The sequence below is a fragment of the Takifugu rubripes genome, chromosome 2 (assembly GCF_901000725.2).
Source record: "Takifugu rubripes chromosome 2, fTakRub1.2, whole genome shotgun sequence".
Classification (NCBI taxonomy): Eukaryota; Metazoa; Chordata; class Actinopteri; order Tetraodontiformes; family Tetraodontidae; genus Takifugu; species Takifugu rubripes.
The window spans coordinates 7,185,440-7,242,257 of NC_042286.1; the positions used below are offsets into that span (position 1 = coordinate 7,185,440).

General features: G+C 47.6%; 2 protein-coding genes and 1 non-coding gene across 3 annotated transcripts; 2 read left to right on the forward strand and 1 right to left on the reverse strand.

Annotated features, from left to right (window-relative positions):
• Window positions 1–2,466: 2,466 nt before the first annotated feature.
• mir124-3 (microRNA mir-124-3) lies at window positions 2,467–2,549 on the reverse strand. Its single transcript, NR_105280.1, has one exon. It is a non-coding gene; the product is annotated as a microRNA mir-124-3 (primary transcript).
• A 10,837-nt stretch (window positions 2,550–13,386) lies between these two features.
• Window positions 13,387–36,607, forward strand: msrab (methionine sulfoxide reductase Ab). Its single transcript, XM_003962727.3, has 6 exons — window positions 13,387–13,598; window positions 18,723–18,791; window positions 18,893–19,012; window positions 21,556–21,660; window positions 29,698–29,804; window positions 36,014–36,607. Exons 1-6 carry the CDS (start codon window positions 13,526–13,528, stop codon window positions 36,185–36,187), a joined length of 648 nt encoding a protein of 215 aa, XP_003962776.2. The 5' UTR covers window positions 13,387–13,525; the 3' UTR covers window positions 36,188–36,607.
• A 16,550-nt stretch (window positions 36,608–53,157) lies between these two features.
• Window positions 53,158–54,934, forward strand: id3 (inhibitor of DNA binding 3). Its single transcript, XM_003962501.3, has 3 exons — window positions 53,158–53,599; window positions 53,773–53,840; window positions 54,243–54,934. Exons 1-2 carry the CDS (start codon window positions 53,300–53,302, stop codon window positions 53,824–53,826), a joined length of 354 nt encoding a protein of 117 aa, XP_003962550.1. The 5' UTR covers window positions 53,158–53,299; the 3' UTR covers window positions 53,827–53,840; window positions 54,243–54,934.
• The last annotated feature ends 1,884 nt before the right edge of the window (window positions 54,935–56,818 follow it).

A 56,818-nucleotide genomic window follows, 5' to 3' on the forward strand; every position in this document is an offset into this window, starting at 1 on the left:
CGGGATGTTTTATGATATTTTGGTTTATTTGCACAACACTAAAATCAGCAATGAGAGCGGTTAAAATGGAAGAAACCTTTTACACAGGCTGCGTGTATGTTAATATTAGAAAAAGGAGAACACCCCCCCCCCCCCCAAATCTGGCAATATGCCCTCCATCCTGCGTGTCTTGGTGCATTCCTAATTTTCAGAATTTCCCATTGTGAAGCCTGGGCAGCTTTTTGGAGCCAAGATTCCTGGCCCTCCAGCTTTATCCTTAAATGTCAGGGTGAGATTGAGGCTGAATTTGTGAATTAAGGTTGTGCTGAGATTAGGGATGGGGTAAAGGTTAGAAAAAGGGGGCACAATTGAAAGGAAAAGTGGGGGGTGGGGTTGGACGGCACGTGTCGCGTCTGAGACGAGGGTGCGTGGCAAACACGTCGCCTCAAGGGGATTTCTTGTGACCCTCATCCGAGCCTCCCTGAGGACGCCTGTTAGCCCCTCCTGGGATGCAAATGAACGGCCATAAAAGACAAGCAGAGTCAGACGATGGAGGAGGAGAGAGGTGGTGGGGGGAGTGGGGAGGTGTTAATGGCGTGGAAGTGTGTGTGGAGGAGGTCAGAATGTGTATCCTGGAGTGCACATCAAGTTAATGCATAGAAAAACAGGATGAGTTGCCCTGAAAATTCCTGCGTGTGTGCGTGTGTGTGTCTTCATCCTATATAAGACATTTATTAACGTCTTATTGAATTCTAGAATTTGAGCACCATTAACATTATCTAAAAATGAAGCATCACCCTGGTTTCAACAATTCACTTGAAAAAGGAAACCTTCAGTGATTCTATTTTTATTTTACACACCTTTCTATGCCGCTCTGTGTGTGTGAGTGTGTGTGATATTTCAAAATGTGCCTTCTGTATTCTGCTGCCGGGGCCGTGCGTTAGGTTCATTGTGCCGTTGGGTTCATCTCGCTCTGCAAGGTCATGGTTCTGCTTTATTTTCTCCTCATTATCATAAGGCATCCATCTCTTTCTTCCATTAGTGACGCTTCGCCATGTCGCCGGCGCGACCTCTATTTACATGACTAAATTAGATTTCTTCTCTCTTTCTGTGTGTGCGTTTTGTTTCTGAAAGACGGTTTCTGATGATCCAAACTGCAGGAAGATTAGAGCCAAAGTCGCCGAAAGAGGCTCGACTGCTTGATTTTTAAAAAAGTCATATTTCCAGCTGTATTAAGTTGCCTTTCACAAGCATAATATTATCAGATCCTCAACATTCTTTCAAGTTTAAACCTTTAGTGGTCTTTTTCTATCATCCTGCACCTGTCGGGGGTCACTTTTTCTAGTTTATTTTAATTCCCCCCACCAAAAGCAGCACAAACATAAGAATCTGTGCAGCTGATTAGTGTTTTCTGGCTGTGATGGGACGTCCATACGCAGTCACCTGCTCATCATCTCCAGGGGTCCAGCACTGTTGACATATTGAATATGACCCCCCCACCCCTCCCCGTGTGCTCCTTTTGTACTGAGAGTTTGGAAAATGCATAATGGCCAGACAGGCGAGGGGGCCCCAGTGTTGTTGATGACCTTGGAGTGGGCATATGTGGCCTCTGCATCCCTGTGTGGGGCTGGGACTCCTTTATATCATTTAATGTTCACCTTTTATAGAAAATAAAGGGTTTTCTGCCCAGACTTCTGCTTTTTTTTTTTTATACTTCTAACATGTTAATAAAGCCACAGCAGTAATTAAAATAAAGGCAGCTGAATCTCTGTAATTCTTCTGCTTGCTGTGTCTCCATGAAGCCAGATGTAGGTCAGCGCGCTGTAGCCTGCAGCCATTCAGAGCTGGAGTCACTTCACGCAGCTCTGTGATTATCGGAGCTGAAGCTCATGATTTAAATGACTTTATGCCTTTTTTTCTTTTTTTTTTTGGCTTTTTTTTAATTAGAAAAGAATACCAGAGAGGGCAAACAGGGATGTGGTGACATCTTTATTGAGACCTTTTGGCAGCAAGCAGTGTTAAAAAAACTAAAGAGAGAACAAATCTCCTGTGAATCTGTAAATAAAGGTAAAGGTGTGATTGTCCTTCGACAGCACGCCGCGTTGCCGTCGTCCACCCGGATCCGGCCGAGGGTATGCTGAGGTGTAAACACACAGACCTTTGAAGTGGCCCTCTGTCACCACACAGCAGATCCCCCCGGTGTGATCCCCTCTGTCCGTTTGGCTACGGGACCGGCTCAGCGTGTCTGACCCTCTCGCTCTCTCTGCGTTTTCTGCCTGATATCAGCGCCTCTGCTGGGCTTTCCTGCCTTGTGCCTGCTGATCTGAAGTCAGCGCTCTGTAACCTCTCTGCCTAACGCTTCCTGTCAGATCCCATTAGCGTCACCGCTGGTTAATCTTGCAGGATTGTGGCCAACGTCCGTCTGTGTCGTTGCCACTCTTTTTTTCTTTCTTTTTTTTAATTCTAATCCTCCAAAGCGAAGACTGTGGCTTCTCTCTTGGCATTCACCGCGTGCCTTAATTGTATTGAAATTAAATCAAGGTCCACTGTGAACACAAAGAGCTCAAACCCAAAACTCCAACGCCAACATGCACTTGGATTTATTTGATCACCCCACTTTTTAGAACCACTTTCCCCCCTTTGGTGTTCATTTATTAATAAAGCCGCCTTGTTAATATGAATAGACCTTATTATTGAATATTTTTCCGCCCATTAGTATTTGACATTGTCCTTCTCCTCACCTGTGGTCTTCCTATGCGGTCCTTTCACACCTCAAAGTGCAATGCATGCTAACCCCCCCGCGTCGGCTTGTATTCTCTTTGGAAATCAGGTTAATATGCAGACAGTAATGGGAGGCTGTTGGGGGGAGAACAGTTAAAATACAAGACAAATGACATTGTGATTCCTCTGGGTTCAGAACCAGAGCAGGCATGCATTCCTGTCTCTCCAGCAGCAAAATGTGAACAAAAGGACGAGAGAGAGAAAAAAAAAAGGCGATTGATCACAGCAGCAGATGCAGCACTGAGGCGTTTATCTGTCTACGTTCTATAGCAGCATCATTAAAAAGGCACCACAGAGAGAGAGAACGAGATGGAGCGAGCACGGCTACCTTTGTGGCATCACGGAGAGGAGCAGCAGCCTCGGCTACCTGGCTGCTACCATTCCTGCAGACCATCTTCCCCCCTCGCAGCAAAACAAAGGATGGCATCAGGATGTCTTATGAGCACGCGCTGCAGATGCGCAGCGGCGCCTGACCCATCGCCTCGATGCAAGCCAAGCTTCTGCCGGTCCTGGTTAAAGAACTTGGTGAGGTTTAATCAGACCGAGCAGTTCTTCAATTACACTTGGTAAAGCCTGTGTCGTTATCTCCCCTTACCCTCCCTCTCGCCCACCCTCCTACTCTCTCTCGCTCTCTCTCTCTCTCCCTCTCTCTCTCTCTCTCTCTCTGCACCCTGCTCATGTACCTATATCAATGTACAGACTTAAAAACAAGATCTAAATGACATGTCTCCATCCTTTGGTTCATAGCTAGGTACGCACAGGAATCACTTAGCAGATATCTGTCAGAAAAGCACATTTTAGCTGCTAAAATGAACACGAATGTCTGTCCAGAACAACTGCGACTGTTTGAAGCTGCTTTGTTATTACACTCGTCACTGCGTCCCTATTTAGGATGCTACACTTGTACAAGCAGAATAGCTCAGATCAAATATATCCTTCCTTTCTAAAGACGCTGCAGAAAAACAGCGGCGGAGGTGCCCGGTATTTCCTCCTCTGGGTCCTCGGTCCCCGCTTGCGTTTGTGTTGACGCTGTAGTTGTAGATGTGAGACCGCGCGGCTCCATCCCGCCAAGGTCCTCGCGGGCTCGGGATGATGAGCGTGTGGACGCAGGCACACAGGGGGGGTCAGTGGTGGGATGCAGGGATGGGAGGCAGGCAGGTGTCACGCATGCAGTCAGGGAAAACAGGAGAGAGGGTAGAAGGAAGGAAAAAAAGACTCATCTTAATTCTACCCAAGTCACCACCATTTAAAGAAAAAAATCCAAGTGGATCTGCTCAAGACAAAACCAAAAACAGGAAGAAAAAAAAAAGCCCAAGCTGTAAAATCTACATATATACGCCAGATAGGTATATATATGTATCAGGATCCAAGGGAGGAGGAGGAGGAGAAGGACAAAGATAAGGGATGGACAGAACGAGGAGGAACAGGCAACTGGCTCACACACAGACACACTGCGCTGAGGCAAAGGCACGGGCTTCAATTTATGCTTTCTGGTCGACACCACCCCCCAGCTCTCTCTCTCTCTCTCTCTCTCTCTCTCACACACACACACACACACACACACACACACCACGGTCACACAGAGCATCCCGCCCCTCTCTGCCCCTGTCCCTGTCCTGTCCCGTACTGGATGCGTGGCCCAGCTGATCAGTGCAGAGGGATTAGCCAACAGGGCCAGCTGGCAAGGATTACACAGGCAAAGTGGTGGGGGGTGTGCATGTGTGTGTGTGTGTTGGATGGGAGGACAAGGGTTGAGAAGGGTACTTCTAATTCTGGGGTGAGTTGGGGGGGGGGGGGGGGTCGTCCCGCACACACGTACACAGGCAAAGCCACAGATGTGCATAAAAAAAACACATCTGTGAAAATTCACCCAGGCACACGAACGCATCACGTGTCAGAGCCCGATCACGGTGTAACGCACGCGCTTTTTCCCCTCTTTGGGTGGACGGACGCGCTGCGACTGGCCCGTAACACATGCAGCGCGTCCCCCGGCCCGCGCAGGCGAGCCGCCCGCGAACGCACCACGTTGATAAATGTATGTAAATGTACACGAGGCAGCGGGGGATTGATGGCAGAGCGCAGAGTGGTGTGTTGTGGAGGGTGGGGGGAGGCAAGCGAAGAAGGCAGCCCCATGGGAGAGCAATGCCTGGCTGACAATGCAAGGCTTTGACCCCTGACCCCTCTCTGCTCCATCATCCATAGCCATCAGCTGATCCCTGGAAGTGGACAGCAGAGTGCCCCCACCCCCCCTCTTTTTCCTGCCTCTCTCGCACACACACACACACACACACACACACACACACACACACGCAGAGCTGAAACGAGCTGGACCAGCCTCACCTCTCCCTCCATCTCTCCTGCCTCCAGCCCTCCATCGCTTCCTCCATGGCCTTCTCTCGTGTGTCACGGCTCGCTTCTTCACTTCGCTCATCGCAGCGAGTCGCTCCTAACCTCTCTCGTTATTCCAAAATACGCCGACAACCACAACCGCCACATTCGTGCAGAAGCAGGATTAGAACTGAGCTGCATGTAGTCGAGTGTGTGCCAAAATCTCTGATTGATGTGATTTTTATTGAAATATTATGACATCTGCCCTGTTATATCTGTGTCCTACTTATCCAAATAATATTGTCATAATTAAAGAAAGCCTTTCTAATTACAAAAGTGCAGTTATGAAACATTTTCCGCTCTTCCGCCCCGGCCAGTGTGATATTCGTGAGGCTTTACCCAAAACAGCCTCGGCGTCTGCGCATCTTTCCAGAAGCCTTTTGACACACGTTCGCTCCAGATCCTTTCATCTCATCGGACGAAGGCACGAAAAAACAAAACAAAAAAAAACCCCAAACTATTTCAAATTCGTGCCATTATTGCAAACCTGGAAGGATTTCAAATATTCCAGAACTAGGATATATCACATTTCATGGCAAATGTGATCCGTCTCTCAGCTGTCGGTGAGTCTGCAGACAGGGACAATCTCAGGAGGGGCTTTCAGAGATCAGCTAGCATTAGTGCTATTTTACAGTTCTGTTTTCTGAGATTTTTTTTCTTTTTTCTTAACCGTTGACATTAAAGATGCAGCTGAGGCCAAACAGACACATTCATCTGTGTATCTCTCTCACACACAGACGCACACACACACACAGCACGATTCCTGTAAATTCACAAAACCAGTTTTGCACATATTTCAGCCTGTTTCTTAAAATGTGTAGAGGAACAAAATAATCCGAATTACATTGAATCTGCTCCCGTACGTGTGTGTGTGTGTGTGTCAAGTGTGTGTTTATTTAAAATTCTCGCTACAACATCACACGGGGCATAAATTTAGGCCGTGTTGGGACGTGCAGGGTGTGTTCCTGTACTGGGGTTTGCTCACGCGCACATCATCAAGAGAAAAGAATGATCTTAGAGAGCACATTTTGACATCCCGCTATCTCCTCCGTTTGAACAGGTTGCAGATGTGAAGAACCTGGCGGGAGAGAAAGAACCGCGCAGCCCCACCAGCACATCCACGAGGATCACAGAGGCTTTTTTGAAAAAATTATTTTACAGAGGAATATAAAGCAAAATACATGAAAGAGAAGAGCCGGGTGAGACAGACAGGCCCACGACAGGGAGACAAGTAGACAGTGCTCGTCCCCAGTATAGTAATCCGATGGAGAGATTAGCAAGCAGGCAGCATTTGGGTCGGATTATGGAGTCATTAGAAAAGACTGGTGCTCCAGAGCCTCTCTTATGTGTTAATGTGGCTTTGCGGATCCTCGCTGCAGTCTGCACAGATTGTCTCGATTGTGCGGAGAGTAGATCCTGTAGATCGTCTGTCAGTATGCAAATAAGAATGCATAAACTCTTTGACCCCCGGATTGATTTTTTTTTTTAAAGCACACAGTGTGTGTTTGGTTGTAAAAACAGGACAAATCATTATCTGTGACACCCAGCTTTTAACCTTTTAAAGTAGCAGCACAATAGGTTTAGAGTTTAGATTTATGCGTAAGTGCTGTTTTCATCTAATAGTGCAGCTAATCCCCTCTCTTCATCTAACGGCGTTCCTATTTCTCTATTTCATATTTTCTGGAGAAGTTGGCGCTCGTGATCTTGAATCTGCCGCCGAGACTCTCGGCTGTAGTGTTTAGCATCGCAGGTCGGAGGAGACCTCTGGGATGTATGGCCTCCGATCGTATAGCTGAGGTGTTCGGTGATGACGGGATTTAAGCGGGATCCGGAGCTCTTCGGAGAGCTTATGAGTGCGCGTGGGTGTCTGCGCTGGAATACACACGTTCACGGTGTCATCTGTGGATTCTGCATATTTACTCTGTAAATACGGGTGAACTCTGCATATGGGTGCACGCACATTTAGTGCTGTAAGGGGGAGGGGGGGGGGTTAGGAGGATGTAGGGGGTTTGAGGATCTGTGTGTGTGTGTGTGTGTGTGTGTGTGTGTGTGTGTGTGCGTGCGTGTGCGTGTGCGTGTGCGTGTGTGTGGGGGGGGGGCAGAGTGCAGTTCAGGGACAACTGATCAATGCTGCTGGCTCGCTTGTGTCGAATCTACCAACATGGAAGGGCGACCGTGATATCAGTTTCGGTTTCTCTACCACTGTGTGTGTGTGTGTGTGTGTGTGTGTGTGTGTGTGTGTGTGTGTGTGTGTGTGTGTGTGTGTGTGTGTGTGTTCATTCACCAAAATCAAAGGGGGGAAACTATACAAAGCCCTGCGTCAGCGTCGAGATTCCAAACTGATCGAGCACTTCTCCAACGATCAGTAACACCATGTAACTTTTCTGTTTTTAGGTCAGCCATACAATAAGCCACACACACACACACACACACTATCTGATCTGGGTTTCCAAAAACCTTCCCTTTCGCTGCTGCCTCTGCGTACGCCCCGGTTCCCCACCCCCATCCCTTTTTGTCAAATAAATTGCTATGTGACCTACTTCCCATTTTGCACCATTTCTGTCATGTTCAGATATTACTGTTTGAACATGAATGATTTGCTTTGGGGCATACAGTATCAAAGAAAACATGTATATAATAAGAGCCATACTCCACTGTAAAGTCTACTGATTTTTTTTTTTTTTTTTTTTTAAACAAAAAAACAAAACAAAATAGGAAAAAGCATATTTTTGGTGTGATTTGCAGGCTGGTGACTTTTTAGGTGTTTTTTATTTTTAATAAAAGCATGTCTTTGTTTTATTTGTAATTAAAGTCCATGCTTCACATATTTTCTGATTAGCACATAAAATAATACTGGTATCTTTCATATTAAGGGGGTGTCTTTGGGATCGTGGCAGACTGAAGAAAAAGGTAAATCAATTTTGCAGCCTAGTTAAGCAGAAAGCGCGGTCGTAATTTTCAGTAATAAGCATGGCTAATTCATGGGACCACAGTGCATTTATAACCCTGTTAGGTCTGCACTAGTTGGCATCCAGTGTTCTGTTTGGACCTGAGGTGACTCTCTGAAAAGCTCCTGGTGATGAAGAGGATTTTATGGCACGGCACGGCCATCACGTGTACTGTAGGCAGATTATACAAGAGCCAGTGTTGCAGTGCTGCACTGACTTTTATTCCACATTACTGCTCATTTGTATTATAATTTCATTTTATCTGCAGGTTTTTACGCAGTTTTATTGCTTTGTCACATTATCCTCAATCAGAATTCCACCTACAACAAATGTATAAATTGTGCAAGGATCAGAAATTTTAAAGCTGTTGGATATTTTTTTTTTAGGTTTTACATATATATCTACATAGGCGACCTGGACCCTTTTTTTTCCAATCACGCCGAGGCACCACAGAAGAGCGACGTGACCCTGATTTGCTGGGACCAGAATCCACATGACAGCAATTAATTTACATCCACTGTCTACACGGCTTCGCTCTCTTCGCCGCGGCCTCTGCGGACGCTCCGCTCCCGCGCGCCGACACTTTGAACGAGTTTCTTTCCTTCCGCTCTCCCTTTTCTGAAACATTTCGCCACATCCAGTCGCCCGTTAGCGCCGCTCCAGCGGACGGTCCTGCACCTCGCTGCGTGTTTGCCTGGATTTAGACAGGAATACTCACTGATATTCTTGATCTGCAGTAAGTGAACACATCGCCGCTATCAAGCAAATTAGCAGTCCTGGTTGAGGGTAATTATGGTATGATGGCGTTTGAAGCATCTTGTGATCCTTTTCTGAGGCTCCTTCTTGCCAGTTCTCTCATTAAAACACCCAACTCGTGCAGGTTCTCCTGCTCAAGGGTCTTTCTTTCTGCCCCCTTGTGATAAGAGACTTTATTCTTGTCCTACATCTCTCGCTGCCTCTCTACCTCTCACTCTCCATCCCACCACTCTGCCAAGTGCTTTTCCCCCGGCTTTTCAACTCAAGAAAGAAGACTTTTGCTTGAGGGACAATCCACCATTTATTTGTGAAGACAAAAACATGAAAAGGGGCTTTAGCGCTGTGTGTCTTTTTAGCCCCATTTTTTTTTGTCTCCCTTCTATACACATCCTAGCCAGCTCCATTGTGGCGTCTCCTCATCCAGCTCGGGCCTCCGCGCCTTTAGACTGTCCTCGGGGTGAGAGGGCTGCAAGAGCTCGGCTGGATAAATGCACTTGAGAAGGGAGGGGGTGCGACTAGGACAGTGGAGTGGAGGATGAATTCTCCAGACTCTCATCTAAATCCTGTGACTTGTGCAGCCACCCTCCAACAATTACACAAAGATACACACACATACCCACAGCCTGCCAGTGTTGCATGCACACCATTATGACAAGTCATCGCCCTGTATGCTAACTCGCTAAGTACAGTCATGCATTAGCGCACGCTCGCGCGCGCACAGACAGGCCACGGATCCATTTTGAGTCCTCCTTTACTTCCTATCCTAGATTTCCAAAGACAGCAATAGTGTGGAAATCTTTTTCTGGCATTTTTGGTTCCTTTTTTTCAAACCAACGTCGCTTGGGGATAGCGTCCGTTTTGGGATTGGCTGATGCTGAGGTGCGGGGGGAAAAGTTGCAGTTGGCAGCAGGCGGAAAGACACAGCGAGGGGAGTGTGGTGTACACAATAAAGGATTTTAAACCAAAGCCTCTTTGGTAAAGAGGGAGGGAGGAGGACTGAATGAGGCTGTGGGGGAGGTGGATGGATACAGGATGACACAACGTCCAGATTAACCCTAATCTCAGGTCTGGTGGTTTAGGTGAGGCAGTGGGGGGGGCGGGGGGGACTAAAGGAAGCTATCCCACGCCAGGTGGTCAAGAGGAGGTTAAAACTGGAAACGGGTTGGGGTGGGGTGGAGAGGGAGAGATGAGGATGGGATGGGGTGTTGCTGGGGAAAGATAGAGAGAGACAGCTCTGAAAGGGGGTTTCGGTATCGCAGCTTCTGACAAAAAAACAACGTAAATCGGAAGAGTGGATAAAAGTAGAAAATGGAGGAAGCTGAGCCATGGGTGGCAGGGTTGGGTTTTAGGGGGGGGCTTGGTGGGGACAGGAATAGTGACGGTGGCTACAGGGCGATTGGGTGGTTGGTACATGATGACAGTGGCACATGCCCTGGTGCATGGGATTAGAGGGACATTCGGTAATCGGCTGTTTAGGCTGTATGTAGGGCAAGAGTGGCTTAGCCCCGCCGCTCTTAGCAGGGAGCAGAAGAGGAAGAGGAAGTACTGCACAGAACTGCCGCATTCGTTTATCTGTCAGTCAGTTTATCTGCATTTAACATCCTGTGGTTTGATATCAAGGGGATAATCAGGCTGTACAGCAACTTAGGTCCAGAAGGAGATATTCAATCATAAAAATCAGCACATTCAGCTAAGACGGCTGTAACAAAAGTATGCAAATGACGTAGCGGAGCTCAAACTGGGCGTGTGTGCAAAAAGTTTCATTAAATTTTCATTTAATGCCACTCTACAGATTCCAGTTTACACCATTATCACATTACCAGCTCGGCCTGATTACTGTTTTACAACAGAATATTTATTTCTATATCTTTTCTCAGTATAAAAAGTTAAAGCAGAACATTTGGCCTCAAATTTTTTTTACGTTAATTGATTTAGCATCGTGTGGGGACGCGTGTGGCTGAAAACCTGCCCACACTGATTGGATTTGACATCAGTATGACATTTAGAGTTTTAATTAGAAAATGGTGTAATGGTTATACCACATTTGGCTGATAATAAGATAATCAAATATTCAAGAAATGTGTTCTGTTTATGTGTCTTTTTGAAAGAGCTGACACTAAACTGAACTAAACTAAACAGTAAATGCAGCATTTCTACATTGTGGATGGAGTAAAAGCTTCTTATTGTAAACACAAATTAGGATGGGAATCTGAAGTCTCACTATTGTTTTAACCTGAAGTTGTGCCTTTAATTTAAAAGGTTTCCACATCTACCAAACAACACAACAACCATCCTGGAAAAGACCCCCCCACCCCGACCCCGACCCCACCACCATCGCTGTCTGCCATCTTCCAATGAGCCAAGTGATTTATGTCAAGAGAAGTCAAGTGCAGGCGACCATATGATGCAAAATTTGTCAAGTTGCCTTTCCCCACTCTGGTTTATCATCCCGTGCAGCTCGCTTTTTGACTCGGCCTCCCCGGAGAGCGCCGTGTTGTGCTTTTAACCGACTGTAGCCGCAGCAGGGTAATCAGAGCTTTTGTTTTTCGCACCATCCCACAATCCCACCTGCTTCGGCGAGACGATGGAGGGCTCTTTGAAAACAACGAGGCGGCATGATTTATTATTCTAATTAGGCAAAGTGAGACTTTAGCAAAGGCACAATTACACTCGATTGCCAAACAGTTTTTCTGTTTGGATGGCTCCTGTTCTGTTCAGGTGCTGTTCAGAGGCAGCGCTGGAGTCGAGGTACATGACAACAACCAAACAAACACTCGAGTTATTCTGAATTGCAAATCGGCATTTGGGCTACGGCGCTAAAACGGAATTGCGTGGAGTAACCTAAAAATTCTACTTGATCAAACAGTGGGCTTAACGTGCCACGGTAGCCGGGTGAAATCCAGCGCGGCGTTTCATTCCAGGTCATTTCATAATCTCTTTGATACTCGCTCACATCTGTACATCTCTTCACTCTCACTCACCGACAATCAAACAGCTGCAAGCTGGCACACTCACTAAATCCTCCAGTGCAACACACAAGTCACACACGCACGTCAAGCGACACACACTCACGCACCCGCAAGTACCCATTAAAGAGCACGCAAACGACGGTGCAACCAGGCGCAAACACTTCTACTCAAACTGCAGCAGCACTCGTGCAAAAAAAGGGGTTTGTTCACCACAAATATTCTCCCAAATTAAAAGCACAGCCTTCCGTCCTGTGCTACTGAGCTTTATTGATCATTTGTTGGAGGTGGGGGGGGTGGGGTTGGGGGGCATATACCAGGGAAGAAATTAGCAGAGACTCGGTGCCCTCTCTCAGTGTGTATGTGGTTCGATCCATGTCTGTGCCTCTCATCACCTTTTTGTCTCTTCTCCCCTTTCTTCTTCCCACATCCACATAAACACACGCCCCTAAAACACCCCAATCATCCTGCATCACCAGACATGTGAACCCAGCATTTGGTTCATCTCCGTCTCTCTCCCTGCCTGCTCTATTTTCATCCTGTGTGCTTCCACTCTCCAAGCTTTCGGGTAATTACCTGGCATTTGCATTGCAAAGTCCCCTTTGCCGCCCTCAGCTCCTCCGCAGGTGATTGAGCTTCATTTCCCCGGCAAATAAGAGAGAGAGAGAGAGAGAGGAAAGGAATGAGTGGAGAGAGGGATTGCAGTGGGGTGTGATGTTATTCTGGCTTGCAGGATACAGGAACAATGGCCTGGTTTCTTTCTTACTGGTTAAATTGGCTGGTTTAGAGCAAGTGCAGAAATGCTTTAAGCTTTCACATGTAAATAATCACCATCATTTCTGCTCTGGCTGAAAAATGGAATAAAACAACAAAGGAAATTACTCATGAATGTGAGCTGACCGTTGCAAAATCTGCCTTCTCATTTCTCTGAAATTGCTGCTAAGTTACAACTTTATCCACATCTAACCTGCGGAAAATGGTGGAACAGCACACACGGTCGCCATGTTCAGCCACATTTTTGTTGCTCAAACTAACCACCGGTGTGTGAGAATAATTCAAAAATAAGAGTATTAGTAGAAACAGAAAAATGCAACTGTAAATAAAATGGCTGAATAACCTCTGTAGCCAACCGACCACTTCTGTTGTGAATTAGCCCAAGCAATGATGGTGCACGTACATTAAGGCTGAGCAACCACCCTGGTAGTGAAATTGAAATGAACGTTTTCATTTATTTCCACTATCTGTTTTTTTTCATGATACATTTGTGACAAAGGCCTCGATAACACACGCAAACACAAACAGGCGTTTCGCTCTGTATAGGCCCACCACTGTCTAACAGGAGCTGCTCCATACGTCCACGCTTTACCAGAAGGACCTCCCACAGAATGAGAGCTGATAATTGGCGCAAGCTGATTTGCATGCATAACGGCGCGGATATTTATTTAAATTTAATTTCTTTCCCGCACTGTAGGCTTTTGTGCCAAAGTCATATTAACCCCTTGATTAGTTGATATGCGGCGCACGACGTTGCCCACGCGTGATGAATATTCATAAGTGAGTTGCCTTTTTTCCCCGTCCCCGCCCAAGTCCTGTCGGCGTGCACGGTGGAGACAGACTGTTGTGCTCTTTTCTCCGCCATCCTCGCGTGCGCAACCGCGCGCCGTTTGGTTGCTTCCTGTTTCCGCGTCGCTCGCGCCGCTGACTCGGATGGCACATAAAAGCGAGCTGCCAAGCAGAGACCGCGCGCTAAGGGGGAGGCACGTGGCGATGGTGGTGGCAGGTAAACGAACGCACGTGCAAAGAATTGCATTAACGTCTACGGCAGATGGCAAAGCGCGAGCGAACGCGACATCAAAGCGCAGGAATATTCCCGCCATGAAATAAAACTCCTGGTTTAGTTCATTCAATAATCAGTGACGCTGATTGGTTGATCAGAGTTGAGTTTGAAATCAACATTTTATGTAGATTTAATGATGGTTTTAGGGTCGTTTTACTCTCAGGACTAGAGGTTGGGAACATGGTTCCACAGCAGAGAGCATTAGAACTAAAATGTGGAGACGAAATACGGTCAACATTAGTCCCAACTCAGAAAGTAAGGTCAGGGTGGTTTCAAAGGTCTTTAATATGAAGAGAACAATGATATTTGAACCAACCAGCCTCTGGTCAATCTGAAGTGGACTAGAAACCACTTTAACCAACTCGCCTGACAACTGAACCCTTTATCAGCTGTTATTTCAGCTGCACCTTTGCATGTCATGTGGTATTATAGTGCACATTACTGCCAATACACTCCTTTATCCTTTTTTTTAGCTACAAGCTTTTTAGTTTAGTTTTCCAACCTTTTAACCTCTTAATCCAGTTCTTACTATTATACATTTTCTTTCTTTTAAAAAAAAATCTTAACCACTTTGTCTCTTTTGGGGTCACAGGGAGGGTGCTGGAGCCCATCCCAGCTGCATGTGGGCAAAGGCAGAGTGCATCCGTGAATGTGCCGCCTGCTCCTCGCAGGGCCCCGTGTTAGCTTTTGGGGGATCTACACCTAGCTCACCGGACCCCCTCCCCCGCCCCGACTACCAGAACACCTTCCATGTTTTGTCTGCATCGGGCCTTGAGGCCCTCCACTTCCCAGCTCAATGTCGGCGCTACCGCTGCCCACATCTTACTCTTATGTAGTTGGTTATAATGACCTACAATCTCAGGTTGTAAAATTCTGTGATACGCTGGCCCATGTTGGGATTGTTAAAACCTGGTTCCTACTCTGGCCATGGACTCTGGGTAGGGGTGGATAAGAGGTGTTGCAGCATCCAGGGGCCCATCTGGGTATTATGCGCATGAAGGCTCCGCCCCATCGTAAGTTCCTGCTCCGTCTGTCGAAGCAGCTCGGAGACACCGCATGGCAGAAATCTGTTCCTCCCCTTTCACAGTGGGGGGGTCAGCTTAGGTGGGGATGGGTTTGTTCTCCTGTGTGATGGAATAGGTTCCAGTGTTTTTGGTGGTATGGGCCAGTAAGCACTAGTATTTCCACATATGTCGGTCCAGGTCCAAAATAGAGTGTACGTGTTACACATATTCACTCCCATAATGAAGAGCATTCATTTTAAAAGTGACGCCCACCCCTTTAGCTGGTCCTGAAGAAGATCCTTGGTTGTTTGTGCTGCGTTGCCTCCCTCAAGCCTGTCTGTACGTACCCTGTGACCTTGGCGAGGATGATCCAGTGCCAGATTGCTACATGGTAGGGGTACAGCGGCTATTATTGTGAGTCGGCGCAGGATAGACTGCCAATATTTCTTCCGAACAGGGTGGGGGAGGTCAGCTGACCAAAATCAATCTCCGTTACATGCCTCACTGTAATTCTTCAGAGCAGATTCATGGCAAAGATGTATTTTGCTTTCCTTTTTCTGATGCTAGCAGGCAACCTGCTTCAGAAGGGCTGCAAGGGCAGGAAAATATGTAGGTAAAAAACATAAATATGCAATTCAAAACAAAGACAGTTTGCTAATTTATCCTGTTTCCTAGTACGATGCTGACCCTGTGCTTAACTTGACCTTGCTTCTGCCATTTTTCTCAATGAACTCAAGAGGCCTACAAAATTAATGCAACCAAAACAAGCCATGCCAACCCCATGGATGTGGACTGTGAGTGTTCTGTTCAGCACTATCAGTATTGCTGACTCAGATTTCCATTGTAACACGGTTCTGACTGACATGTGTGTGCAAGCATGTAGCCTCTGATGAAATATTCCCACACAATGTAGGTGTCATCACAGCCATCTGAAACTTCACTGTAGCTGTCAGAGACCATTTGGGACTTAATTTTAGTCAAAAAGAGCCAACGGCAGCACACTAAAATTAGATCACGGTGTCCTAAAAGGTGTTATTGTCCAATAAGTACCCTATTCCGAACATGTGGGACCAACATTTTATGTCTGTGTTGCACAATTAGGTGTTTATTTGATTCGCTTTCTTTTGTAATTCACAATTAGTGAATGAGTGATGCCTCTCCTTTGTTGCATCTGAGGACATCATGAGCAGTTTTGTTTGAAAAACTTTGCTGTTATCTTCCCTTCATGTCAGGAAAATAGAGTGTAAGAGTGAGAGTAGTTTGCTTTTTACTTTGTACAAACTTTAAAGTTTAATTTGATGTTTCATCATGATAGCTCTCAGCATTTGTTTAAGTTAATAGGCTGATAAAACCGTTTGCACATGTTCAACACTTGAATGGAGAAGCTTTATTGGGATACATTGTCAGTAGTTATTTGAACCTTACAGTAGCTTCTATTCACGCTGTTATTGCTTTATGAAGTTTGTCTTGTCTTGCTAATAGATGAAACTAAAGATCTTCTTATACAGACCCATTGGGAAAGCAGATTTTTCAGTGTGTGTGTGCCTACCCATCCTCCAGTATAGCAGAGGGTATTTGGCACCAGTATAAAGCCTCCCGCTCCACCGACGACTCGTGCCTGACTCCTCGCCAACCTGTGTGAGGCTAGAAAGGACTTGCAAAGGGAGGGAAGCTGGGAGGTGGGGGGAGAGGGGGAAATAGAATGGATTTTTGGAAAGAAACAAACTGGGCAGCCTGAAAATCGACCTCTCTGGTACCAGTGTTGGCATCCGTCTCCCTGCGTGAAGGGGAAGCAGTGCTTGGACCTCGTTGTGCCGGATAAGAAACATGGGAGCATGGGTTGAAAAGCAACCCATCAAAGGGTAAATAAAGACTTAATACTCACTTAAACTAGTAAAACCGGACACATACATGCTTAACAGATTTATTGCTGCACCCTAGATAGGAATGATGCAAGGTTGCTGCTGGTTCTGATGGTTTCGTTCGGGTCCAGCCGCCTATAGCTACCATGCTAATAGCAACAAAAGTGCAGAATTCAGCATCAATACAGCTGTATGTTGAATCTATTTCTGTGCTGCTTTGACATCCATGGAAAACAAAGGCAAAACTAAATAAATAATGCCCGTCTTAGTTGTTCAAAAAAATGCCCCCCCCGCTCCAGTCTACTGTAAGCCCGGTCAGTTACCCTCCCTGCTTGTTGTCGTCCTTTCTTTTGCCAGTGTACTGAGTGAGCGTACCCAGAGTATTCGTCCATTTCTGCCTGTGAGGGGTGACGCTGGGCTGAAAGGATTCAGCCCGGCACCCCCCTGGACCTCTGCCAGGTCCTCCATGGGAGAAATACCCACAGCAGAGGTTGGGGAGAGCGTGTGATTGTGCGCCTGAATGCATCCATGACTCCACGTGGGCATCGTTGAGCAGGGAATGAGGGATGTTTTGGAAGATGGTCAGCAGAAAAGCATGAGAGAAATTTAATTGATTGTGGTGACACGTCGGTGTGCACAGGGACGACTTCATTTTAAAACATTGTTTATTTGTTTGCTGGTTTATTGTTCCTGTATTTACTTTTGGAGAAAGAGCTCGGTCCTTTGATTTAGCGCCTAGAGGCTCACTGGTCCGAACGCCAAAAGAATCCTTCACCGTCTTTCTGCTACCATCATCTGTTGCTTCTCACTGACTATTTACTTCTTGCATTGTTTTGGCAGGCTGAACTCTCCTCCTCCCACTCCTCCACTTCCTCCTCCTCCTTCTCAATCACACACTTGCTTCTCCCTTACTCTCTCCTTTTCTCCCTCACTGTCATTTGGCAACTTTGTTGCTTTTCATCCTTGGCCAGGAAAAAAGACGGTGAAATCAAGCACAGGCTGGAGAAAACTTCACAGGATTTTTTCGTAACCGCCCTCCCACCACCTTGCTTACCCCCCCCCCCCCCCCCCCCCTTGTTCAAGACTATTTGGTCTGTTCGCTCCCTGACACAGATACACTTTGATTTCAGACGACTGTGTGCACGAGCCTGACCTGGTGGTGCCAAACAACCTGCTGCTTGGAGACAGAATCGGTGCACGGTGGGATGGCACAACAGGGCCTGAAGGCAGCCGGGCCTCTGTGACACTTTTGGAGGCCTTTGTGCTCCTGCAATCTGTTACTGCACAGACAAACCAAACAGGCTGGTCGGTTTTCAAGACGTGGCCTTGAGGTGGCACACTGAGGCATGAGGCATCAGCTGAAACTCTGCAGCGACTCTTTATAGTGTGTCTGGCTTCATGGCTGCCACCTGATATCTAAGATACCCTGAAATCTTCGGTCTGTTGTTGCCTGTCTAGGAACTGAACCAGAATTTTTATCAGATGAGCAATTCTGTGTATTCCGGTCATTGTCGCACATCCCCAAACATCAGAATGGTAGTTGTGCATTGCACATACAGCAAGCATCAGTTATCTGTCTGCACCTAAGCCCTTAGCATTCCTGGTGGCCTGTTTATCTGTAAACTAATATTAGTGGTTGCAGTACAAACCAGCCTTGCTTAAAGGCGATTTACACATAAGTCACCTCAGTCTTCTTAAACCCTAATCCGCCTTGCACATCTGTGGACTAAACATACACACACTTCCTTTTTAGTGCTCTAATTCTGTACTGTACAGTTGGCATTACCGGGCCTCCCCCTGCCACCTCTCGGCACACTGGTGCATATCAGTATATGCTGAGGCGTTTGTAGCATTGCGAAGATTAGCGCCGTCGCGTCTGTTTTTGAGGTCTCCGCTCACATATCTACCCATGCCCCTGGATTGCTCTCACCGACTCGCTTGGTGAACCCTGAGAAGACGAGAACGAGATCAGAAATGACTGCATGAGAGCGCAAGAGGGACAGAATGGCAGTCGCTCTTGCGTAACCTCATAAAGGTACTCTAGCACAGGAGCTGCTCTTTCTGATCCGCTGGCCCGGGTCAACCCCTTATCCAAGCACAGGCCTATTAGCCTATCGAGGCTCCCGATGGCTTTCTTTTAATTTGTACTATAATTAAACAATTGTGCTGATTTCACATTTGTACATATTTCCTGCTTACAGTCAAGCATGTTGTCAACGGGAATCCCACAGTGGAGCCTTTTCCAGAAGGAATGGAGACCATCATGTTTGGTAAGGCAGCACAGTCACAAATTTATGATTCAAATTTGACCCAGCGTGGGGCCCACCCTTATCAGTCTGTGCTCATTGGTTCATGCTGTCATCCTCTGCAGGTATGGGCTGTTTTTGGGGTGCAGAGAGACTTTTCTGGAGACTTCCGGGGGTCTTCTCCACACAGGTGGGCTACGCCGGCGGTTCCACACCGAACCCAAACTACCACGAAGTCTGCTCAGGTAAATAGTACATTTTGTTGGATATATTTCAGACGCTGGCGCACCTCCCCTGCGGGGTGGTGAACCGGAGGGCCGAGATGGATCTTCGTCGGATCAGTCGGGGTTCAAGAGACCCAGTGCTGCAATGAGAGATGAAAAATCAGGCGGTAGTGAGCCGGAAAGGGCATTTTTAAATACAGCACACTCATCCTCTCACCGCCTTCCCTTCATCTGCAGTCAACTACTCAGAATGCACTGCTCCAGATGGGATGTACCCCCCCTCCCCACCTCCCCATGACCTACTTGTAAGGATTGGGTTCTGTTCTATGCTGTATTGCGGCGTTTTTAGCAACCGAGGTTAACGTGAATTAAAAACCAAAGCATTGTGTGAAGTCGCTGATTTACAGAACAGGATTTTGTTGATCCAATGCCGATTCCTGTATTTGCATGAGAAGCCCCCAAAATATTCTAAATACCTGTTTCCGCTGGTTTCTTTCCATGCGCGATGTGAATACATTCATGTAGATCGTTGATGTATAATTAAAATCAAGATGTCTAGCTCTGTCTCATCCTGTGAGCCTCTCGCGTGTTTTTAGGGCTGTCTTATTCATGCATGAGGGCACATCCTCACAGGCGGGCATGGAGTCTAGGTGCAGCCACATCATGGGAGACATGGAGAGAAAAGCAAAGACGCTTTGGGGCGCTCTGGGCTTGGTTGGCAGGCTTTCTGAGCAGAACCAATCAAGGGAGGGCTGCGTGTGTTTCCTATCTGTCGGCTTTTCTGTCGGCTCTCCAGCAAGGTGGTCAGCAATGCAGGGAGGTGGGGATGAGAAATGGATCACAGGAAAAGAGAAAGTGAGAGCTACAGCAAGTCGGGTAGCAGGTAGAATAAACTTTTGTGGTGAAAGAAAATTTAGAACGCAAACCAGCGTGAGAAAGAATAGCCGCCTGTCCATCGGCTGAGAGGGCGCAGGCACCGCTCCATTGGCCATGACGGAGCAGAACACCGCCATGGCGTGAGACCGAGGAGCTGTCAACACAGCCAGGACAGGACAGACAGCTGGACAGAGAGGAGCAGCTGATGGAAGTGTCAGCTTAACTGGGAAAGGGTGGAAGGACAGCCGGGTTGACGGACAGTCAGTCAGCAGTCCGATTTTTGAGAGGTGGAATTGATTGACACCAGATCTTTTGTCCTGCAGGGGTTGATTCTGAGCATTCCTGCACTTTAGCAGCAGGTTGAGGTTAAAGCTAACGATCCTCATCACTCAGTGACAATAATAAACATCATAAAAGGAAGTCTGATGATATCATTCATTGTCTTCTGCTCAGAAAAAGCTGTGGGCAGGAGAAACGCAGGCCCCCACTGGAATAGGTATCTGACAGTGACAGGAGGGTCGCTGACAGCACGGCCATTTTTCACCCCGCACAAGTGTTCTTTGGCATATTGACTCGGTAACAGCCGCATTCACTCCTCTTCCAGTGACCTTTTTCACATGGGACGTGTGTGAAAGATTGTAGTGCAGGTTCAATTTTTCAGCTCTCTGCCACCGTCTATCCCCCTGTGGACGCCGTCTCCCCTTATTTACAGCCAATCACATTGTTATAAATGACTACAGTAATATTCATGCATATAGTGAAACCTCGTTTGTCGTGTGGTGACCCTCCGGCCTCTCTTGGGGGTCATTCCATGTGAGATGCACAGCTGATCACGCTCACCTGAGCAATTGAATGTTCACACTTGTCCATCCATCTGTGTGCTTTTGCATCTGATGACCTTTTTTAAATATATACAGTATACCATATAAAATTTGGGCGTCGTCCTTGTCCTTCTCGGCCTAATCCAAGATGACTCCAAGTTTAAACCAGTTTTGTACATTTATAAATAATTCCATCTTATTTTTTGGTACCCCACTGATGAGATCAGCTGTGACATGATGGAGTACAGGTGAAGCAAGCTACGCTGCAGGCTGATGATTGATGACCCACGGCCAACAACGTGCACCAGCTCTGTGTTGAGAGGGGAGATTTGGCATCGTTCTTGTTTCTATTATAATAAACTACTGCAGACCTTTCTCCGTGTCACAATCTTTTCTCGTGACTCACTGCCATGATAGAGGATCAGGCGGCGCACCCCAGTAGAAACCAGACCAGACTTAAGCCCACTATACTGACGTGTGTGTGCGTGTTCTTTGCATGTTAGGGCTGAAGTTTTTCCTTCAGTTTGTCGAATCTTCGGGGCTTTGGCAGCAGCAGATGCAGTAGACTGCCTCCATTGGCGATGTTATCAACATACCCCTACCTTGATTACCCCCCACAATCCCCCACTCTGTTTGTCGTTCTCTTCCGTTGTGTCATAAGCAATAACATGGCTCCATGTTGATTTGACCTGCCTTCTACCTGCGGCTGACGCGTGCCCGTAGTGGCACTCACAAGGCAAACAAGACTGGGCCTGGCTGTTTAAAGAAGATATAGAGGGATGAGGAGGAAGATGGGATCATGGAGGCAAAGCAGATGCCTTTATTTGAAATGTCATTAGTTAATGCATCTTTTTGTTTCTCCTTTAGGCCTAACTGGTCACACCGAGGTGGTCAGAGTGGTCTTCTCCCCCAAAGACGTCAGTCTTGAGACGCTGCTCAAACACTTCTGGGAACGGCATGATCCTACTCAAGGTAGCAACTTGTACACACACACAAAAAAAGCAAATGTCGCCCTCAAATAACACCTGTCCCGAAGGGCACAAGGTGTATTAGAGCAGAAGGAAGATGCCCAGGCGTGCGCCTTTGTGTGCTGTATGTGGGGGAGGTGGATCTCATGGGTGTAAGTCAATGCCAGACAGTGTTAATGTGTCTGAGCTCCAGCCATCCATGGAGAGGCACACCAGTGGGGCGAGTTCAAGCCCTAACTGGAAAAAACCCTCCATCATATAGTATACAGGGTATGTTATTATCTGCTGTTACAAATGATGGTGGTGGTAATACATTTAATCTGGTCTGGGCTGAATATCTCCAAGTCTTTAATTATGCAGAGTGTGTTTCGTGTACGACTGTAATCCGGCGACATCGATGAAGCTGTTAACGTGAAAGGGTAAACTTCTAACAGAAGATTCAGAGCCTTATCGTACACACACCCTGCACTACGATGCACATGTTTGACTTTGGAGCATTTAAATCCTTGGCTACCCACCACTCTTCTTTAATGACACACGTTTCTTCCCCTCCCGTCGTTCAACCCCCTCACTCCCTAACAGCGACAAGGCTCCCTTCCCCCAAACTCGTCTCTCCATCGCTGCATGTTTCTTGTTGTCTCTGCTCATGGAGGAGGTGATGTAAGAACATTAATGCACTATGAGGGCACGTGCGTGTGTGTGTGAGAGAGAGCAAGAGAGAGGCAAAAAGGTGCTCCTCACACTCATATTGAATGAGCGTGACAAGTTTGGAAGAGATGGATCAAAGATTCATGAGCGGAACCTTCGGCTTTTCACATACACGTGAGCTCCTCCGTCTCTGCTGCATCTGTCATGGCTGTTCCCTCCTTCACTCGAAGGTCGGCCATATTTGTCCAGCTGACTTACAGATGAGTCGGCACGTCCGCCGTGTCTTCGCTTCTCCCCGCTGAAGTAAGCCGGATGACAAAGAAGAGGGCGAAAAAAGAGGGAAACGCCTTTGGTGACATTTGTCTCAGAGCACCGATCAGCTGATATTCCTCACCAATGCACTGAAGCCTCATCTCACCACAAGCAGAGTCAAAGCAACTCACCACGGGGCAAAAACAGTTGGGCCAAAAGTGTAGTCATGCATTTCCCCTGAGTCACTGCCTTGTCGCATCCGGTGATTTCAGAACAGCACACATCTTATTGACTATACACTCTTTTCTTTTTTAACACCAGGTGACATGTTTGGAAAATAACCACAAGCTCAAATAGGCTTATTTTTCTTGACGGATGCTCGTCGTTCGTGACTCAAATGTGAATCCATGTCTTCTCCGGTTCCCCGTTCATGTGCAGGAGAAATTCCTCTGATCTGACAAATGTGCCATGCAGCGGTGGAAAGGGACCTGCCGGCTGCACCTTCACGCATGCTTTGGCTCAAATTTTTTCCTGGCCAAGTTAGGCCCGGGCTTAAATGAGAACGTTAAAATTAAGAAAGTGTGATCTTTTTTCCGCTATTGACAATGCAGAGTTGCGACAAGTCATCAAACGAGGAGGTAAACCCGGGAACATCAGGACACGATCAGCGTGGATGTCGGAGCGCATCGACAACCATCATCCACCTATATCCAACTGCACGCATACTTTAAAAAAAAAAAAAATCCGTTCGTGTGTGCGTGCATGTGTGTGTGTGCGTGCGCGTGTGAGTTTCGAGATCTGTGCCTCTCTGCTTTGCCTCAGTTCAAAAGGGTTTAGTCCCGACAACGTGATGTCGGGCTGCGTCAGCTCCACCAATCCCAGCCTGGATAGCAACATTAGCAGCCAATCAGAAACTCCCAGCAGCCTTTGCTGTGTGCCCTCTTTCCATATTCAGCAACACTATTCTCAATCTGCTGGCTTCCCTGGGATGTTGCATAAACCCTCCCCCCCTCCACTGCCGTGCCAACCCCCCAACACCACCACCCCCACCCCCCCAATTCAACACGCTCCAAATTTATAAGTTTCTTATGTCTGGGTTAGGCAAAACTCTTCAGCAGCGTCGCCCTCAGATGCACGCGCGGCGCTGTACGTGAACTTTTCGGCAACCATCCTGACATCTGCGTGTCAGAGGGTGACATTTTCTGCTTCATCAGCGAGAGTGCAAACGTGGTTTGATGCCTTTCAATGATTACACACATCTTGTGGTTTACACACTGTGGATCAATTGTGCACGCATTACCATTCACAAGCGCGCCGTTCGCTTGGCATTATGCGCCAGCGCTCATTATGTCTGTTCGTAGATAGCATTAATCCATGTGTGCGCGAATAAAAATAGGCAGAAGACACAAGTGCGTGTGCACATGGTGAGTGCGCACAGCTAAACAAGGAGGCGCGTCAGTTGGGTACTTTGGTTAAAGGGATCTAGGCCTCTCCTCCTGCAGCTGCCATTGGAGGAGCAGCTTTATCGTACCGACCTGCCGTCTCATTCTAGATATTCATGCTTCCATAATGCACTTTTCTCCTTGTTCTTTTCAAATGTAAGGTTACATCTGTTCCTTCTGCCACCTTTCCAGCTTCCTTACCCCCTCTCTCCCTCACTTGTCTCACCTGCATCCCCCTCCGCCAGACCCTCTCCCTTTATGTAGCGAGCGAAGAGGCAAGTGAGCAGCAGCCCAGAGCCCGCCAGCACATCCACAGAGCAGCGCGTTGAGTCTACTGCTCCCCGAGGCCACCCGCTCATCACAAACATCGCATCCGCTCACTCCACTTTTATCTCTTAGTCACTTTCTTCTCCTTTCTCTTCATCCTCCTCCACCTCCTTCCCCAATCTCCCATCTCTTGCTCCATCCCTCTCCTTCCTCTGCTCGCCACCCTTCCTTTTAAGAGCCAAGAGCCCCTCTTTTCCTCTCCTTTCCCTTCCTCTTCCCTTGTTGCCTGCGTTCTCTCCATTTTTTTAGCCCATGCAGTATTTATGGTGTGGGCTGCTGATGCTGCGTCAGTGAACCGGCATCACAGGCATGCATGAATAGACACGAAAACACGAATATGCAGCTAAGATGGCCGAGGCAGCAGCCCTCATTTGATGCCACCCTCACATTCCTTCTTTACTTACGTACCCTGTTTAGGTGCACCAAAGCTTCAAATAGATAAAGAAATGTGAAATATTGTGTATTCCCTGCATAACTAGCATTAACCTGCACCAAAAAGTCACCCCCCTCCAGAGAAGGTCAGGTCACACGATAGACATAAATCAAGCTGTCCTCCATCTGCCAAGTCATGCAGGTGGCAGTTACATTTTGACAATTAAGATGAGCATGAATATTCTTTTTATTTAATATCTTCAGCCCAGCTGGCTGCGACACACGCCAATTCCCTGTAGGGCACCCTCCACATGCCCCCCCTGTCACCTCATCCCTCAATTTAGGGATCCCCCAACGCTCTAACGGCAAACCCCCGCAGGAGGTGACTGTGACCCCTGACCTGTGACCCCTGCAGCCCTGAATCTTCGAACTCCACCCCTTCTCTCTGCAGCGGTTGGCTGAAAGTGGCGAGCTCATTACCAGGTGTCAGTTGTTACACCCTAGCGCACACAGGCAGGCCTAATTTATGGAGATTATGGCACGTGTGTGCACGCTGGGAGTTGCCACGCGGCGTCTCTTTGTATATGGTGAAATTAAATGGCTTTATAATGTGGCCTTCCCTTCCGTTGCTATTTACAAAAGCCTTTAAATTTGAACCTTTTATAGAATGAGATTTTCTTTACCCTGCATCATTTGCATCATTTGTCTTGAGCTTAGTTAAGGCAGCAAAGGCAGGATTTAAAGTTAAATACCGGAGCAACACGAAAACAAGTTCTGGTTGTCAGATGCACAAGCGGCTAAAAATAAAACAGCACAAGGGCCAGAACCACGGTGCTCTGACAACATGCCCAGAACCATGAAGCGATCATGTTGGAAAGCAGCGGAGATGATCATTTGGAACCTGAATAGGCAGATTTTGGGGTACCAGAAATACAATGTTTCTTGCTCACACACACACACACACACACTCACACACGCACACTCTCTCTCTCCCTCTTTATCTGTGTAAATGATTATATGACCTATGTAAAAACATGTCCTGTCGTCATAGCTGGGTTATCGGTTCAGGACTGCATCTGTGTGTACTTGCACCACCTGACCGCCAACAGAGCATCTCGCTCTGCTCCACTTCGTATGTTTGCATATGTCACACACTCCCGTTAGCGTGTACTGTACGCCGAATTGCGATTTGCGTTCTCGCATGTGCTAGCGAATGTGTATCTGTTGGGGATGCTCTCGACATCCCATCTCTGTACTCTGCCCCTGTCTCCAGCGCGTCAGGAGCGGCTTACATAAGAACAGGGCAAAAATAGCTGCTGAGAGGAGGAGAGGGCTCTGCTGGCACGCACACAGACGTATCGGGACCGTGGGGCACGGCACAGCGCTCGGCGCTATCACGCACACACAGAGGGAAGACTGCAGTTAGCAGGCATTATGTCTCTTTGTGTGTACGCGGTTCACCTTTTTCTGACAGAATAGTAGAAATAATGAGATCTGGTCAGAGTTTATCAGCGTGGAAAATACCAAATAATCCTGGTTGATGTTTCGACTCGCTCCAGAGCCGTGGGTGACCGAGTAGCGACACGGTAGCGGGGAAGGCAGGTGGGGGTGGGATAGAGAGGTAAACCAGAAAGGCAGAGAAAAGGGAAACTGTTAGATTGTTCATTAGCGCGCTCTCGGCTGCAGCCTAATTGGTCCTCGCTGACAACTGCAATGATTCCAAATCCACTTCAAATGTTTTCGCTCTGCGCTCAGAAGGATGCGAAAAGTCGCCAATTATGCAGAAACATTTCTTAATTGCAGGCGCTGACAACAGCTTAATGGTTGAAATGTTTATTCTTTTGTCTGTGATGAAATTGTTCCTCTTTTTTTTTTTGTAGTTCGGCCTCGTTTGAAATCTTTTCTCATCTTACATCTTCGCAAGCGCTGAGCAGCATCCTTAATGCAGAAAGAGGAGGATTAGCGCAGGAGAAGTGGGGAAGCTAATCTGAGATCTTACACTTGTTCACTCATGAGGCGTCTGAAGAATCTAGAGGAGAATACGATGAGGTCAGACCACCGAACCTGGAACAACAGATTGGCCACCCTGGAATAAATTTACAGCTTTATTGTTGTTGTTGTTGTTTGCTCACATTTGAATTAGCGAACAGCTAAAAACAAAAGAAAAGGTACCAAAGTCTGCAGAGGGAAGCAGTGCAGGTTAGGTTGGAAGTGCAAGAAATAGGAAGCTTTTATCCCCAGAAGCCAGCAGGGACCAGCTGAGTGGTGCTTTTTCTCTGGTTTCTCTTCTCCTTTTTAAAATTTTCATTGGAGGATAAACTCCAGAGGACAAACTCTGGAGCAGATTTTTAGCGAAGGAGGGAGAAAAATGTCCACTTATGTCCAAAGGTTTGTGCAAGACAAACTGCTGGGAAGAAGGAAAAAAAAAAAGGAGCTGCCCCCACCGAGACTCAAAATGTCAAAGCATCCTCGCGTTTTGTCTGATTTTGGCCCCGTTTGTGTTAATCGGCTACAGTTGAATTTCCTGAAAAAGGGGGGAGGGCGGAACTGATTAATATTTTTGGCTCCTCGGGTAGAGGTCAGTGACCCCTCCGAGGCTGTGCGCGTGGGAGGGTGTCGCCTGTGGCCCCTCCCCTTTTTGTCCACCCCCCATTACCCTCTGCTTTCAGACGCAAGGCTCTCATGCATAATGCAGAAAGAACAGGGAGGCTCTCATTAATAATTACTGCTGCCTTTGATGGATGGAGAAAATAACGAAGGGGGCTGTTAAAAATGGAGAGCAGGAGAGAGACGGCAGAGGCGGGAGGCGAGAATCAAAGTTATTTTCTTTTTTTTTTGGTATTTGTTGCCACTGTAGTTCCTTAAGGATAGAGGGTTTAAGCGTTTGGACCGGGAATAATCAGAACCCGGGCTGCTGTTTTGGAACGTGTTCCCATTTGATTGGAGAGCAGCTCCCCTTTAGATGGTGGAGGGATCTCTGAAGATGTAATGAATCTTAATTGTCTTTGTGTTGGAGACAGCCACTACCACTCAAGGCTGATGTGTGTGTGCCTGCGCACATGCACGCATGCATGTGTGATACATTCCATATCATTACCCGTTTCTTTGTGAGGAAAAACCTTTGTCTTGTTTTCTTTTTAATAAAAAAATCTAATTTAACAATTAATGGGCAGATTGTAGCCAGACCTACTTTTACACATCTGTAAAGAACAGCTGCAGCTTTACGTCGATAGACTGGTCAGACTCTTGGGGTCAGAAAGGAAGGTCAGCGGAAACGGCAAAGGCTACAAGACCCCCGAAAGCCGCCAATCAGAGTAAAGGCTCCGGCAGAGGGCCAATAGCAGAGTGGCTCTGTGGCCTTTGATGGAGGTTCCACCATTAGCTTCCCCATTGAACAACAGCGCTGGGGGCAAGATGGCCAACATCCAGCACTGCAGAGTTGGAGAGGAAGAGGCTGACGGTGGAGAGGGATGCAGAAGCAGAGGGAGACAAACGAGTACAATAAAGACAAAATGGAAACAGGCTGACAGAACCATAAACATATGCAGCATAAAGAGAACATTTTGAAATCAGAGAAACGTTACAGCACAGTTAAGACTCAGATTATGAAGGAACTGTCGTTAGCATCTGTATTTTTGGCAATATTTCAACCCATTCACATTAACTAAATGCAGATAAATCAATCTTGGATCAAAGTGCCAAGTAATATCCAGGTTTCACTAGGTTTGACTGACAGGTATGATCAGCATCTACTGATCAAGGCAAGTTAAGTATTAATGTTATTAACAAAGATTAGCCCTCTGAGGCGGTCGGTTTTTATATATACCAACAGTACTCTATTGCATCACTAATGCTAAGATAATAATACTTTTTCATGCTCTGGATGGGGACTATAAAGATTCTCCTTGAGCATGTGTAATGAGTGTTGTGCTTCTCTTGATTGTCATTTTTTCCCCTACTGCTTTTATTCTCCTCTGGGATCTTCAAATATGCATGGTTTATGAATAAATCACCCAAACTTTGAAAGCCTGATGCTCAGAACTCCACCAAGCACGAAACATCAGGATCCTTGTCGTCCCTCCGTCCCTCTCCCGCACCAGCTCTCTAGAACAAACAGGATATGCAGGTCACTGTGTCAGGCAGGCGCCAGCTTCCTGTGACTGCGGCTCCTTTGCACATTTATTATCTGCTAATAATTTCTGATTGAGATTATCGCCCGTAAACTTTTTATGACACGCCAGTTGCGTCTCTTAATGCGTCATTTGTCCCTTAACTCACAATTGATCAGATAACGACGTGATTTTATTTTTCGCGGATTAGCTGTGAATTTGCAGTGGGGCACAGACGCGCGAGGCATTTGCAGCGCTAACCACGTAGCGCCGATATTTCCCTGCAGAGTTTCCATAGAGGAAAACCGTGTTAAAGGAGGAGGGCATGCAAATCCAATTTTGTGAGATCGACATAAATAAATAAAGGGTATGTAAACCCCCAGCTCCACCGAGTGATACCGAGGTATCGTCGTGTGAAAAAAAAACACTGATTGAATCTGCTCGTACGCTGCGTTTGCTTCGGATATTGTATATATTTATGAATTTGCACCGACGTCGTAAAGGCTCAAAGTTTGCCCTCGCCAGCGAGAGAAAGCCACCGACGCGTACTGTCGGATGCCAGAGCTGCTCGGGATGGGAGCATCAGCAACTGTTTGGCTTCCTAATCAAGGTACAAACTGATGTAAAGCTGACGAAAAATTAGACAGTGGCACACGGATGACAACACACACACACCCACACACACACACACACACACCCCTACCCATACTGCAGCCTGCCCACCCACACATCACATTTCCACCGGTGAAATCTGCTCTGATCTTTAAACTCATTTAGGTTCATGTATTCAAGATGCAGGGTGATGACATGATTGTGCAAACGCTAAACGTGCCATTGTGCTGATTGTGTTGGGGGGGGGGGGGGGGGGCTTGTGTATGTGTGTGAATACAGGTATGAGGCAGCAGAATGATCATGGAACCCAGTATCGTTCAGCCGTTTACACGTCCAGTCCCGCTCAGCAGGAGGTCGCATTGAAGAGTCAAGTGGCCTACCAGCAGGTAGGATGTCCTCCGCCCAGCGCTGTTCCCTTCACTGTTCCCCCTCCCTCCCCTCGACACCAGGGCAGATGTAATTAAGGGACAAAAACAGCCTCTGTCTCTGTGACCTCTGAGGGCTCATGCTGGATAGCCAAGAGAAAGTCAACCCAAAGGTCATCGGACTCTATTCCAGAAAGTCGACTCTTCACTGACAAACGCGTCCCCCTTTTGTTCTGCCATCTATTCACCCATCAATTAGCCTTTTCACCGTTGATCCCCCCCCCATCCCCACATCCGTCCCATTTGTTCTCCACCTTCTATTTCTTAAATGGTATTCATGGACGCGCTGGCAGGGATGGAGCAAATCATGATCTGGGGTCAGGGGGGGGTCACAGGGTGCATGGGGGCGGCTTCCTTGTTGCCACAGGAACAACCTCCAACCTTGGCCTTGGGCTGGGGTCAGGGGTCAGAGAGAAGTGACAGCTGAGGCCATGATCATGGTGAAAGGAGGGGGGTGGGGGGGACGGTTGCTATCAGATCAGAGGGGCTAAGACCGGATATCATCTGAAACCAGCAACGTGAAGGAAAATATCTTCAACTGAGGGTATAGTTGGTGAGATTAATGACCAGCTAAACCTTTATTAATAATGCTTTTGAAAGTCTGCCATCATTCAGCCTGATTTAACGGTGGGGTTTTGCACAACAGCAGCAGCGTCTCTAACAACGAGCTCATCTTTGCTCCATCTTAGGCTTCGATAGTTTCGCCGCGGTCCGACTCTCGTCCTCGCCTCCTCTCTCTCCGCCACGCTGCTGACACCACTGATCTGTCATTCTTTTCAGTGGCACCCCCGTTTCATCGCAGGGGCCACTGGGACGCGTGTCTTCTCAAAGCAGCTGACGCGCTCTGAACCAAAATGGCAGCATCTCGCCCTGAAATGGTCGCCTCGCTGCACTGCCGCTGAGTAAGGAAGTCTGGCACGTAAGCGGCATCTCGGAGGAGGAAGCACTGGCTCAGTCGCTGTGCGCGCGTTGCGGCGTGCGTGTGTGGTTGGGCTGCGTGAGCGCCGGGCCCCGTGCTAAAAGGCCAACCGAGTGGCGAGAGGGTCAGTGGGGGCGAGGCACCTCGCTCAAAGTTACAACGGACATTGCGAAATCCACATTCCACTCGACCGCCAGCCCGTGACTCACGCACTCTCTTATTCAGTCTCACACAGACATGCATGCACGTGCACACACACACACACACACACACACACACACACAGAGACACACACAACATACATTTGGCACATACGCGCAGCCCAATGAATAATTAACCCATAAGAAGAGTCTCTTCTGCAGGGCTTTCAGTTTCTTAACTTCAGCACTGGGGGTGGGGGGGGTAGAAAAGCTTGTTTAAGCGCAAGAGCACAGAAGGGGAGGAGAGGAGGGGGAAGGGAGCGGGGGGAGACGAGAAGGGGGTTCTCTATAATGAAATTTGAAATTTGCAGAACATCAAAGGGTTCTGTATCCAAGCCGCTGTGGCAGCAGAGCAAAGAGGAGGAGTGCATCTCTTACCCTCTGTCCCCCCCCCCCACACACACACACACATACACACACACACAGTCTTCCCCACCATCGCTCCCTCCGTCGAAATGTCTCACCAGTCTCGGGCGAGAGGGTGCGGCAGGGGTAAGTAAAAGGATGGGAAGAGTTGATTAGGAAGAGTTTGCAGGGTATAGGTTGGGGGAGGGGGGGTTGGAACGTGGACCCCCCCCCCATGTGTGCACGCGCGCGTATGAACAATAGGTTTTATCGAGCCAGCTTGAATGTTGCACGTGTACGCACACATTCGTACGTGCGTGTGCGGCGGGCCTTGGAGGGCCGACTGTGCCCTCTGATAAGGCATCCCAACTTAATGAGCTTGAAAGGGGGGGAAGTGGGGTGCACGGGGGTTTGGATGAGTGTCGGAAAAGGGGCGAGGGGGGGTCATTCGAGGCTAGAAGTCCTGAGGAGAAGCTGGAGGGTTGTTAAAGCAGGACAGAGTGTCACACGGACTCTTTTTTTATGGAAATCTCCAAAAAAATGTCCGATTTGCATTTCTAACTCCTCGCCAGCTGCCGCCGCTTTAACCCGGCGCCTCTGCGTTAGCGCGGCTCCGCGGCGGAGTTTTGCCATAAGACGGGCTGCGGCGAAGGTTGTTTTGCAGCACGTCGCGCGCAAATGACTTTTTAATGCCGGGAGGTAAATGCTCATCCCTTCGATGAGACGTTGTCAAGTGCAGAGAGCGGCTAAAACGCGACGGATCCGTGGCGTTCCCAACCGCGATGCTGGGATCATCTCCCGCGTTCTACCTCTTCGTGTTTACCTACTTGTTGTCTCCTTTGGGATTAAAAGCAGCAAAAAAAAGGAGAAAGAACAAACAAATCGGAACACTGTGAAGCGTTTGTATCCTCCCAGACTCACAAAATGTAGGAGCGTTCACTAAAATGGATGCCTGACCCCGAGCGGAGACGGGAACGGGGGAATAATCCCCTTCATCCTCCTCGTATAAACAGATTCATACTGACAATACACAAGTTTTGCATACGTGTTTTTTAAATAATAACACATTACCGTTTAAAGTCTTTATTACCCCCCCCCCCCCCCACTCCACTCTACCTTCTTCTTCTTCTTCCGTCGGCGCCCGCCTCTGCGCCGTCTCCCTGTCTCTTCCTCTGTCACTCTACTTCATCCTCCCTGCATCACTTGTGCTCCGGCTCTCTCCTCGGGGTCGGCGGGGGCAAGCGCGGCCGCCGCCGACCAGTCGATAAGTATCATGTCAGGCCATTTCACGTGTTTTCAGGCAGAGTCCAAATCTGTCACATCCCAGCGCCGCACCGGCGAGCTGCCCCGCTCCAGTGCCGCGACCGGATCTGAATATCTGACGGGTGCATCTTATATCGTTTCATTTTTTTGTCGGGGTTTTTTTGTTTTTTGTTTTTTTGAACTTTTTTCCAAATGTAGCCGCGCCACAGCGGTCAGGGCTGATTTTCATTTCAGATCCGACAAAAAAGTTGCAGCCTGAAATTTGAAGGTTCTGAATTTTCTAAAATCTTGTCTTTTCTGACTCGCACAATTATCTGACAGGCTGTTATAGTTTGGATTTGAAACAATATTTTACCGTGAAGTATCGTAGATTATAATTCCTCAGGATTTAGCCTCATGGAGACTTTAAATGCAGGGGAAGAAACAGTGTCTTTTCACTAGTTTGGTGCCTTTCAGACACATTTATGTCATTCACGGTTCAAATTTTTATCTTAATATTACTTTTCTGTAAAATAAAAATGGTTCAAAATGACACGATGGCCGTGTCTTCAGATAAATGCTAAATCGTGTGAAGCTCTAATGGGAGTCGACCAGTGATTACATAAATGGGCGTATTAAGGTCGTATCCCTCCTCAAATGTCTCCACCATGAGTCATCGTGTGTCACAAACTCTATGTCAGTGCGTGTCTCTCCCCCACCGCCCTGCAGCCGTAGGCTTTCTGGAGGACGAAAAAACAGAGAGAGGCAAGACAGTGGGGTGGGAAGATGGGAGCGAGTGCTTTTCTTTCCCTCCGCTCTCCTCCACCTCCACCCTCTCTCGGGGTGTCACGTCCTATTTGCGTCCCGGGGCCGTCTCTCTGGCAGCGGCCATGGCGAGAGGGTCTCTCTCGCTCCCCCCTTCTCTCTCTCTCTCTCTCTCTCTCTCGCTTGGCTGGACAGCAGGGAGGACTCGGGAGTGCGGAGCAGTGGTCTGTGCTCACATGGGAGCCGGCGAGGGAGAGCGAGGGTCGGTGATGGACAGAGACCGAGAGAGAGTCCAAAAGGAGGAGAGAGCTGCACCCGCTCAGCCCCGTCTTTGACATGGGAGTCATTCCGACAGGCGTGAAGGAAGGAAGGGCTGACTGGGCTGAGTGAGCTCAGACCTTAACACGCGTGCACGCACACGCACGCACACATGCACACATGCAGACACATGCGCATGTTTTGTGTCACTGGGGAGGACCCGGCGTGTGTTCACCTGATGTTACGCTGAAGCACTATTTGCAATCCAAAGCAACATCTTTCTCATCAAGTTTTAGCTTGTTGGGTCCCAGTGTCGTGGTATAAAGACACGCTGGCACGACCGTGTTTCACGTGTACGTCTCACTCCAGCAACATTGCGCACAAACGCTGATGCACGTGCTCGTCTCCCAGCGGGCGGCTTCGCCTAAACAATCAAAATGGTCAAAACGGTCAGCTGGGGGGTGGATGGATCAATTGTCCTCCCTCCATTGTTGGTGTTTTACCTTCCGTGTTCCTTCTCTATACCTCTGCCGGTGCTGCAGTGAGAGAGAGGGAGCGAGAGAGCGTGGGAGAGAGAGGGAAAGAGAGAGAGCAAAGCCATGTAAGGTTATACAGAGTGGCGTGACGCCATGCATTCTGATTTATAGATCTAAAATGGCCTCCATGTTGTGACTGCCGTACAGAGCTGAATGGAGCATGGGGGAGTCATCGGTAGGCATCAGGACGGGTGGGGTGTGTTTGCCCAGAGAGCAGACTGTTTCCTCGGACATTGTGTCCTCCTCGCAGAAGGAGCCCCGGAGGGTTCGCTCCTACAGTGGCGCGGAGACGATGATTGATTAATTAGGCCAGGGCGTGCAAAGCGCCGTGCTTGTGTCAGATGGTTTACATTGATTTTAGACAGGGAGCACGGCAGCCAGTCTTGAGGTGACGCCGTCCCGCTGTAGCTCGGTTTGTGGACTTCAGAATCCTCTGTAGGGTGACTGCAGCCATCTTTGTAGCGATGGCGGCGGCGGCTACTGACTCGGAGGTCAGCTGCTGCCTCAGCCTCACTGTCAGCAGAGTGCTTTGATTTACTGACTCCTCCATATTACCTCCAGTACACACGCACACACACACACAAGCACGCACAGAGCCGGTACCACACCGCCGCCCCGTGGACATTATTATATTACCATGCATAGTGAACCTTTTTATTTCAACAGCAGAAAGAAACTGCACAGCCTCTTTTATCAAGCCAGATCTTGTAAAATCAAGCACATGCAACCCCAACGTGCGCAGCCAGGACTTCCACGGGCGGATCAGTTCCAAGGTTGTACAAATGTAATGTTTAATATTTGGTTAAGGAGCAGAGTCATAAAGGTGATGTTCTGTTTCTGAAGAAACCAGGAGACCAAAAAGGAAAGCTGGAACCTTTCTTGTGTTGCCAGATAGAAGAAAAATAGGCCAGTTCATGTCCGTTTTACAAGGGCTCACCCACCATGAGTCTAATATTTTTACCCACCATGAGTCTAATATTTTTACCCACCATGAGTCTAATATTTTTACCCACCATGAGTCTAATATTTTTACCCACCATGAGTCTAATATTTTTGGAATGTAACATGCATTATAGTTTAACTGTAGAAAAACAGATGATGCTGTTCTTATGTGTTTATTTTATTCTTCTGTATTTAAATATCCACATCCTAAATTCCACATGAAGTCAATCACAAGGCTCCAAAATCCTAAATCCAGCTGCACAAGACAATTTTAAAAAAAAAACAGCCAATAAATGTGGTTAGCATAGAGCTAATTTAGCGTCTATATCAGAGTCCAGGAAAATAACACACTGTAAGACAATAAGGGAACTAATGGAGGTGATCTGGATGCTGGGGAACCTTCTCGTGTTCCCTCTCCTCTGAGTTCAACACCTTGATGTGACCTTTGAAAATCCACATGAAGGTTTACCCAGAACAAATCAAGCTGTGGTTTTCTCTCAGTCGCACAGGTCTACAGACAACTGGAGGTGTATTATTAGACAGAGAAAACCCCTCCTGCACAGCAGGTATTCTTCAGTGTTGTTTAGAGTCAATGAGTGTTTGTTTTGGTTTTCCAGCGCCTGAAATCATCTCTCGAGAGTGCGCAAGTGAGGATTTCACAAAGAGATCGGATCCGCTTTGATGCCTCGTCCCACAGAGAGCAACGGGGCTAAACTACAGAAAAAAGAGGAAAAGCTCTTTTCTTCTGTCAATCAATCACCTGTGTGCTCCTTAAATAGCAGAAATTTGTTGTTGCACTGCATCGCAAAACATTGCAGCCACTGAAAGTTCACATCCGCTGCAGAAAAACAAGTGGTGGTTGGTTAAAAGGGAGAAAGTGGTGCCTACTAAACACCATAAACATTTTCACTACTGTTTTCTGTTCCTTTGACATAAACACATATTCTGCTCTTCTTTCACTAGGAGTTGGATAAAGAAGGCCACGGCCGCATTACCACGGAGATCCTGGAGGGGCAGCACTTCTACTATGCCGAGGACCATCATCAGCAGTACCTGAAAAAGGTTCCCAAGGGCTACTGTGCTCTCAGGGGCACCGGCGTCTCTTGTCCTATTGAAGACAGGGAGGATGAACATTGACACAGAGTGGTGAAAAAGAGACGGTGGAACAACGGGTTCAGGTTTTGTCTCATACACTTCAAGTTCTGTCTCTACGCTGAACACTTTTGATTGATCACTAATACTTTTTTTGGCAAATAGTAAGATAGGGGGGAAGGTATTTTATGTGGGGAAAACGAAATGCGCATAAAAGGATTTTAATGGGCAAGAAATTAATTTGAAACAGAAGCTATAGTGACGTCACGACACGTCGCTCAGCGTCCACCAGGTGGCGATGTTTACCAACTACCAGCGAATTTCCAATTCTGAAAGCCTGATTAATAAAATAGCCATATTTGTCAAACTTTGACATATTTCTGACTTTGACAGCAGCACAATTATGAAATAAATGTGACCCCACTGTCTTCATCTCAAACTATAAAACTCACATCCTTCCTGTTGCAATGCATCTGTCATGTCCAATGTGTGTCATGCAAGCATGCGTGTTATAATGAATGGTAAATTTCTGCCCCAGTGATGAGGTTACCAGAGGAAAACCCTGTGTGACTCATTGTGATACGCTGATACAGAGCAGGAGGTATTTGAACCATTCACTTGTACGAACGTTTAATGTTCAAAATCCAATGATGCGTCACACACCCGCACGGTATGTAAAGCTAATTATTTAAGTGTGTAGTACTTCTGATTAAGGCCTGTCTAAAAATGAAAATCACACCCATCATTGCACTCCAAAACACAGCGATAATATCAAGAGAAGGCTTTTTGGTCGACCGCAGTTGTGTGATTCACCCCGCTCTTGTTTTTCCCCCTCCCTCTGCTATCTTTGCGTGTGCGTGTGTCACATCCTGACACCTGTGTGTAGGTGTGGACCAGGGCACAGGTGCAGGTGCAACCTCTGAGGGCTTATTTTAGTATTGGGACAGATATTTTTTTTGCATGTGCCTGCATGCTGCAACCCTGCATGTGTGTGTGTGTGTGAGAGAGAGAGAGGGAGGACGTGTGAGGCTCAATCAAATGTGGAGTGGCATGTGGTTGGACCAGCTCGCTGTTTTCAGGCATCCGCCTTTATTTTTGCATGCAGTTGTGTCTTATCGAGCGTTCGAGGGCAGATAACCTTTTGATCCAATCGGTACCCATTTCCTCAGCTTTAAAAAGAGAGGTGACAGGGGAGCTTTAACACCGGGGTAAATTCAGTTTCTGCCGTATCCGATGGCAACGAGAGGAGCGGCGTCATTCTGTTTGTTTTGCAGGGACGAGAAAGGCAGACATGGCATCGGAACTGCTGAAAGGAGGCAGATAATGATGACTGGCGTGTAGAAGTCTGCGATGAGACAAAATGGGGCATGGAAATGCGTGGTACCGGCCTCCGTGCACAGACACGGTGAGGAAGGACGGGGAGCCAGGCTGTGGACGCCCTTCAGACAGAGGCTATTGTGTGCAGATGGGCCTCTAATGGTCCCACAGCTGGCCACAAAGAGCACAGCACTCTCCGCTTGCTTCCAGGCCTCTCTGGAACAGACTCAGTCGCCATCAAGACGGGAGCGATTGCCCTACTTTGCCGTGCACAAACCTGCACTCCTCATCCCCCACAGTCAAAGCTGCATTAAACTTCAAAACATCTGCACTCTCACCCCCACGCAGACGCGAACGCGCCACCCAACCATCGCCGCCTCCGTCCTGTAGAGACGCCTAATGCGAGCAGCCGGCGCCCACGCAAAACGCAGAAATGCGCCACAGAAGACAGGTGAACCCACGCAGGGGGGTCGGCGTGATGTATGTCCCCCCTGTCTGTTTGCACACATCTGCAATAACGGCATTGTTTTAAGCGCTTCCTCTGCTGCTGCATAATGGCCTCTCAGCACCAACATGGGCTTGTTTGTCAGGTGGTATAAATAGAACAATGGCGGCGAGCATGCTGATGTCCCACCAGCTGGAGAATCGTTGAGCCTTCTTACGGGTCCCCACATAATCACTTTTCGACATGGCAGAGGTAGCAGCCGCACAATTGCGTGGGTGTGTGTGTCTTCCGCTGCATGTGCGATGGCAGGAGAGGAACACAGCGCTCTCTCTTCTACACGGCCTGTGCGTTCCTCCCGTGATGTTATGAGAGTCTGCAGGGTTTCGCGGATGCCAGATGTGTTTACATCCCCTCCCTTCCCCTCCCTCTGGTTCCTTCATGGGCGGCAGGGTCTCAATCAGAGCGTCAGGGCTCCAGGAACCGGAGCACAGCAGCCCCTCTGTGCTACCCAGAGAAGCGTGGCCTTGTGTGGGTCAGTGCATCTGCGGCCCAGGGCCGAGTCCGGGGGAAGAGGGCAAACCTGCTTGCAGGTTTCACTGAAGGTCTTCTTCGGGCTGACCTCAGACCTGCTCCTCCTCAACAGGCCATGGAGCAATTTTATCCAGCGACGATGGCGCTAATATGTTACCACCGCTAAAAGATCACGGACGTTGAAGAGTAGGCGTGTTGTTCTATGGGCAGGGATGCTCCTGTCAGGCAGCTGTTAATGACGTGTCGAGATTTGTCCATTTATCAAAAAACAAAAAAAACAGGTCAATTAGTTGTACCTTGAAAAGAAAGCAAGCTCACACATGCCCATAAACAGACATGTGATATTTTTTTCCCAAAGCACAAATGTCACAAGCCTGTCTCTCCTTTCAATTGGGGATAGCAATGGGTTAACAGAGGAGGGCACAGGGCAGCACATGCCACAGGGCCTAGTTGGCTCCCTAAATGGCCCTCAAGCACTCTGGCCGAGGGCCCACACTGTGACGCTGTGCACCTGGGAGCCAGTGTGTTGTCAGCCGTGCTAGCTAGTTCTAGCTAGTACCGCGTGACAGACAGGAAACACAGAAATAACTGCTGACTGTCTGCAGCCTGCTAACCATCAGTGTTGCTGCTGACAGGGCAGGGTTAAAAAACCAAAATACCGATCACAGTAGAAGCCTGTGATAGCCGGTGATAGAGGAAAGTGAAAGAGGAAAGTGAAAGATGCTGGGTTCATGTGCACCGTCTACGGCGGCTTACCCAGTTATACCTCCGCTATGGCCTGGCTTTTCTAATCAAGCCGCGACAAGTATGTTTGCAGAGGAATGAAAGATGCTGCACCTCACCTTAGGGTGCAGCAGATCGGTGTTTAACCGCTCCGTCCAACTGCGCATTGAGTCATCGGGGCCTCACCTCGTGCAGGCGTGACGGCCAAATTAGGGCAGGGGAGGTTTGTGCAACGCAGGTGCTGATGCGCTGGTGTGTCACAAGAGACAGAGCCAGGACACGTTGGCGCGGTTTCCGTCGCTACATCTGGAACCAAAAAGGCCACGGCGGAGTCTCAGTGGTCCTGTTAGGGAGGGAATGAGCTGATGAAGGGAGGGTTGATAGCAGATGAGAGGAGAGAGGGAGGAAGCCGGGTGTGATGCTTCTCCATGCAGCTGCTCCCAAACACCCACACTCTTCCTGTTGGAGTGTGTGTGCTCCGTCTGAGCGCAGATCTGACGCCCCGGTACCGCACGAGGAAGAGGAATCCGTGTCAGTCGTGTCGATCTCTCTGTGTGTTCGAGGAAGTGGACCACACTCGTCTCAGACACGCACGTGCGCTCACCCTGAGGTCCTGAAGACCTGATCTGAAATAGCTGAAGTAGGTCTGAGGCGCCCAACATCTTTTCAAAGAATCAGTGGCCTCAAAAAACATCCGCCGGTGGAAACGCTGGCCTGAGAGTCAGCAAGTGGAAAGGTTTGAGGTGAGAATGTGGTGTGGCCACACTAGGGTGTCAGCTGGGTGTGTGATCCTTGCGACAGTGTGTGCACACGCTAATGTGTGCGTGTACAGAGGTGACATTTCCATGACAATGAGGCCAGAGCGTCCCATTTTTCTCCTCAGACCACAACAAAGTTCTGGGTTAGCTGCAGCCATATCGGTCTCGTGGGGGTTATGCTAATGCGCCTTCCTTTAAATTAAAAGCGAAGTAATTCATTAAAGAGTCTAAAGGGGTGCTTGGTTTTCTCACCTCGGCCGTGCCAAAGCCTCAACTGCTCATGGGAGATGGTGACAACTGGAAGTTCCTCTTTCGCATCGTTGCTCGTGCTGCCGGGCGACGTGACGGCGTGCTGCACATCTGCTGACATGACGGGGGCGAACGCACGTGCTCGGCGCCCAAACTACACAACAGAGGATTACATTAGGACAACATGATTACATTACATTATCAGAGGAAATTGGAGGGGTTTTTAATTGAGAAGATTTCCTCTGAAATGTTGAAGGATTCGCTTCGGAAAGTCGGTTTTGTGGGATTATCAGTTATATTTAGACGCGTGTGAAGAATAGGCAGGGATTTTGCCGTGCATTGGATTTTGTGCACGTGCGTACAGAACCGTAGCCGTCCACGGCTAACAGAGCAGACTGAGTCACTGCTCCTTCCCCAGACTTTGTAAATCTTCATCTCAGGCTTCTGCTTTTACTTTTCTGTCGTCGTCTTGCTCATCCACTGCTCTGTCTCTTGCTCTCTTTCCCCTTTCTCTTGGGGCCGTGCGAGATGAGTACAAGACAGGGGAGAGTGTGAGTTGCGGTCAACCACAGACCAAAATAACTGGTACTTTTTTTTAAAAAAGACACATGTGCATCCACCCACACTCACAGGCGAACATGTGCATGGCGGCCCCTCGCACTTCAGGATTGTTAGAGTGAGTTGCAGGCTTTCAGCCGCCCCCAAAGAAACTTATTTTCAACTATTAAACGTGATCTTTTTGATTCCCATCCACTCTTAAAGTCTGGTTTTCTCCCACTTTTGCAGATCCTGCAGCCGCCCCGTCAGGCTGGCATAGTGGCATCATTCTAAAACTGGTATTAGGCATTTCCTGCTGCGTCTGTTGGCGGGTGTGTGTGTGTGTGTGTGTGTGTGTGTGTGTGTGTGTGTGTGTGTGTGTGTGTGTGTGTTGGGGCGGAACGCACCTGGTCCGCGCAGCTGTGGGGATCCTAGCAGGGGGGAGAGAGAGAAAGAGAGAGATAGAGGAAAGAGGGATGGGAGGAGACGAAAAGGGGGCCCTGTGTGCTGTACTGGGGACATGATCGGTTCAAACAGGAGGACGGAAACAGATTTAGGGGAGCGTGAAGGTTTGAACGTGGCGAATTAGCATCAGCCCATTGAGAAATGTTGATTGTCGAGCAGCACGAGGAGGCTGAAGGGAGGTTGTTGTCGAAGGTTGCTGCTTTCTTTTTTGCTCTCTCCCACTACAACACCCACATTTTTGACCCCCCACCACACACACGTTTTTAATTATACACGTTATTAGGTCTACCTGTTCAAATGCTTCAGCCAATCCCACGGCCGCCTCTAAATGCTTTTATACACCTAAACGTGGTCGAGACGACCTGCTGAAGTTCAAACCAGCAACAGGATGGGAAGAAAGAGGATTTTAAAGGGGTTTAAGGGACTTTGGCCTGTTGTTGCTGCCAGACGGGCTCGTCTGAGTAGTTTAGAAACTGCTGATCTGCTGGGATCTTCATGCACAACCATCTCTAGCTCAACTGTAGCTCAAACAACCACTCGGTACAACCCAGGAATGAAGAATAGCATCTCTGAACATTCAGAAGACCACAGCGGTGCCACTCCTGGCAGCTAAGAACAGGAAGGTGAGGCTACAGGTCACACAGGCTCACTACAACTGGACATCAGGGTCGAGGGTCTAGGGTCGAGGGTTTAGCTGATTCCAGCTGGCTGCTTCTAGCAGGATAAGGCACCGTGTCACAAAGCTCAGATCGGTGGTGGAACCAGAGAGTCGCATCATAGATGTGCAGCAGCTGCCTGAAGCCACCATGTCACTATGGACCAAAACCTCTGAGGAATGTTTCCAACACCTCGTTGAACATTTGAGATGAAGAATTCTGAGAGTTCTGAAAAGGGGGTCCAACTTTTGACTAGCAAGCTGTGCCTAATAAAGTGGCCGGTGAGTGTCTCCTGTCGGGTCACGGTGAGGTCAGACGGCCCCTGATTCTCCTGGATTGAAGTCTGAGCTTTTGATTTCACCAATTTCCTTCCACCGTTCCTGCGTGGCTTTTGATTGGTGTCCTCCAGGCTCCTGCCTCGCAGGTCATAGTTCTTAATCCCGTTCCCACAAGTCTGCAATAATCTCTCCGTCCCCTCCGCGTCTCCATACGCGCTGTGATCCGTCCCTGACGAGTGTGTTTCTGATGTGTCCATAGAGTCTGGTGCGTTTTGGTGGGTTTGTGTCCTCTTTATTCAGCCCCTGGCTCTCAGAAAACATGTGTCTCTGTAAGCTGGGATGTTCTTTTGTCTTCCTTTTATGTTGCCTGAAGTTTAAACAAAGGAAAGGATCCAAGAACTTCGAGGTTCTTCTGTTGCTAAACGTCTTTTTAGCAGCATTGCTCGGTTTTCATCGCCGCTGCCTGTAATTCCACAGCTGGCTGCAGTTCTCCGCTTCTTTCTGCAGAGGGGGCAAGGAATCTGGGAACGTCCTAATGGAGCAGTGGAGATGAGATTTCAACAGAGCAGATTTTTTTTTTTTTTTTCAAGCGTGTGCAAACAAAGATTCAAGGAAACCGCACATGGAACGCACACGATGAGGACGGACAGTTTTGAAATGTGCAGAGCCGTTCTGGGGATGTAGAGACAGCACAGATGTGCTCGTGCACACGCACGCAGCCAATTTTACAGCTGGGTGACCAAGAAGCGGTAACAGGAAGGTCAGATGACCAGGTCAAAGGTCGGGTCACAGAAAGCAATGGCGTTAAACTCACTGTCCGCACACATTTATTAAAGTCCAGCAATACCGTAAACACACACACACACACACACACACACAGAGACACTGATTCAGTTGTGTTATCACATGATGACGCAGGCAGGAAAACATGTGTTAACACCAACACAGCAGACTGGTACCTGGTAGTTTTCTTTTATTCTTTTGAACTGAATGACGTATGAACAGAAAAAAAAAAACGTTCTCGTCTTTTTTTCTTCCGAATTTGTAATTTTATCACATGATTTAATGTCCGCCGTCCCAAAATGTAGCTGAGACAACACGTTCGCGATCACTGCCAACGACTGCAAACACACTTTTATTGTGAAAGGTTTCCTCCACTTTCATGCTTTTTTATTCTCATTACAATGTCCTTATTTATCTATTTATGTGAATAGCTGAGCATCACATCCATTTTAGAAAGTCAGCAGATTGATAGAATTTTAAACCTTGAAGGAAAACAATGCTACCGTTGCCACGGTGCACAGAGCAGATCACGTCTTATGTTCTGATTCCTTACGGAACACTTTTTTAGCATGAAAAACATGAAATGGCACTGTTTTCTAAAATGTTAGCAATGATTAAAATAGATACAAAAGAATTCAAAATCTTTTATCCACTTCATTTGTCAAATGCGACAAGGAGAAAATGTAAGCTCTGCCTTTGTTTTCATGCTTTATAAGACTCACAGGAAATGCAAAATAGCTGCTTCTTCTTGATAATCGCTTTATTGTGCTGTTTCGCTTTAATAGTTGACCATTTTATGCACTTGTTTCTCACATCTCTGTGGAGGAAAATAGCGGAGAATCGCCCTGGATGGTCGGCGAGTCTTCCTGGTTTGTGTTCCTGTAGCACAATAAGCTGCAGAGCTACAGCTTCACATCCATTCACATCTAAACCTCCTTTGCATAAAACTCAACCATAACAGCTGGCCAATCAAACATTTCTCCAATAAACAGAACCGGCATGCTTGGCTGATTTTTATTGCAGCAAATTGCCAAACCTGCAATAACACTTAACCCTCATCTTTCCTCTACTTATTTTACGGCTTTTTAGTGTGTTAGTTTTGCTTTAAATTGCGCAAACACACATTTGATCTTATCAGTAGCTTAAGATATGCTAAGTTGGCTAACGCACGCGGTCAGCGATGCATGTTAGCGACCCCTGAGTTCAATTAGCCCCGGCATGCAGCCTAAAATCACAGTGTGACCCCTGCTGCTGCGCAGACGCACTCACACTGCAACTCCTTCAAGGGTCTATCAGTGTTTACTGCTGATCAATATGTCCTTTAAGCAGGAACAGGAGGGGGCTGGAGGAGCGAATACAGGCCCCCGCATTGATAACATGCAGGGCTGAGTGGGAAAAACCGATGGAGCCAGCTGAGGAAGGTGGCAACGATGGATGTTCCCCTACAGGGAGATGGTATCTATGACCTTTGACCCAAAACACAAAGCTGTCATGGGAGGGATATTTGTTTTGAATGGAGGGGGAGGACAGACTTCCTTTTAAATCCGATGGAAATCAGTGTTTTTGATAGTTTCTCCTTTATAGTTAGACGCTTATAATAGTAGCATTGTGCATGCGCCCGCGTGCGCGAGCGTGCTCATCGCTTTCCAGCGAATCGTCTCTGATGCACAGCAGAGAGAGCGCGAGCAGCACTGGTTAGCCTCTGTGGCGAAACACTGCGCGGCAGGAAACAAAACAACTGTGATCTCTGCAAAAACACTAATGGAAAACCTCACTCAAATACTTGCACAGAGGTGTGTGTGTGTGTGTGTGTGTGTGTGCGCGCGCGCGCATTTGAATACCTGAATGTCAGTTGTAAGCATCTAAACTTACAATTATTCAAGCCTTCACAAACCAGCGTGCACTCGTCCCGACAGATAAGTGCAGCGCACATCTGCATCTGCAGCAATTAGCTCGAGAACCGCAGACTTTCCTCCACAGATAAGACGTGTGACTTCCCTCAGAAATCTGCAAACAGCTAACCAATGAGAACAACTTTAACGTGCCACTGTTTTTTAGTCTTTGTCCCCCGCCCCCCCCCCCCCCCCCCAGAATTTGAGCTTTTATTGTCCCAGCTGTCGACAAGAGCCGCTCATCTCTTTTGATTTTTCAGAATTTCATCGCGTTATTTGTTCAATCTTAGATTACAGCCACACACAAAAACAGCGTTGGAAAATGTGCACAGCTTGAGCTAAACTGTAGAAGAGCGCGACAGGAAGTTGGGCAAAGGCTGCACGGCGCTGCTCATAAATATCCCTTCAGGTGTTCCTGGCACACTGAGGAGTATTCTCTGACTTTCAGTTTGAATCGCCTTTCTTCTAAGCCGTGTTGATTTAAGTTGGCTATGACTGGAGACCCACCGTGTTGCCGTGGTGACTCAAGGTGCCAGAGCCGAAAAAAAACCGAACTTTTGCTAACGAATCATTTAAGCAGAATCATGAGGTTGTGAGTTGATTCGGTAGTGAAATCAGCTTAACGCTCACAGGTTTATCTCTAAGGGTGTGTGTGTGAGTGTGTGTGTGGGGGTGATAGGGAGGGGGTCACAGGGATGTTCTTGACTGTGTCATCTCCAACAGCTGTTTCCCTCAAACCCTGCCTCGCCCCACGCTCCCTCACAATGAAACCAATACAAAGGAACAGGAAGTGCCTTCCGTTAACTGGGGCTCAATCAAAGCCCTCATTATTCCTGTGTAAGAATTTTGACAGGAAACGGCTTCTCAGAAAATATGCCAGCTGTGCGGGGAGTGTGGTATTATTGTCTTACAGGTCTTGTCTGTTTTTGCCCCCCCCCACCTCCCCTTTCGACTTCAGCCGCCATCAACAAAGGGACACATAGACCCGTCCCGACCACGTGCGTGGCACGCCGTGGCTGCTGAGCTCTCACAAGGCAGCCAGGCACCGTGTTCCCTGGGCCTGCTTGGTTATTGTGTGCGCCGTGAAAGGCGGCTCCCCTGCTGTGCCTGCACCGGCTCCTCTGGTTCCCATCCTGAACCGGATTGTCTTTTTAAAGCTGCGCAGATGCGCGATTACATACATGATCACACACGCAGGCGCAGGGCCGTGCACGCATGCGCAGGCCTCGCCTGCTGAGGGCACATCTGTAAGCACGCCGCTCCGATTACAGCGTAAACGCCGGGTTCAGGTGAAGCCTAACATTTGCCAGATGCTGTGGTAAAGTCACCAGGAGGTTAGCCCAACACTGGGTTGTTGTTGGTAGGGGAGGGCGCCGCTCTGACGAGAAGGGGGCGCACATCTGGCCTGGACGCAGCAACTTATTTATGAGCATTACGCCGAATGAGCCCCATAACGGCACAGATGCTTATCTGGAAGAGTTAAACTACAAGATGGCGGCTTGATTCTTGACACCAATTAGTCCCGCATGTGGAAGGAAAAGAGCAGCTCTCCGGGTTGATCCCATCGCTCCGAGGCCTTCAGGAGGTCCGCGGGACATTAATTAACTGAGTCACTTAACACGTTGACACAGGTGAGCCCGGCTCAGGTTGTTAAACAGTCATTATGGGGCTGCCTCGACGTGCACGAGCACGCAAATTTGATTGACCCCTGACACCGTCAGAGCTCGTCTGTCACATCAGAAAGAGTCCCATTCAGCCCCAGAACGCCACCGTTAGCTCTTAACAATGATCAGATAAAGGTGATCTCCCGTCTGGCCTTTAATCCTCCTCCTCCTCCTCCTTAGTGTGGCTTCACCTTCGCGGCTTTTTGTGGACACAAAGACTTGGTGATTTGTGTCTGTTTAACAGCAATTCCCACTTCTTATAAACCGGGCTTTGTCAGGCATATCTCTTGTTTTGCCCAGAGGAGCTGCCCTGTGTCCTTCACTGCCGCCGTTATCAGCGGTGTTTGATGTGCTTGTCTTTATCTGAGCGCACCGTATTGAGGTCGTCAGCCTGACTGGTCTCTGTCTCTGACTACGCTGTTTCAGTGGAATCCTGCCTATCCTGATAATGTCTGTTTATTAAGGGGTAAAGACAACTCTGTCAAATAAATGATCGATTTGACCCCGAAAATGGGCATTTTTGACAACGTGCCGCGTCTTAGATGTCAGCATTGTTACTGCTAGCAGTCCTGCTAATGTCTGAAGCAGTACCTTACACTACCTGCTGCCATTTTAACAAGGTTTCGGCTGATCTCTGCCTTCTATATTTATTTTCCCTTTGCGCCTGTTCCAGCACCGTCCATTTCTCCCTGAAAACCTTGGAACTGCAGCTGAACACACTCTATTTTTAAGCTCACAAGCTGCCTGGCTACCACAACTCTTCATTTTCCCATTAGAAATACTTAATGTCTAATATAAAATCAGTTCCTACAGTTTTAATCTAAATAAAAGTTCTGAGCCTCAGGAGTGAAGCCTTGTCCCTGATTCTAATCTTGCTAACTTGTCAAGCGAGACCACATGTGTTTGCATGCTATGACAGAAACAAATAGTATTTTTAGCTATTTGTATCATAAGTTTTAATTCCAGACATTTTCTCTCCCTCTTTTTCTCATAAAAATCTATTTCCTCACTTATGTCTGGGAAAGGAAGCCATGTTGGTCCCTTCCTCTGAGATTCTTAGGAAGTGACATTTTTAGCAGTCTTGAGTGGTTCTGACCCTTAACTTTGGCCAGATTCTTAGTGCTGTGAGAGTATTTTCAGTAAATTACAGAGTAGCCGGAGAATGTTAGCAGGAAATATCCATGATATAACACGCACAGCAGATGGGGCTTCACAGATATGGACATTTCCTGCTGGTCTTACTCTTTAAGGGTCAGTCACAGTTGTATTAGATCAGCTTTTAGTTTTGCTTCATAATTAGTGGCGCAAGATTGAATTTGATGTAGCGTGTGTCACAAAGGCATGCTGTTTAAACCGTAGGTGATCTGCAACCAGAACACCAATTCAAACAAACAGAAAACCATGAGGCAACACACTGAACCATTACAAATTTGAACCCGATCATGTGCACACGGGACCAGCTGGCAGACTGTTCCATTTCCCTCCATCCCCTCATGATGTTGGACATGTCATAAATCCAGGATTAAAGCCCCTCGATGGAAGAGGTTGTTGATATTTTGGGGGAGATTGATGCAACTCGGGGTGAAAGAAGAACCTCAAATGGCTTGCAAGATGGTATTAATCATTTTTAATGGATATCGAAGCATAAGATGAAATGTAGCGTTTTCAGACGGAGCGAGAGGTGCTCTGGTGTGTGTCTCGTCTGTGTTACAGTGCTCAGAGGTCTTTGTAAGAGCCTTTTAATCAGGTCACCGAGAGTCCAGACCTCTCTGCTCCCACTCTGCCCCTCCGTCTGGAGGGCTCCGCCAGGGCTGACCGAAGAGGGGCACCGCTGACCCAGATTAGGGAAGGCTGTGTGTGTCTGAGTGTGTGTGTGTGTCTGAGTGTGTGTGTGTGTGTGTGTGTGTGTGTGTGTGCGTGTGTGTGTGCGGAAACAGTGGGAATCAGCTGTGTGCTGCGTCTCATTCCCCACTGTTTTAATTCATTAGTAGCTCAAGGAGGAGACAAGAGATGAGGAGGAGTGGCAAGTGTGTGCACATTTAAGTGTGCGCGCGTGTTTGTGTGTGAGTGCTCATGCACCCGTGAGGGTGTGTATGGGGTGGGGGGAGGATGTAAGAAAGGAAAAGTGGTTAGGAACCTGATGTCAGTGACAGAAGGAAAAAATCAATGCTGCATCTCATCTTAGATTTCAGATGACACTGGGACACACTTGACCTAGAAATACATCACACACACACACACACACACACACACACACACACACACACACAGGTGCAGACATACCCACCAGGGACCTGATGGCCTTTGTTTGTGTGTCTCTGTGAAGCCTGACCAGCTGAACCCCTGCAGCAGCGGATCGTGTCTCTGACTTTCCTTCTCTCGCCATCGTTTTTCCCTCCTTCTGTCCTGACGTTCTGCACACTTTGTTCTGTTCATGGGACTCTCTGTGCACATTTTCCAGTTTGCACCCCCCCCCCCCCCCACACACACACACACACACACACACACACACACACACTGGCACTAGCAGCTCAGAACCAGTCCATCCATTTTTATACCACCTTGTGATGGTCTGATTTATTGTAAACTGGAGCTATTATATAACTATAACCAATTTACTTTCACGGCATGCTAGCAAATATCTGATCAAACAAAGCAAAGCTGATTTAATTCCTTCTATACGCTCAGTCATGCTAGCATTAGCATTTTGCAAAAGAGAGCAGACAAGTCTCTTCTCACTCCTGGAAAAAAAAAGAAGCAACAGCGACAGTCCAAAAATGAGGGACGACTCTGTTCTTTGGTGTTCACTTGTGACTGTCATCAGTCAATGTGTCTGTTGCTTTACAGCAGTTTCTCATGGCATCACTATGACAACCACTTATTTGCACCAGGGAAAGGAAGCACCTGATACCAAAAGCCCATCACAGTGTATAAGCAGCTTGAATATGCAGCACACAGCAGCATATCAGGGTATGTTTTAGTATCAAGATCATATTTTGGATCGATTAATAGTAACAAATGCGTCTCAGCTACAGTAAAGAGCAGATTTGAATTGGACTCTTCCCAACTCGCAGAGTCTCCGCGGCATTTGAACACACTCATTCTGCTGTTTATTAGCAGGTTTAAAAGCAGGAACGCTTTAAGAAGAAATGCCGGAGCCTCGGCTGTTTCCATTAATGGTCAACTGCCAGAGCGGCTTTGCTGTGGATCATCCCAAGTCTGACCGCCTGTCCTTCATCCAGGGGACAGTGAGGAATGAAATGGCCTAAAAGGTACCGCAGGACAAATGGGCCATTCCAGTCAGGGACAGTGAAAGCCCCAAAACAATCGTGCGACCCACAGCTGGCACTGTCTCGGCCCGTTCAGGCACGATGAGCCTCACAGGCGGCTTGTTTTTGCTGCGGTTGGCGGCGGCCATGGGCTCAACGGCCTTCAGTCACTGGTGTCCACCTGCCAGACCTCCATGGGCCCTCTGCTTTTTTTTGTTTTGTTTTGGGACTATGCAATATTTGTACTCCAAGGACAGAAACGGGGCCACCTGACAACATCGGAGCGACAACAGCGAGATTCCCACGTCACACAACAGCCAGATGTGCTGATATTTTAAATTCGGCTTTCCATGCTTGCCGGCACCTGAAAGAGAAGGTCGTCGGTAAAGTTCCTGGGCCTGTGGACCTCACAGAAGAGAGACCGTAGAGGGAGGAAGAAACCCAACAGCTCCTGCAGCCAAACAAGCATCAGGTCAATGGTTCCTGCACTCTGCTGCGATGGAAATCATCCATCCACGCCTCCTCGTTGATTTACATAATTTGTCTTGAGACGCGAATTATGTGCAGTGAATGAATTGACGAACATCAGCGCGGCGCATCCTTAATGCATTCAGAACGGTCGCGCGAAATAACCAAACAGGGTCATCACGCACAAGCTGGAACAAGAGACTCACACATGCGACACCAGCGACCAGTACGAATCAACAATGTGCATAAAATGCCATGTCACTGGCCGGGTCACCGGGGGACAAAGGGCTGGGAACTGTGGGCTGTTCAAAGCCGAGAGGAAGACTGTGGCGTCTTTGACGAAGGCCAGGGTGAAAACAGGGAGCAGAGGAGGAGCAGAGGAATCTAGCAAAACACACACATGCACACACACACACACACACATATACAGGGATACAAAGAATTAAGTTTCAGTATGTTTCTTGCCACTTAATTATTCTCCCTCCCCCAAGATAGGCCCGCACTTGTGGATGAAAAAGATACCCCTCTGTATACAACACTGCCTCTCCTCATGACATTATGGTGGGTGCCCCCCCAACACCTCCCACCCTCCCTCCTCCCATCTCAACTCACAAGATGACCCTCATTACTCAGCACTCTCCTCTGTTGTGGAGTAAAAAAGAGACACTTTGCTTTGAGAGGTTAAAGATGAATGTGGAGGGGGAAGGGGGGATCTTACAGGTATACAAACATACACACACTAGAGATTTGGGCACACTAGAGATTTTTTCTTAAAGAGTTCCGTCAATAGGATGTGGAGGGGTTTAAATTTAATTGAGAGAGATAACTGGAGAGGAGGCGCTGGTAATTATGCATGGCGATTGTTGATGGCTTGATTGTCTGCGTCCAGCTGCACGGTGGAGCGGGGAGAGGGAGAGGGAGGGCGGGGAGAGAGGCAGACTCACTGACGCCAGGCTCGGAATTCTCCCATCCATTGAAAGAGAGACCCGATTGTGTCCGGGTCCTTTCCGACAAGCACCTGATCCCTACCCAGACACACACACGCACGCACACGTACACACACGCTCACACGCGTTTGCCGGGCAGATGTATGCTCTGGAATCTACAGAAAGGGAGTGAATGTGTTTTATATCCTTGAAATACCTCTTAGATCCTAAAACTGTCTAAAAACCTCCGCGGGTGATTAGATCGTCTGATGACGTCAGTTCTGCGGGGAGGCCTCGACATCTCTAATCTATTTAACAGTTTAATCAGTTTGCTCAGTCAGCAAATAGATACTATTGTATTCCCAACATAGCTGAAAATTGAATATTTGTCTTCGCATTAAACCCTCCACTAAAGATATTTAAGTACAAAGTTCTGTTTGGAGACTTTGGATCGCTCCCGCAGAGAAGCGCAACATTAGAGCAGAAGTTCCGTCTCACGGTTCAGTATCGTGGTTTCCCCTAAGCTGAGTGACATTGTAATACCGGGTCATTGACTGTGGGAGGGTGGGATGTCAAGAGAGTCCAGTGATTGGAACATCTGGTGAACCTCTACATGATGGGTAGAAGCCTGTGCGTATTTACGCACGGACGCGTTCAGCGCATCACCCTGGGATCTTGGATATTACTGTATGTCCAATTCAACCAGAGTTTGTAAAACTGTATAGCACTCAGGTGTTCGTTTCATCCATTTTGAAAGATAAATATATTAATTAAACCGATCTAATTTAGCGAACAGTGTGAAGTATTTGGTCGTTTGCGTTTTCATAAATAGCCACTTGTTTGCCGTTAATAGGCAGTGAGATAGTTTCCCTGATGTTTTTCCTGTCATGAGTTGTCCTGCTCATGTTTCCGTGCTCATCATGCGCGTTACCGGGTATTTAGAAAGGTTTTCCTTTATTTTTTCTAACCACGCAGGGGAGGAGGGAATAGGCCACGTTGTTGAGTGACAGAACCGATCCGCCAATCAGATCTCCGAGCGTCTCCGCAGCTCTCCCCTCTGCTGGTGGACGGGGGAGGGCGGGCTGTCTGCCAAAGAGGGGAGTGCGCGTCGGGGTGAATGGATGACGTCGGGAGGCTGGCGCCAGCATGTCTGGGACTGGCGCGTTAGATCAACACAGCTGGGCTGGGATAGGACACACAGCTGGCTCAGGCCTGCATTCCTCCACAAAACAGGATTGTGAGAAAAGGGGAAAATAAGACCCAAATAGGAGCAGAACGGGACGTGCTTTGATGTAAACTGAAAGGGAACAACATTTGGGATTGTTGAAATGTAATTTCCTTTGACCATGGAACCCAAAAGCGGTCCGGTTTGAACACGAGCCTTCACATGCAACTTTTAATACGCTGTACAAATTGAAACATTAATTCTTTTATAGGCCTGAAGACTTAAATCAAACCTTTAGAAGCTTGACATGGCTCACTTTATAGTGATCAATAATCCGTTCCACATTATAGAAAATCATTAAGATAACGTAGATGACTGACCTTTTACCTATATGACACATTATTCTAAGGGGAATCAACACATTTACAATATCCCATTTAAAATGTGTTACGTGTATTCTAAAGAACTGCCAGAACCGCAGCCCTTTATTATTATTAGAAAGTTTATAACTGCGAATGTTCTCTCTGTATTTTAGACCAAAGTGGCACCAGCTGCATTCACCTCAACAGCAGCTGTTAGTTTAAACAAAAATAGAAGTTTTAGTCAAATTTACGCAAATTTCTGTTATCAGAGTCGCCAGGTGTGAGCTTAAATGTGACATTTAACAGCTTAATTTCATCAACGTCTCACTGACTTTTTCCATTTCAAATAAACGCCGCCACCTGAGAGGTAATTAATCGATTGACACTCCCTTCAAGGCAACTCGTCTTAATTTCCTCATTCTTTCCAAGGTGATGACAGCCAATGAGAAGCGGCGAACTCTTCCCGACAGCCAATCAGAACGCGATGCGAAAAGGTGGGCGTGGACGTGAGTTTCCGCGTATATAACCCTAACTGTACGTCTGCGGCAGGACACTGTAGCGTTTCAGGAGCTTTACTGGAGTCCGCTAGAATACGCGAAGCACCACTAAACTCACAGCCAGGCCCGATATTCAGCGTCGTTGCTCGCTTCTCGTGTTTTCTTTTCCGCCATGAAAGCCATCAGTCCCGTCCGCTCGGCGAGGAGCTGCTATAAGGCCGTGTGTTGCATCTCGGAGCAGAGTCTGGTCATCGGCCGGAATAAACACTCGTGTCTGGAGGAGCCGGTGAGCGCCCTGCACGATATGAACGACTGCTACTCCCGGCTGAAGCAGCTGGTGCCCAGCATCCCGCAGAACGAGTCGGTGAGCCAGGTGGAGATCCTGCAGCACGTCATCGACTACATATTCGACCTCCAGATCGCGCTGCAGGCGGAGGAGGCTGCCGCGCCGAAGATGGTTCTGTCTATAAAGGTGAGGAGAGACTGTGCACGGTGCTTTCGTGTCTCCAGACATAAGCATCGATTCAATTGGTGTGTGTCCTATGGGGTTATACAGTGCGTGCATGGATAACCTGTTTGAGAAAGAGTCTTCATTTCATCTGTGCTTATGAGTGTTATAACTGCGCCTCTCTGCTCTGCGTCCAGACTAAAGATCTCACCCACAATTTCTCCAAAGAAGGGGAGCGCCTGTACCATTAGGAGGACATGTTTCGGTAAGCATACCTCCCGGTCGTAGTTAGCCATGGCTTTAAAATCAGTGGGATCATATGACGGAAGTGCCCAGAAGCATCATGGGGCAGGAAAAACATCTGCGTCCCGCGTCTGACACTAATCAAAGACAATATTTAAAAACACGGAATTTCTAATGCACCAGAGGGGAGAAAATCACTGACGCGCCGATTCAAAAGTGTCATTTACCGGCCACATTCACCACGCTGGAGACAGAGCCAGCGAGTGTGTAGCGGATTCTTCGCTATCTGCCTGGGGTTAATGAAAGTTCCATGCTCGGCGCCAGTCTGTCTGCTCTCCTCTGCGGGGAGGGAAGGGAGGGGAGGACGAAGGAAAGGAGGGGGGAGAGATCTGACTTCACTTTTCTTCCTTTCTCTTCCATGCAGGTGCAGGGAAACACATGTCTCCACTTCACTCCGGGCAAGAGGACAAGAGGGGCAGAAGAAGGTGGGATAGGTATTTGAAAGAAGAGGAGGGATTGAGGAGAGAAAAAAGGAAAAGTTTTTAAAAAGAAAAGTGGACTGTTGCCTAGATGAACAAGGATCAACAGTAGTGGACGAGCAAGGAAACAGAGACTCAGTCTTTGGCCCATGGACAGACAAATCAGCACACCAAAGCAGAAGATCAGCCCTCCTCCTCTGAACCCCCAATATGTACATTACTGGTACATTTTTAAATGCTAACATTTTCTTTCCAAAAAAAAGTGTGTTTGTGGGATGAACTCATCTCACCTCTTCCCTTCAGTTAGTCTGATTACCAATGATTCGGAGACTTTGGAACATCAGTGTGTACATATCTGCTGTGTGTGTGTGTGTGTGTGTGTGTGTGTGTGTGTGTGTGTGTGTGTGTGTGTGTGTGTGTGTGTGTGTGAAGAAAAGTTTCTGTGGACCTTTTTTTTTTGAATGACATTGAATTTTCCCAGATGTAATCAAAACTCTATACTAGAGTTAATTGTAAATGTTTGTAGGGATTGTGTTATTTCTACAGACGTGTGGTGAGTTTCATAAACTCTTTATCATGAAGTGTGTTTTCCAATGTACGTTCACTTGTAATGAAATAAAATAATCTGTATGTGAAACCGCTCGGCCTCCAGTCCGTTTGATTGGAAACACAAGGGCTCCGACGGCACGGCCCTCACAAACGAAGAGGTGCTGATGCGACTTTCCGGCCCTGGATGAGGGCGAGCTGGAGATGCGACAGGATGTTTTCAGACAAATCTTGAGGTTGTGCGACTGGATATCAAAGAAAGGGAGTTTTTTTTCTTTTTCTTAGAGTTCTTCAAATTTTCCAGAGCAGGAGTTCCCACCGGTTTTCTTGCAGCTGAACGTGCTGCTGTCACAGCTGTTTTTGACTGGTTCACATCTTCCATTTTCTAAATCAAGAGAAACTTTTGGAGACTGGAGAGGGTTACTATTTTAGGCTTTACCCCAATTAAGTGATTGGAAGAATGTGACTGTCATGGGAAACTTGGGGAGTTTTAGAGGTTCTTAAATATGAGGTGACCAGCTCTGCCTGTGGAACTCCAGTGGTAATAAAGTGGCACCTTTAAAGAACCATTTTCCCGAATCCCTTAAATCTGTGAAGAACTCCGTTATACAGTTCCTGAGAAGTTCATTTAACACAGTAACCCCAATTTAAAAAATCTTAATGTGAAGATCTGAATTTCAGCTTCTGTTCATCCTAGTGAGAGAGCCTACTGATGTTATAGCGCTACCTAGTGGTCATATTATTTAACGCATTCAGAATCGGTATTTCTGAATCCCCCCCCCCCCCCCCCCCCCCCCCCCCCCCCCCCCCCAATCCCGTCTATACTGGGCACAAAATGATGAATCTGATTGTTTTAACATCACACGTTTACGTTCATTTTTCTATATTTTAATATTGCACACGATTTGACACCAACGTTCCTTCTCGGGTTTGCGAGATTTATAAGAAAGTTGAAGAAAGGTTTTGTTGATTCTGGACCACAGAAGGGTTAAAATGATGATTACTTGTGTCAACTCCGTATATTTTCAGAGTACCGTACTTAAAAGTCAGCTGCACCAAAAGAAATGCCATTTGGTAAACAACTTGTAGAGGCTTTTTTTCAGTTTTACAGTAATTGTTTTGTTTCTTTTTGTTTCATTTTTCTTTTCCCTACTGGCCTATCACATGTATGTATGTATGTATGTAAGTATGTATGTATGTATGTATGTATGTGTGTGTGTGTGTGTGTGTGTATGTGTGTGTGTGTGTTTATGTATGTATGTCTGTATGTGTGTGTGTGTGTGTATGTGTGTGTGTGTGTTTATGTATGTATGTCTGTATGTGTGTGTGTGTGTGTGTGTGTTTGTGTGTGTGTGTCCCGAGAGAAAATGCACATCTCAATTCTTACCACAAGATGGCATCGTTGGCTCGGAATTCAGTGTGCGCCACAAACTTGACCTGATCATTTAACTACTAGACAAGAAAAAACATCTACTCCAGTTTGTCAGAAACAATTTCCGGGTCAGATGATGTCGTGACGTGTAATCAATCCAGACAGGATCAGTATATAGACTGGTTTATGAGAGTGGTGGTGTTCATATAATGCAAGGATGCATGTGCTGTGTTTTATTTTCAGTAAATGTTCAGTTGCTTTGATAATAATGAAAAAAACAAGGATGTACCGGTAATCAAGACAAGAAATTGTGTTTTTTAAGGTATTGAAGACAGTGAAAGAAACTGTTTCTATGTTATCGTTCTATTATAACCATTGGTTTGCAATTAAATGTGTGTTATGGCTTTTTTTTGTACTGCACTATTAAAGGTTGTGATTTTATCTAGTTTGATAAGCAAATTTCATCTTTTCTTCCGGCCTTTGGTGTGTGTAACCGATATATTTGAAATAAATTAAACAAAGCAAAAAGTGTTCTATTAAAATTTCTAACAGTATTTGAATTCTATGCAATGTCTGAATTCCTGGAAGTCTGACAACAGGCCT

Bases quoted from the DNA above. Each gene is read 5' to 3' on its own strand.
- msrab (XM_003962727.3), top strand. From the start codon at position 13,526: ATGGCACATAAAAGCGAGCTGCCAAGCAGAGACCGCGCGCTAAGGGGG. The intron at 19,013-21,555 runs GTAAATAGTACA...TTTCTCCTTTAG, and splicing joins CTACCACGAAGTCTGCTCAG to GCCTAACTGGTCACACCGAG. The intron at 29,805-36,013 runs GTAGGATGTCCT...TTCTTTCACTAG, and splicing joins GTCAAGTGGCCTACCAGCAG to GAGTTGGATAAAGAAGGCCA.
- id3 (XM_003962501.3), top strand. From the start codon at position 53,300: ATGAAAGCCATCAGTCCCGTCCGCTCGGCGAGGAGCTGCTATAAGGCC. The intron at 53,600-53,772 runs GTGAGGAGAGAC...CTCTGCGTCCAG, and splicing joins AGATGGTTCTGTCTATAAAG to ACTAAAGATCTCACCCACAA.